This window comes from Dermacentor silvarum, chromosome 5 (assembly GCF_013339745.2).
Source record: "Dermacentor silvarum isolate Dsil-2018 chromosome 5, BIME_Dsil_1.4, whole genome shotgun sequence".
In the NCBI taxonomy this organism is placed as follows: Eukaryota; Metazoa; Arthropoda; class Arachnida; order Ixodida; family Ixodidae; genus Dermacentor; species Dermacentor silvarum.
The window spans coordinates 25,940,984-26,013,072 of NC_051158.1; the positions used below are offsets into that span (position 1 = coordinate 25,940,984).

The 72,089-nt window shown below is 46.9% G+C and overlaps 1 protein-coding gene across 2 annotated transcripts; it reads left to right on the forward strand.

Moving 5' to 3' along the window:
• Positions 1-14,009: 14,009 nt before the first annotated feature.
• LOC119453124 (cytokine-inducible SH2-containing protein) lies at positions 14,010-49,552 on the forward strand. 2 transcript variants are annotated; one of them, XM_037715126.2, is made up of 2 exons: positions 14,010-14,665; positions 47,649-49,552. In XM_037715126.2, exon 2 carries the CDS (start codon positions 47,649-47,651, stop codon positions 48,807-48,809), a length of 1,161 nt encoding a protein of 386 aa, XP_037571054.1. In that variant the 5' UTR covers positions 14,010-14,665; the 3' UTR covers positions 48,810-49,552. The 2 variants fall into 2 exon arrangements, with proteins under 2 accessions (XP_037571054.1, XP_037571053.1); XM_037715125.2 differs by lacking the exon at positions 14,010-14,665 and adding an exon at positions 39,745-40,243.
• The last annotated feature ends 22,537 nt before the right edge of the window (positions 49,553-72,089 follow it).

Sequence of the window (72,089 nt, forward strand, 5' to 3'; positions counted from 1 at the left end):
GTGACAGATGCAACGAGCAGAACGCGCCTGCACAGCCGGAACAGATACAAAGTAAATTGCGTCAGAAAATTCGCAAAGTAGGATATGTGTGCATACACGTGAGCTGTACACGTGATGGTCCCGGCTTGTAATTTGAACACATGATAAAACGCAATTCTGTCTCGAGGGATCTGGAAGGCAAAGCCTCCAGGCGAGCAACTATATTCACTTCTAGGTTCACAAATTAATTAAGGTCCAGGCAAAATATCCTTGGGACATCCGAAGCTGGATGTCCGGCGGACGTCCTATATATTGGTTTCCAAAACTGCGCACGAGTATTGGGACATGATATGGATGTCCCGCGGGCGATGTGTTTTCCGTGGGGAGAAAGGGGAAAAAAAAAAAAAGACTATAGGAAGGAGCGTCAAGTGACAATCTTAACAGAAGCCATAAAAAATATAAAGAAAAGGCTCATATGGGGAAATAGACTGTCATGAATCATGAGTACTCTACACTCAGTGACTCCAACCTCCTGTGCCGAATTATTTCTAGCATAACCCATCAAAAACACCTAGTTAGCTTAAAAAAAAAAATTATTTTTCAGGGAGTTGACAAGCAGTCCGCTCTATTATGTCGCGCTTTAAAGTTGCGCTACAATAACCCGGAAACAACGACAAACGCTCCAAAGCTTACGGCATGTGCTGGTAATATGTACCTCAACTCTTCTTGTGCTGCAAAATCCAATTACGAATAAACTCAAAGTTGTGCTACTATCTGCTGGCGCTTCATTGCTCACGAAGGCTAAGGGCGGGGCGAATTAATAAGTACAGACATGGTACAATAAGACGAAAAAGCAGCGAAAGAAACGCATACACAAGAAACAAGCAGTGCGCACGACGATTCTGGACTGACAACTAAACTTTATTGTTTGCGTAAACACGCAACGTCTCGCGAAGCGCTTGTGCCAGCAGAAAGCGACATATATAACCACAACGAATTACATTCAAACTTGCTCTCACATCCAAGGTTCCAGATATGGACACTCCTTTGCAGTTAAGATATGAACACTCCTTTAGTTAAAACCTATACACTACTTTTCAGTCTTCGCTCACGTGCTCAAGTGTGCCCACTTAGTACCATCAGTTCTCGTGTGAGGGCGCGTATATTTGTGGGCGCTTTCTTCTATATCATATAAGGCCGGTGAACAGGACTGATATACACTGAGTATTTACCACACCTTCTGAGGCAGCATCCACAGCGCTTTATACATGCTGTATTGCACGCACAATATTTCTATTTATTTATATATTATTACTTTTGAGCAGAGAACCAAACAGGATGACTCGGTGGCAGCACCGGGCAGTGATCTAGAATCATACGCTGCAGAGCATAGGCGGGGATAGAGTTGGGGGTTGAACCCCCCCCCCCCCCCCCCCCCCCACACACACACACACACACACACTTTCCTATGAAACAATGTTTCAGGAGTCAGAAAAAAATTACAAGAATGAAAGGGTTAACTTGAACGTGAAAGAAAGGGGAGGGTTCATGGAGGCAATTTACCCCCCTCCCCCCCCCCCCCCCGCCTACCGCATACGCACTAAACGCCTTCCCCGTTACGCCAAGAACAAATAGGCCAAAGGTGGGGTGAGCTGACGCGCGCGGCTACGCTTGCGCGTCAGCTCACCTCTGATTGTGGAAAAAGTGACTTGTGGTATAATTGTTGTTAGAAAGCAAGTTTTGTTGGTCGCACTGGCGATAGCTGACACCTGAACATTTGGCCAGCGAGGGGGTGGTCGGAGGGGGGGGGGGGGTGCAATGAAGAGGGAACAGAACAGGAGAAAGCGCAGAGTGGAGGGCCAAAGAAGTAAGGTGGGTCTATTTCCAATAATTCAAATATTCGACAAGTTGAGGGAGGCATTAGTGCTATAGAGCACACACACAGAGAGATATGGGACGATCACGTGCTTAAAACTGAGGGGGGAGGGCATTGTTGCTCCCTACCAGGCAGTCGTGTGGTCGAGGAGCTTCTCATTTCTGGTACTTGACCGGATCGCCTACCACGCTGCTCGTAAGAGAAGGATTCCGAAAATGTTGCGATTTGCCTGTCAACGCCGAATAAGCACCGCCCTCTCTTTTCTTTTTTCTTTCCGTGGTCTTTGACTTTCATTCTGTACATAAATTTGAGGGGAGCTCTTGGTACACGTACGCTGTTACTGACAGAACACTGATTTGCGCACGGCAAAATATATGAAGGAGGGGGTACAGGCTCAGGGAAGCTAAGTAACAGCCACAACAGGTGAGAGGGGAGGTAGGTGAACGGTCGCGACATCCACGCAGCGGAGCGACCTTGAAAAGGTGAACAGAAATATAAGAATGTTTGAGGTAACGAGGCGAATGTTGAAGTGTGCGACAGTGATTGACGGAAAAGAGTTTTCAGTAGGGGAGCAGGGGGAAGGATGATAGAAAAAAAAAAAAGGGGGGGGGGGGGGACGTGCATAAAGCTGTTAAAACGAAGATGGCGAAAAAATTAGGCTTGTTGAAAGAACGTCTCATCACTCGTTGCCTAATCCCTCGGCACGAGACGGCCGCGGCCTGTCGGTTCACGCATAGCCTGTCGTGACACGTGCTACATGATACATCTCTGAAGTCTTCATAACAGCCGCGGGTTTCGGGAGCCAGAAACATTTTCAAACCTCTCGGAGCTTCTAGCCGTTATTTTACTCCAAACTAATTAACGAAGGCGAGCATGACGAAGACATGCCCGATGCCACAATTCTATAGCACAGAAAGTATACCCTGCTTCGGTATATCTGTCTCATCGATTCCGGAGTGGGATCAGATAAGGATATGCGTCGCGCGTGATGGGGATCACAAAGCCATGATACCGAGTTCCCTCAAAACATCTCGCCAATCAAGCCGCAGCAAGCCATCGAAAGTGAGTAAAACTTCCGTATGATACTATCAAAGTTCTGGTGCGAAGCTTCGTTACTGTATGTTAAGTGCAGAAGAACATAGCATGTTTAGGAAGCGTGATTAAGTACTGTGATACTTGCAAAATAGTGTACGCCCTCTAACCATTCACTGTGGGAGACTGGGTCGGGAAACAACGCTTATCTGCGCTGTTACCTGGGCTGCGAGTTCAACATGTCTCTTTTTTGATCTTTGCATTGCTTACCAGTGCCTCCCCCCCCCCCTCCTTAACTGCTTTTCGGCGTCAAGCAATGATTGAAGGAAACGCCAATCCTTTTGCATTCACGAAAAACGGGCAGACGGTGTTTTTTCTTATAGCCCATTTCCATAGAAAAGTCAAATTTTGCTGTCTTAAGAGCCCAGCTGTTTGGCGTTTGCAAACCAAAAAGCTCTCCTCCACAGAGTGTATTCCTCCTCTCAACTCCAAGTGCGGAAGAAGGGGCATAAAGGCTTTTCTACAATTTCTCTGAGAACTTCTTGTCCTCATGATTCCCGACCCCATACCTGGATGCCGAGAGGAAATGTATTGTTGCCACCACCGATTCCCAGAAGAGTAGAGGGCTTTTGAGTGGCAATGGCGAAGTGGCCAGTGGTAATTAACAATACATTGGTCTACTAGTCTGTGGACGAGAACATGGCATTTGGAAAATACATATCTCGCGCATGCACTGCAGATATCTGCAAATTGTGTGCCACGATGGGTTACGTTTTTCTCTGTGGGTTTGTGAACGCTTAATGAAAAAAAAAAAAAAAAAAAAAAAAAAAAAAACGCGCTCAGAACGGGACTCAACAAGAAGACACAAAATCGGTGTGCTGTCTTGATTTTGTTTGATCCTCTTTTTAGCGCTGTTCCTTTTTCGAATAGTCACGAATAGCAACTAGTTCGTCAACACATGTTATATAAACGCATCAAGTTGTAAACGAAATGTTATGGCTTCCTTTTTTTTTTTTTTTTTCTTCTTTTAATGAAAGTAACCCCTTCGACCGGAGTGCATGGTACAATATAGCAGCCGGCGGAGAACTTCCCCTCCCGCCGAAATAATAGAGAGATTTAGGTTAGGGGGACGCAAGCGTTGGGGCCCCCTAAAAACTCTCAAATTTTCTGGCCCAGCGACTGCTGCAGACCGCCTTTCAACAGCATTCTTGCATCGATTTTAGCCTGACAAACTACTTTCCATATTCTCGATTTATGACAGCCATCGCGTCTAGCATGACGACGAAGTTCAATATAGGGGGAATTGAAATGGATGCTTACAACAAGTATACGCTCCAAGGTGTATGAATATCTGTCGTTGGAAACAGGTCTCGGCATGTTTTTGAACATCCCAAACTCCCTAGATCTAGGGATAGGACTAAATCCCCTGTAGCATTGGCACCGTGTCACTATACAGTCATGTAACCATTACCGCGTAAGTTGAGAACTTCTTCTAACATGGCGAACGCTAGCTAGAAAAATAAGTAGGGCAATAGAAAATCGATCAAATGTTCAGGGCATTACGTCATACACTTATATACGCTACTCTATACACGTAAATGAAGACGTGAATGAGAGAGAGAGAAAGCTCTTTATTTAAAAGCAGAGGGAGCAGCTGTAGCGTATATATTCGTCTACGTATACTATACTCCCCTGGGTCATTCTGTAATTATGAGTATTGGCTACAGATAATGCACAAAGAATCGTTCTATACCACCCGGACATTCTTTCAATTTAGTCTGCAGCGCATTGGAATAGAATGACGTAACTCGGACGCGTTGATTGACGCTCCATCATAATATGCGACTGAAGGGACTTCGTCGCCGTTGCACGACGAAAGAGAATGAAGCAAAACAACCGGATATAGCAGACGACGCGAGAGCCATTTTTTTGTGCAGACGACGTCCACGCAGCAGCTGTGGGGCGTGACAGACGGTGGCGCGCGCAGTTAATTTAAGGTCGCAACGTCGCGGAACACCTCGCTTTCCGCACATACAACTTGCTCGCTGACAGGCGTAAACGACGGCATTTCCCTCCCCGTTACGTTATGCCTAGTTCATTTTCTCCCTCTCTCCCCCCACTCTTAGAATACGAATCCAACAAAACGTGCGTACGATTTTTTTTTTTTTTCACAGAAAAAAGAAAAGGTAACGCCACAACGCAACGCCAGTGATATTTCGCTCTTTCGGCAGAATATCACCACACGATGGCGAAGTAAGTGGCTGCAATATTTTACTTAAAAGGCAACGTTTTGTTTTAAAAAAAAAACGTATTAGGATATTGTCATATTGAATGGCATTGGCAATCTTTAAAATCTAATCTTTAAAATTCATTTTCAGGAAAACTAAATGACTCGCAGTCATATCGTTCGGCACAGATAATCAGAGTACAAAAGAGAACGTACATTCAAAATTGCATTAAGGTCAGCGGACATGATATCGAAAAATCGCCGGAGCTGTCATTTAAGGTCGTCTGTCTGTCTCTAATTCTATGTCACTCACTGTACGTGGTGTGTGTGTGTGTCTGTGTATTCCAGTGCAAACAGACTTATTATAAAGAAGTGGTGAGGTAGATATTGCACTTTTATCAACATAACTGCATTACGCAGAAGAAGCGTACGCTAATAATACTTGCGCGACCAATTGCAGAGTGGTATTAGAGAGTTTTAGGGAGGAGTCCGGTATTCCGTTAAACGCAAGCGAACTGGGCGTTTTACCGGACGAGCGGTAGGAGGGGGGGGGGGGGAGGGATAAACTTTATTATATAAGTATAGAGGGGAAGGGAAATGGAGCCCAGGCTGGACAAGGGGACTATAGTCGGGGCCCAGGGAGCCGCAACGCCCCGACCACTCTGCCAGCCTGGTTTGAATGACCAGGTCTGTCGATCGCAGTGTCGATTCCCGCACCTCCGGTGAGGAAGCCCAAACGTGAACTATAGCTGTATGGTGCAGCCACCTGCAGGCGAAGAGCTCAACTAGACAAACACAGAGCTACTACTGCAGTAACCGCGCAAGTGTATGTTACTTTGCTGCTGATGTACATTTTCGGCGGCAACAACCAGACAAACGCGGAACTAATGTTGCAGTAACCAAGTGTATTTCACTTTGCTCCTCAGTGTAAATTTTCGGCAGCAACATGATTACGCCTCTGCCGAAAATTTACACCAGCAGCAAAGTAAATCACACTCGGTTACTGCGATATTAGCTATGTTTGTCTGGTTGGTTGAGCTCTGCCACCAGGTGGCTGGGCGCCGTGCAGGTGGTTCGCGTTTGCGCCTCCGCTCATCTGGTAAAACGCCCAGTCCGGTACCGTTTAACGGACTCGCTAAAACTCTCTATTACCACAGAGCAGCTACAGACGTGTTATAATCTGCTATCGGTCACATGATGTCATACGGTTAATACGGGAGCATGCGAGCTTTCGTAGAGGATCGCATATGTGATCCTATATGATTATGAATTCGGGGCATACGGGGAATACATGCGTTCATTTTTCTTCAATTTTCAATAATTATGAATGCCACGGCTGAAACGAAATTTCCCGTTGGCTAAATTTACAATATAACTGAGTTATATAAACTACCGAAGCGATCTTGACAAGGCTGCACGGCTGGCAATTGTATAACTTCCACATCAGTAGCCTTTAAAGAGCGCCCACGTATTTGAAACGTAAGATTTCTTATAGAGGCTGACTTTATATCTACAATATCAGAAACTAGGCATTTTTTTTTCTAGCGCATCCCCAAGCTTTGTTGCAGTTGGCCTTTACCTTCGTAGTTAATTACTGTAAAACGCGTGTCCTCTTGCTGAATTGAAGCCGTAATGAAGTCAATCAACCAATCGATCAATCAGTTTTTATTTCAAGATACGTTTGTTAAATACAGCCCTGAATTGATTGGTCTAGAGTTCTCTAGACACTCTGCGCTCGTCGACCAACCAGGTACGATGGAACATCCAAATATTTATAAAAAAATCTCGTACCACAGGGTTAATGAACCAACATTGCATGGTACAAATATCTGTTAGTATAAATCCTGTGCTTAGAGCCTGATTTGTGAAATAAGTCGTCAAAGTTAATCAACGCCAAAATTCAATAGGCGGTCGAAATTCCAACAACGCTATTATCAACACTGGGGACAATAAAGTTCCGATAAGTGGACCGTTGATACATTTCGCCACAGATATTGAGGACTCATTTCTCGAAGCTATATATATATATATATATATATATATATATATATATATATATATACGTATAGTGCTAAGTAAGAAACTGTACCAATCCACGTGCAGCACATATGCTGCTATCTTTCTGTTTGACGTGCACTTGTTTTTTCTCAGAATGAGAAAAAAGCTAGAAATACCACGAACTTTTACTTTAGCTTTGCTAACTTCCACGTGGTGGATAAGGGCAAAAGATTTCGGGCTGACAGCAGTAAAAGCCTGCTGCGTATGACGCTTATATCTCGCTAGATTAAGAGGCTATCCCTTTATAACATTTGCGTGACTTTTTCATTTTCTAAAAAAAAAAAAAAGTGTGCTAAGCGACCAGAATCGTCGTTCAAATAATTCTTGTCTCGATAATTTTTTTTCTGGTTCGAATTTTTTTTTTTTTCTCCTAAAAGTCGTCATACGGTTCCGGGAAATGCTTCGTCTGAGAACTTTCGACGCGTGTTAAACATTTCCTCGCTTGACGAATGTTTGGTATCGAGAATGTTTTCTGGGTTCACAATAGAGAATTTTTTTTTCTCCTCCTCCTAAAGCCGTCATTACGGTTCCGGGAAAAAGCTTCATCTGAGAACTTTCGACACGTGTTACAAAATTTCTTCGCGTGACGCTCGTTCCCAGTTAATTCTCCTTCAAGTTTCCCGGAAAGCGTATGTACACGAATGGGAAATGTTCCAAACAGCACGGTCTGCGATTCTTTGTTGTTACCAAACACATTTTCGAGCTGTCCTTACTACGTGATCTGACGTCACCCGTGTGCGTCTGAAGTGTATACTTCTATATGCTGTAACTCGCCTCGCTGTATGCACAAATTGCGCTTCGGTTATTCGACCACTCAATATAAGTACCAGGTGAGGCTTTGTGAGCCAGAAAAGGACGCTAGCATGAAATACGATATTCAGTGGCGTAGCCAGATTTTTATTTTTTTAGATGGGGGGGGGGGGGGGGTTATTTGCACCTCCCCCACCCCTTCCCCCCGGCTACGCAACTGTCGAATGGCTACCAGTTTGCCGTGACGTCATAGATTTGGCAAGCGTTGACTCGGATCTATAAAGTTCATCGTTCACTAAAAGAACCAATGAATAAGCTTAAGTATAGCACGGGTCTAGAACTTACCCCGCGCAAAAAAAAAAAAAAAAAAAAAAAAGGAGCGACCGAAATGCAAGCAAATATTTTGAAATCTCGGACCGCGCATTGACGTGTATACTTTCGCCGAGGTATACCGATGCGCAGATGAAGAAAAAGAGGACGATTTAGTCTTCGTTTTCTCTTCTAGTGATCAACATCGTTTTACCGAGCGAACGAAAACAGTTTTTTTCGAAGCATAACTTAGTCAACCGCCTTGATTTAGTGCTACTATACTGAGGGAAAGTTCATTCCCCCCCCCCCTTGCGAACCATTTCTGTAGCGGGGGGTATACTGACATAAAACGAACTGCGACAAAGTTATGCTTCCGGAAAACGACGTCAACAAAATAAGTTGAAATGGATACGCTGGAAAGATGTAAAACTGGGCCGCCGAAAAAGGTAAGCACATCTTTTATTATTTATTTATTTACTTTTATAGAAGAGAGGATGGATGACCGCTACAGGAGATGCGTAGTTTATGGTCTGCTAACTGCCGAGGACGGCGCAATATCGCGGGGAGAGGCCTTCGTCCTGCGGAGGTGATAATAAGGGCTGATTGTGACGATTATGAACTATGGCAATTCTATACGTTTTACGTTTTTTTTTTTTTTTTCATTTTTCAAGGAGAGAAGACAAACTTGAGAAATCCGGGCATGATGCCGCTTAGAAAGGCGACCCGTGGGCGGGCTCATGTTTCAATATCGTGGAAGTGCTGGTTCACGCATAACGCGAAAAGAACGTTGAATGAACGTGCTACCCTGGATACACACGATTTGGTATAACTTTTGCGGTTCGTCTTATAGCGTTTGCGCTGTAAGTTTCAGCTCAGAATTATGTACCAACTAGGCCCAAATGAAGTTTTACAATAACGTATAGTTGCCCTCTTGATAGTGTATTGTCGTGTAGTTTGCAGCCGTTATGCAACCGCCCACTTTTGCAGGTCATGTAGCAGTCCGTGTAGCTTTTGCTGATGAATACAACTGACCAGTGAGTTTTAGCACAGCGTACATGTACCAGCGTTAGACGACATCAGAGTACTTAACTACTTAACAGAATATACGGACGCATTGAATGATAATATTGAAGGTGGCTTGCAACAGCGTTACTCATACGAGGACATGAATATCATGAATGAATTTCGTATGCTGTATTATTTCAAGTAGAAGATCGTGCAACGCGATAACGTTTCTAGAGTTTTATGGTTGATTTTAGTAGTGCAAGACTGTCCCCTCCAGTGCTATTGTTATCTGATTCACCGATTCATACGTCTGGCAGTGTTCCGAATCGCATGCTCATTATTAACATCGACCATCTTTTCTTTCTTTTTTTTTTTCACTCCCTGCTCAGTGTCGTGAGAAAACACCCTAATGAAACGTCGTTTAAACTTAAACGGCGCAAAAATGTCGCGTTCTTTTTTATCGCGGTAGCTTACAACTCTCTTCGAACTTCCGGAATGCGCTCTTGCTTGCAGTGACACGAATCAGTTGTTCCTAGTCGTACCACGTTCCTGTACGCCCCAACTCTTCAAAGCAAAAGCAGGCGGTCGTGCACACAAAAGGCGAAGATCTTTTCGGGTGTGTAATTCCGCGTTCTTGACAACGTTCTCGTCTGGTGCACGCTGCTGCAGTCCAAAGCATCTCTTGACAGAGCAAGCAGGTAAAAACGCAGCATAAAGGGTGCGCCTGGCCTTTTTTTATTAATTTTTTTGGCAGGGAATGGCGGTGCGCAGTCTTTAGAACCGAAAAAAGCACATACTCACAAAAAAAAAAAAAAAAAAAGAAAGATCGAAAGAAAGAAAGAACGGAGGGGGTGAGGTCTTGGCTTTTGAGCGAAACCGTGACTCCCTGCTTTGGACAATAGCGACACAGGAGGCCATTTTTATGGACTTTCCGCGGAAATCGGTCACCAGTTCATAGGCATGCTTGTTCGAAGAACGTGAGACGCAGGAATAGACGCCGCGTAACAGCGTTCGGGGGAAAGCTGGGAGGTTTCGACGGCGGGCGGGCGTTTGCGCTTTGCCGCCCAATGGTGAACCTGCGGGTGGTTTTCTCAAATCCTCGCCGCCGCCCCTCCATTGTCAGCTTCTTCAAAAACCTCCATCGGTTTAACTGTGAACTTGTCGCGGGGAATGCCGGCTGGATAAGGAGGGAGAAGAGTCTTGCTGCCTTTGCTGAAGCAGACGACGAGTTCGCGGGTCGTCTGCTCCTGTCTACAAACGTCGGCTGAACGTCTCCGCGCCGGTCTTCGCTTCTGCTGGACGGTGTGTCCTCTGCTCCTGCAGGCCACTGCCGCCTTTCGCTCTTCTTCGAGTGGTCTCCCACTGACTTTCTGTTCTTCCCGGCAATTCCCGTCTTGTTTCCGGTAGAGCACTGTGTCCTGACGTCTTCAGTAAAGTGCTGATATCGAAGTATACCCGAGTATTCAGATTATTCATGTATTCAGGTATGCGACGACTGCAAAATGAATACGTGTGATCTAGGTCGTCTGCTTCACAGCGCGCCCCTTCAGCTATTCTAGAGAGCCGCCGCTTGCAGATGGTGCTCATCGAAAGCTTGTTGCACGCACGATCTTCTGTTTCTAAAATTGTCGCAGTGTGTTGCGAACTCTCGGCTGGTTTTCCTTTTAGTTTTTCATCTGGGATACACGATGGCTACAATTCAGTACGATCAAGATTGTCTGCTTCAAAACTTGGTTCCCTTCCCTTACGTAGAGTAGCAGGCCAGATGCTCCATTTTCCGGCCGACCTCTCTACATTTTCCAACGAATAAACTACTTCTTCTTCTTGCTTTTAGTGTCATTTATAAGTCGCAGACGACGGCGATACTGGAGCCGCTGCTTGCAGATGGCGCCGCTCATCAAAGCCTTGTTGCACGATCCACCATTTTGTATGCAATGCCACTTTGGGTCTTCATTTTGTTTAGTTTTTTCTTCTGAGGTACACGCAACGAATACAAGTATATGCGATCAAGATCGTCTGCTTCAAAACTTGTTTTTAATGTAATTTCTAAGTAGCAGACGACGGTGATACTGGAGCCGCTGCTTGCAGACGGCGCCGCTCATCAAAGCCTTGTTGCACGTTCCGCCATCTTGTATCGAATGCTCCTTTGGTCTTCATTTTGTTTAGTTTTTTTTTCTTCTGAGGTACACGCAATGGATACAAGTCTACGCGATCAAGATCGTCTGCTAAACGAGCCGCGTCTTCTTCAGCAGCGCGCCGCTCGTTCCTCTCTTCGACGTAGCAGACGACGGCGATACTGGGCTTGCAGACGGCGTTCATCAAAATCCTTGTTGCAGACGTGCTCTAAGTTTAGCAGACGACAGGCGGCGGCGACATTGTTCCGCGAAACAGCTATGCCCTTACTTTTTTTTTTTTTACTTCTTTCTTATTGTAAGACATCTTCCTGTGGCCGACGTTATTCGAGCCGTAGACAGTCCTGAAGACTGATTGATTTAAAGATCAATAAAAATCTCGCCCACCGCCACGACGGGATGGAGAGATCGGGGCGGCGCTCTCCGGAGCATTGACCTCCGTGATCTCGTTGAGAGAGAGAGGGCTACAGTCACGGCTTATGGGAGGGGCGCGGCATAAGAAGCCTTTGAAAGGATGCACGGCACAGTATAAGTACAGGGTCAAGTTCTTTTATTTTCTTTTTCTCCGCGTCTTCTTTCTTTGGTGCATTTCCTGCTCGGTAAAAAGCGCTGCCGGTACCGCAGGCCAGATAGCCGCATTCCCCGCCGTCCTATAGTACACACCTTCCCGGCCGGCCCTGAACCACGTGGCTCATTCCTTTGAGCGATGTACAATGGAGTCCACGCGGGAGCCGGGCGCGTCGGTCGGGGCTTTTGTGCGAGTTTATTTCCGCACGCGGCTCACAAAAGCTCGCACTGAATGGACTGAAGGAAAATAAAGGAAAAGAAAAAAAGAAAAGAGGATGAAAGGAAGTATCTTACAACCGTTCATTTGCAACTTTCTCGGGAGAAGTGTTCTGGCATCGAGCGAAATTCTCGTACCACTCTGTACCTTCCGGCAAGCCTTGCTGCGTACTGCACCTTTTTTGTTTTGTTTTGTTCAAGAATGGTCGAAAGCTTGCACTGCAGAACCCCCCCCCCCCGCTCCCTCTAACACACACCTCAAAGGCACGAACGGGAACCAACCCGGTTTTTTTTTTTTTTTTTTTCCCAGCGTGAAAAATGGTTTTCTCTTTTACATGACAGGTAACAAGCGTGAATCACTGTGACCGGTGGGTTAGGGCGTCGTAAAAGTGAACAGTACGAGGAGTGGTCACACTGTGGGTGACCACTTCCGAACCGCTCCGGGCGGTAATTGTGAATGGTCAGCGCCGTGAGCTCAATGAACAAAAAGAAAAAAAAAAAAAGCTCTAGGTGTTTCTAGCACAGACGTTTGCGCTTCAGCGCTGGAACAGGTAACCAGAAGAAACGCGTTGTGTCCCACTGCAGATGAACAACGTTCGGGCGTGAGCAGACGAAACCGCGCGTTCGGGAGCAGCAGACGACAAGGCGGCTTTCCGAATCGACCAACCAGAGCGGCTGACCGCCCGTGACGTAGACATCGCGCGCCGCTAAGCCGATAAATGGAAGCGCGCAACCCGCGTGACGATTCAGTGACGTCACAGCGAAGTAAACAAGAAAGAAAAAAAAATAGCGCAACGCCTTTGTTTCGTCTTTATCTTTCTTTTCTTTTTTAACTTGCTTGCCGAAAGCTCCTTCCCGGCGTTCTTTCCTTCCCCCGATCTCCAGAGAATGAGGAGGAAGCGCTTTCCTTTTGTTTCTTGCTTGGCTTTGAGATAGCAAGGGGAGCAGAAGAGTTTATTATCTTTCTTTTATCTCTCTCTTTCTGCCTTCCTCCTCCTCCTCACAGGAACGCGGCGGCGAGCGCGTTTTTATTTACCGCCCTCTCCGCAACCCGCGGCGTCGAATGCGTTTTTCTGGGAAGTAAACACAGCGAGAAAAAAGGAAAGAAGCAGCGGGCGAGTTGGAATGAAAATAGTAGTGGCGTGCTGCCGCTGGCGACCTCCTTCGCCGCCTACTCTCCTCCTCTCAGCCCGTGGCGAGGCACTCTTCTTACCGGTTCGTTCTCCGTAACGGCGAGGAGAAGAGAGAAGCCGTCTCTCCATTAGAACCGTGCAGCAGGGATTGCACGAACTACTAGGTGCGCGCAGTCAGTCGGTGCGCAGCGGAAAGTAGTTCCGCGTGTTCGGCGCTGTTTCTCTCGTTGACGTCCGCCTCGCGAGTGTAGCTTCGCATAGCCCCGGTGTTTCTCGATAAACTCCCCTTTTGTGTGTGTGTGTGTGTGCGTGTGTTTTAGCTCCTCCAAAACTCGTCGAACTAGGACTGACTACGCGCGCTTTGCCGGAGGAGCGTCGTCTGCTCCGCACGCCCCCGTCGTCTGCTCTCCTCATCGGGTAGCAGACGACGCGGGACATCGATGTCGATTCCGCGGAAGAAACGCTCGGCGTCGGTGTGTTTCTTGTCTCGTTGATTGGCCGACTCCTAACTGTGGGATCTTACAACGCTGCTCGGATTTAGCAATAGCGGCGTCACTGCAAAAGAAAAATTAAAAGAGCGGCATCAGAAGGCCAGAGAACATAGAAAGAAGGGAGAGAGTGCGCGCGTATTCACGGAGAGGAGGAGTTTGCAGCAGGGAGGAAGGGAAGCGCTTGGTTCCTGGAAAGCGCTCTCTGGATGGATTCCCAGTAGAAGAAACCGGCGGAGCAGTTGGGAGCGCGGCCTGAGGCCTGTGCGCTCGGCGAGGTCGAAGCGTCGGGGAGGGTTTTATGCGCGGCGGTGCCGGCGAGGAGGGTGTTCCCAGCGCGAGAGGCCCCAGACCGGCGTTGGGTCGGCTTCGGCCGAAGTCGTCGTTTGAACGGTCGAACTGAGCGGTAGGCGCCGGCCTCCGCTACGAACCACCACACTTTACTACTTGTTCGCCGGTGACTTCTCTAGACTCGTGTGGTAACGACTCAACCGTTTGTTCGGTGCCCATCCCATCGGTGTGGTTTCTCTTTTTCGCATCAACTCGTGTTTCAGTGTTGTGCGCGCACCATCCCTACTGAGAAAGGAGAGGTGGAGGATTTTCGGTCTTCCCATGAGGGGGTCCGAATCGGGAAGCACTTGTGGCGTTTAAATCCCTTCTTCGCTTTTAAAAAAATTTCCTCGGCAAAACTGACGACGACCCTGGATTATCGATTGGAAAGGACGAGGCAAGGCCGCCATACGTCCTAGCCGTCGGCGGGTCTTCGACCAACAAGCTTCGGCTGCTGTGGATACTGGCATGTGTCGTGCGATCGCTGCGGTCCAACGGGCGCCGCCGCGGTAACTCTGGATTCCACCACGGACTGTTGCTCGCTGCCTCAGTCACCGTCATGGGTGAGTTTGAAGGGTCTTTCCTAAAAAAACCCGGGCTCCTAAGCTCGTTTTTGTCGGTTCGGGGCAGCGCGCGCTCCGAACACCGGCACTCCCCCTCGTCTTCGGTTCGTTCGCATGCAACCTGACCCCGGGTTTGACGACCGCTTGAAAACTCGGATGATGTTAGCGGGCGGTGTTTGAATGGGAAACAGCACGTAGCGATGCCGATAACGCTTCTAACGAGCAGCGCCAGCTGCCGGGAGCGCGACGACGACGTGAGCCTCGGTTCGGCCTTTCACGCAAGCGCCGGTCGGGTTCGGGCCGAAGTCGATGCTAAGCCTAGCCGCTGCGGCGTCGCGCCCGGGATCTGATTTGCCTCGGCTACTAATGCCGCTTGCAGTATACTTAAGGCGCTCGCCGTTTACGTTCGGTCACGATCGCAGGCGGTAGATTCCGAGGAAAAGAAGCCTCTTGTTTTTTCGGGGAATTCCGGGACGGCTGGCGAGTTTTTCGCCGTAAGACGTTGAAGGAAAAACCCCGTCTCTTTCATTACGACGAATGACGGCCGGTTCTTTTTTTCTTCGCGGATGGATATATTTCCTCTTCGATGAAGCCTCGAACCGAGAAAAATAAAGAAGAGACAGCAAAACGTTATCGCGTGCGATTCTTGAGGACCGCTCAAATGTTGAGAGGCCTTTCAGCGCGGCACATACCGAAACTGGCCGGAGTCGAGGTCAGAGACCTCTCCGGAGTTATGGGGGGGCGACGCGCGCTTGAAAGATCGGCCGTTGGTTGGTGCGAATGACAAAATGAATCCTCGATTCGGCTCATTGTAGAGGTGAAGTGTTCACTGCTTACGCTATGCTTACTAAACATCTTCTCACGTGTGTGGGCTAAAAAAAGAAAAAAAAAAAAAAAAGAGGAAGAAGTACCGTCCTGTAGCGCATTTTCCCCGAGCGTCTGCATCGATGAGCGATGCGAGCAGACGAAACCGGCGTGAGCAGACGACGGTTTAAAGATTTAGCTGCACCAGACGGAAACTGCGGGGTCGAAAGTGTGCCGGCTGGTAAGCTCGTAACGATGCATTTGTTGCGCTAAAAATGTGACCAGCGAGGTTGTTCGACGTGTCGCCCAATCCAGATGGCGTGCCGTAACTGCCCACTGCACATTGCGCAACTTTGATAATCTTATAGACAATACTCTGACGGTCACACAACGTCACGTTTTGCAGACAACTTTGTTCCGATTCAGACGACGACTACTGCCGCACTTCTGCAACTTGGGCTACTAGCTAGCAGACGACGACGCTGTGCTTCAATGGAAGTTTTGGAAGGCTTCCGGATATCACGCGAACTTCTGGGGGTTAATAAAATTAAAAGAAAACGTTGTGGCTTAGAAGTGGCTCGAAACGGGGTCGCATGGAGACCCACTTGCTCTTGTGTGACACGGCTGGCGTGTTCCTTTGTTTCGCTTCGAAGCCGGCGCCGCTGCTGCTGCTGCGGGGGTCCTTCGGCTTTCCAGAACGAGGTCACGTCGGGGCCATCAACCTATCGCGGCCGCAGTAGCGCGTGCGTTCTTTCATTTACCTGAGCACACCACTATACCGGCGCTTTTGCTTTCGGAAGTTTCCCTTTTTGCTTTCTTTCTTTTCTTTTCCACACGCTCGTCTAGAAATGGCATACGCCCACACGTCACTCGAGATAGACTCGGGCGGCGCGGAGAAAAAAAGAAAAATCGAGCCGGCTCGGTGCTGGGGCTTTTTTTAACCTTCGCGCGCTGTTCTGTGGCCTGCCTTTTATTGGTATCGTTCTTTTTTATTTTATTTTTTTATTGTTGAATCGTAGCTTCGTTGTTCGCCGCCAGTCGATCGCTGGCCAAACCCTGCGCAGAACGAGGTTGTCCCATGTCTTCTTGATTCCTTCTTTCTTCCACGACTCGCTCGTTCTGGGCCCTTTAATTATGATGTTCGGCTGCGTAGGCTGCTCGGATAATTAACGGTCAGCGGAGGTTTTCTTTGATCTATTTGTTATTTCGCCGGCCGCGCGGCACTCCCTACTCGGCAATAACACGCCTGTCACCGTAAAAAGGCCTAGCTCGCTCTGTGACGTAACGTGACGTAGATATATCTCACGCTGGCGCCGCCTCCGTGGGTGCGGTTTATGCCTACGCTAAACGAAATGCGAGAGAGAGAGAGAAAGAGAGAGAACGTTTATTAAAATAAAGGAAAGAAACCGCAGGGTACTTCGACGGGCCCTGGGCGTGGGTGCAGTTCTCAGTCCAGGACCCCATCAGCCACGGCCGCCCGGCCTTTCTGTTTCATTTCTTATTTTCGTGCCGCATTTGTTGACAGAACGGCACATTCAGCGCTCTGTCCTTGTTTTCCCTGCATGTTTCGACGAAACGCGTAATGGATGATGTCGTGTGCGTGTGTTCTGCAACTCTAGGTTCGTGCACAGTTCGCCCGAGTTTTCCTCTGTTGTACATTTACATTTCTCGCATTTACACGCTGTCACTTTGCAACCCGCCGTTTGAGCGCTTCGTTGCTCCTGGTTTCGTATGCTAAAAGCGTAAGACGGATGCGGAGGTTTGTAATTGCACTTTTAGTTTTTTTTTTAGAGAACAGGTTATAGCAACAGGGTTTCACATAAGACGCGCGAAGGACGTTTTCCGTGGCGGTTCGCTATTAGCAATTCAACGCGGCAGCTGCAAAAAAGACAATACGGTTACAACTCTATTTGAAGTGTGCACTAATGCTCTATACAACAAGCGAGTTTAGACTAATAAAGTGTTCTCGAAAATTGTCGTGTATGCAACAATGATCATTGAGCATACAATACACAGTCCGCGGAAAAATAAGAAAGAAAGAAATCAATCTAACCATACACCCTACGTTGCAAATATTCAGACAGACCAGCAGTAAGCTGTTCGCGAGTGATTGCGTTTACAACGGTGTGCTGGAAAACAATTCCAATCACGTACGTGTTCTTCCTTAACCTACCCCACAGTCATGTTTATTATGCACTGTTAGGGATTTTGTCTTATTTGTGTACGGAAGCTTGTTGACGGACTAACATTGCAGAAGACAGTGCAGTTTCCCGCTAAAATGCACATTATTTATAGAGTTAAAAGTCTGTAGCGAAATGTATTGTTGTTCCTGTTGAGTACGTTTCCTCATTGTGAAAAAAATAAAAAATCCAATACACAAAAACGGTTATCAGGAACTGGACAGAACATCACCTTTGCCGTCATCTTCTCTGGCGTATGCTGTTTCGTTTCATATACCAGGTGTTTTAATGCGCGAAATCGTAGCTTCAGATAAGATATCCCGGTTGTTGTCGATCGTATACGTAAATTGTAGTTGTCACACGTTCGAATTTGCGTGTGTTTGCGACGTCTGAATTGTTTATCGCTACTCATGTTTATTGTTCTTCTAGTTGTAGTTAATTTGCCTAGGGCCGCTTGATTACCGATGAACATTTAAGCTCCGCTGTAGCCTGTCTTGCTGTCTAACTATCATAGAATATGAAATAGCCACGTATTAGACAGCATAGATTGAAAGAAAAAAAAATTTTAATAGAAGAAATGCATCCACGTTAATAGCGCAGCCCAAATGGTAAAATTGTTTGTCAGATGTTCTTCTGGTTTCTATTATTATGCCCGTAGCCACAGCGTTTAACTAGCGGTGAGTTCTTTAGCTGAACACAGCTCCGCTGTAGACATTCTTTCGATTTAGCCATCACACAATAATAATTCAATTCAGCTTTATTCAACATCTCTCAGATGTTTGGAGCACGGAAAAAGAGCCCGAAAAGGCTTGACTGGGCCCGTTAGAAAGCATTAGATTCGCATTTAGACGGCACCATAGTCAGAAAGAAAGAAAATGACAGCAAAAAAGAGAGACCTCCACATTAACCGGCGTTCGAGCGGCATCGGGCGCTAATTGAAATCGTCTGTCGATCGAAGCAGAAGTTCTATCGCCTTTCGAAGCAGACGGCGACCGCCGAAGCCTTTGATTTCGCCTAATTATATCTCGCCAACCGAAACGACGTGGCAGACGAGCGGGAATTCGTTCGCGCGTTTGTACATGAGATCTCCTTTTTTTTTTTCTTTCTATTTTTCAGCTGTTGCGCTTTCACTGCAACAGCTGTTCGGGCAAAATAACGACCGAATTCTTCGGCCAGCGTCGCTCTATATTCCTTGTGCGTCACAATGTGACCCAAGAACTGAACGCAGGCATCCGAGTATATAGTATGCCGTCTGTTGCATCTGATTCTCACTCTAGTCGAAGTTTTTGAAAGAGTCAATCTCTTCATCTCTTCTTGTTTCCAGTAAACACTTCTGTTATGTTGATTTGTATTCTCCCGCTATTTTTACATTAGTTGCTAAATCGTATGTTCTACATTTTTTATACATGTATTAGCAGGAGGTCCCCCTGACAATTTTTACTTTGAGACCTCCTTCTGTATTATACTATTACTTTGTAATTGCATTAATGTGTAATAATAATAAATAATTGATTGATCGAACTATCGACAGCAGACGACGCAGACGAAAAGCCTATTATAGGAACCGTCGATGTCTTTACGCCGTACATCCGACAGGCAACAAACAGCGCAGTCGTCGGTGATTTCAACGTAAAAAAAAAAAAAAAAAAAAAAAAAAAAAAAAACCGGTACATTGTACAGCTAATCGTATACCAGCTAGTCGTACAACAAGCTCCAGCAAGGCTCCGATAGTCCGAGCAGCCATCAAATTCTAGGGGGTGGACGAAGCATCTGTACGTAAAAAACCGTCCGATTCAATGTACACGTCTTACATACGCAAGGCGTTCGAGAAGTTTCCGTTAGGTTTCCAACAAGTTACAGCCAGGCTCCGACAGTCGGAGCTGCATTCAATTTTTTCGAAGCGCGATGGACGTTTAGGCGTACAGTGAGAAACCCATGTGCGTATAATACTACTCTGCCCATCGACCAGCCGTATACCAAGAACGGCGTGCACCAAATTTTTGGCAGGTTTTAACAAGTTTTTTCCCAATCGTATCATACAAGTTTTCCAACATCGCGATCGATAGTGAAGCCAAGGAGAAAGCTTAGGGGAACGTTATTTGTTGTTTCAATTGAAGTGTAGAAATGATAAGGGAAATGAAAGTGGACGAAGATACAACTTTACGCCCGTGAGAGTCGCACCAACGCCCTGCGCATTAAGCGTCCGTTACTCTATACCAACCGCCGGCGTAGCTGGCGGCTGTTCCCACGCCCACATTTTGGGGTATTTACGCACAAGTTTCATGAGGAGCGTTGTAGAGAACCTTTAAGTAGTCAGCACAAATGGAATGCATCAAAACCGCCCGATCTGTTGGAAAGATGAGTGATTCGCACTGTTGGAGCTTTGCGGAAACACGTACTAGGTCGTACCAGGTCAAGCAAGATTACCCGGCTCGCACGTTCGCAGCCCTTACAGAGAGAGAGAGAGAGAGAGAGAGAGAGAGAGAGAGAGAGAGAGATGAAATAACAAATCTTACGGCATTGACGCAATTCACATGTACTTTTGTACTTGACAGTCAATAATAAAAAAAAAAAAGATTCATGGTAACTGATGGGCTTTCTGTCGTTTCACCACTGATTGGTAGATGGCTTTGTCGATGTTTGGCGGCAGAAAAGTTAGGGAGACCACAAACAACGCAGGCGTAGAGAAACAAAGTTCCGAGTAGTGGTTCAGAAAGTTTGATGTTGGGAATTCCTTGTGCGATAAAAAAAGAAGAGAAAAAGGAAAAAAAAAATTGATGACAGGTCATTAACCAAAAGAAGAACAAGAGCTTGGCGGTGCCACCCACCGCCCCGTTTCAAAGGGGACGCTCACAGCATCCATCCATCCATCCGTGTAGCACGTGACACGCAAATGGTCCGCATCGCGTCGCTGCAAGCGTTGCATTTTAGCGTGCTTTTGTTTAGCCATAGGCTATGGTTTAGCGATTCTCTGCACGGCTGCAGTTGTCATCTCCTGATCCGTCAAAAGCGAAATTAAACTCGCACTTTTTCTCACTTGGGTAAGATTTCTTAGAATTGGGAATCGCCGCTAATTTAAACGTGAAACACGGATATTTGCTCATTCTCACCGGCCGTCGTTCGCTCAGCCGCCGGCGGCTTTCCCGGAACGTGACAATTAACCGCCTTGTTTGCGCTCCTATATTTCTGAGAAAAAAAAAAAGTAAATTTCGAATCCAGTGCGTCAGAGCAGGATAAGGCGCGCGACGCAGACGAAGGAAGATTAGTTGATCTGTTACAGCAAGCGAGGTGGTTGCTGAGTTGATACCCATGAGAGATAATGGATGCTCTGGTCCCAGTCGACTAGCAGACGACGTCGCCGCTTCCGGAAGGAGGGAACAGACAAACGAATGCCGCTGCAGATGGCAGCCATTTTGTTTCCGAAGGCGGAATGAATGACGGAAGTCATTCGATTGTTGCGCCATTTAATGTGCGTATGTGATGGTTGCTCATTTTCCACCTTTTTCTCGGCAGCTGTAGCTAAAGGTTCCGTCTGGAATTCTTTTAGTGCCCAATTAGATAGACGGGGACAACGCGGAAACGACCTTTGGAGCTGTTTAGATTAGATTGATTTAGATTAAATGAAAATGGTAGATTGAACAGAAGTCGCCGATGAAATTGGAATTGATTTTGTGAGACTGATTTTGGTCGACCAGCAGACGATTGTGCTGTCGTGAAGTGAGAGTGACGTAAGACGAACTAGGCAGATGATTCAACGGTGTGTTCGCCGATCGCCGCCATTTTGTGTTTGTGGGCAGCTTATAGCGTTTTGCTCATTATTCGCTTTTTTTTCTTCCCGGGGCAGGCTGTCTTCGTAAAGTTAGCTTCGCCCAGTTTTAAGCAGCGCATTATATGAAATCGTCACTTCAGTTCTCGTTTGTCTGCGAGCTCCAATTACCCCTGTCTTGCGTCTGAAAGATACACGTGAACGCGCATAAATGGGGCAGCTATATGGGTAGCCTTTTTAGCTCGTAAAATTGAATTAGTTGCAGTAAAAATTTACAAGAAATCGCTAACGAAATTGAAAAGTTTACAGTAGGAGCTTTTAGACGTTTTTACAACTCAAAAAAAAAAAAAAAACCCAAGAACACACGAAAGAAACACGCACGGCACCACGAGCGTAGACTGCCATCTGTTTATTTCTGGTAAGCAAGCAACATATATTTCATTCAGGATCCTGTACACGTGTCCGCATTGTCACTCTCACATGTGCCGATAAACATAAAAATACAAAATAAAAAAATATCTGCTGGGTAACAGTGTGAAACAAGATTGCGACAAGCGATCACCAAAATAACCACGAGTCGTTCATACTGTATCATCAAAAAGAGGGAGAGAAAACCGTGAGCATGTGAATGAAACGAAAATGACAGATGTCACTTAACAAATAGCCAGAGTAAAGGCGTAGGATGAGGCCATAACAACGTTTGATTTAAAAAAAGTACACCAATAAACAATAAATACACCAAACAACTGATGTAGAGGCGCGATGATGTCATAAAAAGGATGAAGGCTAAAGGTAAATGTCTTAATGAAAACAACACCAGGAGTAAAGGTGAAGGCGATGGAATCTATAAACGTGGCTATGGAAATAGTAAAATCTGGTGAAAAACTAACGCTGGCTCGTTTCAGCAGTTCTTGGCCGCAGTTTTGGTCTCGGCCACAGTTCCAGCATTAAAAAAAATAAAAAAATACTAGCAATCAATTGACCGCAAAAAAAAAAAAATAAATAAATTACAAGGCACATTCCAGAAAAGTGACTTCTGGTAGCAACGAGACAGACGGCGTGCTGATTACACTTGTCGCCAGGTTTTATTATGCAAAAAGCTTCAACAATCTCCCTTTCGGTCTGGTCCCTCAATTTAAACAGGATCGTTGTGTTTTGAAGAATTGGCTTACAAGGGTTGTTTCTTCCGCCCTCATCTTTTCCCCTGCATCTGTTACAGCGTTGGGCCGACGAGTTGAGATGTTGATCGACGAGATCAGAAACTAATTTCCGGGCAACGTGTCGCGCGCATTTTCCGTTATGTCGATGATTACTTAGTCATACCCCACGTGTCCGCAAAAGATAAGCTTAATGACGCCATTGATCGCGTATTAAAGATATTTCAATCAGCTTCGGGAGGGCTCACCTTCACCCACGAGTCAGCCAGGGATAGCGCCCTTCAGTTCCTGGACCTCGGCCTTCATTTTGACGCTAAACACATCCGTTGGTATTACAACCCGAGGACAAAGAAGGCCCCACTGCGGTTTGAAAGTGCTCATTCGCAACTGGTTAAGAGAGCCAACACAACCCTAGCTTGTGAGTCCGCCCTGGAAAAATCCTGCGAGCACTAATTGGAAACCAGTTTCAATCAGCAACTTAGGCGCTTCCTTTCGGCTGGTTACCCTCAGAGTTTAATCACAGGTACCTGCGAAAGTCTCTTGCAAAAACTGAAAGGTAGAACGCAACAGAAAGAGGATATTAAGAAAGATAAACTGCGGGTCATGCCCTGCATTCATCGGGTTTCGCACAACATCAAAAACGTGACAAGCCCCTACGGGGTCAAGGTCGTATTTTCGGCTCCATGTAAGATTAGTAGAGTGTGCCCTATGGTGTACAGGCAAGAGAAATAGTAGGCCTCAGTCCTCAACCATGCACGAAACGAACTACACAGAGTGTGTTTGTGGGGTAGTGTATTCGAGTCCCTTGACATGTGACATCACTTATATCGGACAGACGGGCAGGTGTTTCAATGAAAGGGCACGGGAACACCACTGGCGTGTAAAGAACAATGCGAACGGCACTTTGGCCCAACACTGTAACAGATGTGGGGGAAAAGATACAACAGCCGTTGTTTCTGACGAGTTGGTCCCGAATTCCCCGATTGCCGGATAAGTTTATACACGCGTTTTCCAAGAACCCCACTGCGCGATCGTCGTTGGTGCCTGCAGTTAACATCGATGCGGTTTCTTCTTTGTATTTTTTTCTTTTTTTCTCAAACTTTATTATCGCATTTAGTTTCATCGCCCGCGAACTGGCAGGCAGTCTTTTGTGACGGTGCACTTTGTGAAAAAACGTAGGAACAAAGCGATCCTCTTCCTTTTTTTTAATCAAAAGCTCAATAGGCAGCGAGGTAAAAAGTGATTGCGGGATATAAAAAAAAAAGAAAGAAGTATATAATAAGCTCACGGAGAAGCTTTGGAGATACAATTTGCAGCGTTGAATGCCGATCGACGACGACAAAACGCGAGCATGTGTTCTTTAGCAGTGTGTGATCGACGCTGGTTAATAAGATTTTCACCTTTTCGCTTTATACGAACGTCGGTGCAATACGTATGGAGTGCGCGAATCATCCGGAATTCCGAATGCTAATCGCGTACGTCTGTTCCGAATCGAGGTGTTCGAATCGGCCACTCAGCGATTGGATTTTCGTCGATAATTAGACTGCAATATGCAGTAGGCGATTTTTAGAAGTCCCGAACATTGCAGCAATGGCAACGTGAACGTTCGCTTATGTCTGAACGCCGAACGACGATTGTGTACGCCTGTTTCCGAACTATACTATAGGTTCGAAAATCTCGTAATCGATTTCTCCGAATACACGGGACTATATACAATCAACGGAGTTATAATACAATTGTTCTGTCTCGCTTGTTTCACGGAGAACGCAAATTAACATCGTAGACGATTGGAATGTCGAACAATACCGATCTACTTCTGTTTCGAAGAATTATGTCTGAGAATGCGCCCATGCTGTGGGATTTCTTCGAATATTTGATTCACCAACTATTCCGAGTGGCAGTCGCACAAACGCGAAAAACGCCAGCGATTACGACGTGTGAACAGATGCAGTACTGATAATTTTTTCGAATTAATGTTTAATTAATTAATTAAAAATTCCGTTCTTGCGGCCTCGAAAAAAATCGCGGCAAAGAAAAAAATCGTTTCGCGCGGAAAGAGAAGCGGTCTTTATGCCGACTTTTTCTACCATTGTATACTGGAAGTTCGACGTAATAGAAAAATGCTTTGTTCTATTGAAAACGAAAGTCCGGAAATTATGAGGGACAAAGAAAACGGCTCGTACTACATATAGTATATACAGTTTAAAGATTAAGAGTTCCTAGTAACTGTAAAGGTATTTGAAGCAACCCACGTTGAAAGACACGACAACTTTATTTTGAACTTCCCCATCTGAAGTGTTAAAAAGAGAAAGGTGTGTTCTGTTTTTTATTCAACGTGAATTGCTTCAAATATATATATATATATATATATATATATATATATATATATATATATATATATATATATATATGTAAATGACGCGCCGAAAACTGAGTGCTGGTACGGTTCGACGTCACAGATTTTAAAGTATTTACGCCATCTGTGGCACAGTAGAAGTCCTCGAAACTAGCGAAGTTCAGTATTTGTCTCTCTATAGAATGCGAAATAATGTGGTCCCGTCTTTACCGAGAAATGATTATTCTGTATCTCTTAGAATACGATATAATGTAGGCCGTCTTAATTTGCCGTTAAAGGATTATTTTGTCTCTCTTAGAATACGATATAATGTAGGCCGTCTTAACCGATGAACGATTATTTTCTGTCTCTTAGAATACGATATGATGTCTTTACCCATAAAGGATAAAATGGGATCTAAGCCGGCCCCGAAAAAAAAAAATCCATGACGTCATGAGGAGATGGTGCAGGTTAACTTCAAGGCGACGTTCGCCACCCGTCTCTCATTTTCTTTTTCTTTCTTTTTCTTTTTTTTACCTCTTTCTCGGCTTATATCAAACCTCCTATCATCAAGGTAATAGTGGCCTTGTTTTTCTTTTTTCTCTTATTTTTTTTTCGGGGGTGGCGTATTGCAATAGCGTAATATACTAACGCAGCTCAAATAGTTTTTTTTTCTCCTTAGAGCCCCTTTCCTATCGCACTGTTTAATCGCTATTGTAAACTCGTTTCATATGCCCAGTGTATATCTTGTAGTATTTAGTCTCGACGATCCGATGAGAGATCTCCACCGATACGAAGATCGCTGACAGGTCTGCAGAGAACGTTGACCCCGTTACGTCGTTCGTCTTCTTCTAATTTTTTCCCCCCAGGAGCTGCATGTTTCACTGCTGAAGCAGCCGTTTGACGCACGGCGTATTCCGCATATTGAAACTGTAGCTTGTTTTTTTTTTTCTTTTTTTTTTTGGCCGTCAATGCCAAGTAAGTGTGGTCGACGCTCGCTTTCGCTGGAGCGTACTTCTTTTTTTTTTGTCTGTGGTGCTTTTTACCCGTAAGTTTCGCTCATTTACGCCTCTAACCTGTCTGCAGGTGAAAAGGTTTGACGATCTTGCGAGTGGCGAAACGGCGTGCGTTAAGCTTTCCTTTGTATACTTGTTTACCTCATGGTTGAGCAATAAAGAAGCCATTACGGCAAAACTAACGACAACCGTCGTTTATTAGTGGAAACTCATCTAGGGTTTGTTGAATTGAACATGCTTCACAGTAACATCGAACATGAAACATGCTACTTCAGCAATATGTAAAAAAAAAAAAAAAAAAAAAAAGAAACAGCTAAAGGGGATTGGAGAAAAAACAGCAGGAAATTTTCGAACTTGGGCTTGCGGAATTATCGCTGCTTGAATTCTGAGCGAGCTTTTGTTCTGGGCACATTGGCTGTTTCACGAATCGCGGAGCATTTGAATGCGAAATGACGATAAAAAGAATGTTTACGAGCGTCTTTCGGGCTTTATTTAAATGTGCTTCTAACCACCGCTTGGTCGTCACAGTGTTGAGTCAGCAAAACCGCACTCTCCAATCACAACCGCTCTGGTTTCAAGATATATAGTGACGTCCATCACGGCTGCTTTCAAAATCACCTGTTATACATACAGTCTTTCAGCAATGGCGACGTCTTTGGAGACTCGAGTAGCTGTACGTGTTTCTTTATTTTCGTTTTTTTCCCCCGATGTTTTGCTCAATTCCATGAAACTAACCGTTTGAGACGAAATATACGGTGAAAACGCACGAGATAGTGTTAGCTTAGCCGCATTCACGTATCAGCCGTTCGGATGATACGGGGGAGCCCTTTGTCTTGCAGCTGCTGCCATGTTTTACGAGGCAGGATGATTTGCCGAAGAGAAAGGTTATGCTCGGTATAGTGTAACACGGCGCGACTTGAACTTTTTTTAATATTGAATGATGGCGTTCGCGTTCAGAACTCTCGACGCTCAAAGCCGGGTCGGCAGTCACAGTTTTCGACAAAGCCGTCTGTCGTCACACATTCACGCTTAATCGCGCCGCTACTTTCGTGTTGTCTGCTCGAATCAGTGGAAGAATCATTTGTGGCTTCCTCCGTTTTGAAGACACGTATTCGATTCACGTCGTATGAATATTCAGAGCATTGTCTATTCAAGTCTCTTCGACTACGGCGTCACTTGTAACCCGCTGTGCAGTTTTAACGCGATAGCGTTAAGGGCCCCGTGTCGCAGAAAAACCGGCGTCGGTGTCGATGTCGGCGCCCGCGGCCGAGAAAATCATCCCCAAGCATGCAGGCCCTCCAAATACATTTAGGTATGCCACACCATTCTATCATTAATGTTGATCATACCATGTCTTCCATTCTCGGCAAAGCTATTCCTTGGAATTTTGAGGATGACAATGAAACAAAACACCCACAGTGCATGCCTTTTATGTCAAATCTTTTCAGACTGAAATATCGAAAGTACGAAACAAAAACGGAGACCTGAAAATTACGCAATTATTTTTGGCGCGGCTGTGCAATATCTCCGGGATCGCCCCACGCGAGAGACCGCGTTTCTACCAGAAAGCTCGCCTTCGTGCATAGCGTTCGCCGCCACTGTTTCCCGGTAATCATTACGGCTGCTTAAGCAGCAGTTTTCGGGAAGCGTGAGAAGCAGTCAGGAATCTTTGTATGCTATCGCGTTCCACTCTTAAAAGCGAAGCTTAAGCGTCATCCCATTTTTTTCTCTCTATTTACGATGGAGGTCATTATCACCGTCAGTCCCGACAAAATCGTCTGCTCTAGGGAGCCTACATGCAAGCTTGCATGTAGGCTCCCTAGTCTGCTCGTAGAACGTTCCCCTCTCTCTATATATGTATTTTTTTTTTCGGCCCTGTGCTCGATTCTGCAGACGAAAGCATTCGTGACACCCTGCGATTCGAAAACAGTAATTTGCTTCTGGTCATACAAATATTCCGAAGTTTCCCTTGTGCAAGATGGAGGCAAATCATCACCGCTTCCGCCGAAATCGTCTGGTCTTATATAAGTACGTGTGCTCTTTTCGGTTGTCTGCTCAATTCTGCAGACGAAAAAAAGAAAAAGAATCTGTGTGACTCCCTCCTATTCGAATACAGTAATAGGACTCTAATCACAGAAATATTGTGAACTCTCACTGTCCGAGATAAAGGCCAATCATCACCGTTTCCGACAAGATCGTCTGTTTCTTTCTTTCTTTCTTTCTTTCTTTCTTTCTTTCTTTCTTTGTCGTCTGTTTCGTGAACGAAGCGTTTTCTGCTTCCTCCGTTTAGCGCGTCTGCTAGGCGTCCTCCGTTACCGACCGTGTACCGCGTGTCTGCGTGTGTGTGCGTGCGTAGTAGGCACACGAGAAGAGAGCTCGCGAAGCAGCTGTGCTTCCCAGAAGCGCATGAAAAGAAAGAGAGAGAAGAAAGAGCAGAAAATGTATTTTCTAGGCACACGCGCCAGCGGTCTACGAAGCTCGCTTAGTATTATTATCGTTCTTCTTTTTTTTTTTTTTTTCTGCTCTGGCGCCTTGGTCCGTAGCGCGCCGCCATGGCTGGGTCAAACCGGCCCCCTTTCGTAAACATGGTGTGTAACGGAGGACGATAACGCCGTGTTTACAAATGGCACGCGTGAGCGGGCTCAAACTCGCCGGCTGCTCGAGAGATGGCGCTACTAGAGCACGAACGATGTCTCGTTGCAGTTTGAGAGGGCGCTTCGTTCGACGCCGCCACTTGTGAGCCCGGCGTGCTTTGGCGTGCATCTTTGTTGTTGTTGTTTTTCTAATCTTTTGTTTTTGCCTCGCAACAATGCGGCCGTGTGTGAAGGTGAACGCAGGTTGGTTGAAGGACGACGTGCGCTGTTTTGCTAGCGCGGTCATGTACCGTGCGTTGTGAAGAATAGACACTCTTTTTATGAGTACCTTCTTAACGAGGAGACACAATTTTAAGCATAATTGGCATCTGTGTAGTTTCGGATTGCTTTTCGTTGAGTATGAGGATGTGGTGTCCAGCTCTGGGTGCAGGGGTGCTTTTGGTGCGCCGAAGGACCTTTTGCTTCAGCCGGTTTCCACGACGTCGTATTAAAAAAAAAAAAAAAATAGAGATCAAGTAGGCGCGAAGCTGATCCGTCTTCTCCCAGGCTTCGCTATGTACCATATGTCGATGACCCCTTAGTAGCGATGTCTGTGTTTCAAATTTGCTTTGCATTATCGCACTGTCCTGCTGCTTCAATCATCCTGGATAAAAAAAAAGAAATGTAAAGGTTCGTGCGTACGAAAGCCTTGAAGTGTCACGCAAAACTGGTATGGGGGTGTCCTGACGACAACATTGACGACAGCGGCACCGAGGCTGACAGGGTCGCAGACCGGCGATCGAATAGCAGGACATCACGACAACGCCAATGTCGACGGCGCCTATGATCATCGAGCGTTCGTATAATTGCTACCGCCACAAAACAGTCAAGAACAGACTATTTCTGCCCGCTAAGTCACCATAGCTACAAGGTCAACTCCCCCAACGGTTCCGCTCCCATGTGTAGGGTAGCAAACCGGTTGTGCTGAACTGGTTAATCTCCCTGCCTTTCCTTCTCCACTCTTTCCTTCCTTCCAACAGTCACTCCTTTTATAGAATACTGTTACGCGGCTTCAGGGTAGGAAAACAGACGCGGAGAGATAATCTGGCGCCAATAAAAAAAAAAAAATCCGAAACTATATATATTTTAGCGAAGAAGAGGGACGATACAGTGGGGCATCCTCACCAGCGCTTGCTAGTGGCGCCGGCTATATATATATATATATATATATATATATATATATATATATATATATATATATATATATATATAGTGTATGTGTTCGCGCGTCGCTATGAAGGCCTTGGTGAAGCTACAACAGGGAAAGAACACCTCTTCCACAGGTATATCCCCGCTTAGTACGAACTGCCAGCTGTTGTCTATATGCGGATTCCTGCAGCTTCTGTTTCTGCGCTGGGCCGCGCGCATGCGCCGTGCGCATCGCGCTTTAAAAAGCAAGGACGCAGTAAGCGCCCTTGCGAAAGTTGTTTTCCCGTCCGCTCACTAGCCCGCCCGCCCGCGGCGCAAGCGAGCGTGCCTTTCCAACTAGCGTTGCCTCACCGGCGAACGTGTGTGCCCTGGAAAAAGACTTTTACGTTGCAATCGCGTTTCATAACAATTGCCGTTGACCACGGAGGCGCTCCTAACGAGCCCGGTCTGGTCGACTGCGCAACGACTTCGCTTGTGTCATCGCAGTCGTGCAGCGTAGTAAATTTAAACGTTCCAGGACGTTCGCTTGTGGCACGTTCTTTTTTTCTTCATTGGCTGCGGTGCATCAGCTGTTTCTGCTGATATTACTGGCCGAGTAAGTTGAAAAGAGAGGCGGAACGGATGTGTCCGGGTAACTATTAGACAGTACGGAGTTCTAGCAAACGTATTAACCTTCATGGAATGCCGGTTTACGGGAGACTTGCACGGCAGCAGCAATAGATTTCTGGGGCTCTTTCAACCGTTTTGTGTGGTCGTTGGTCGGACCGCCGATACAAAGGCGCGAACGCAAAGGACGCTTGCGCTCACGAAAAGTTGAGGGCACTGTCTACCTCACTTCAACAAATATGTGCCGTCAAGCGCGTCATTCCTCTAATGAAGCGAACAACTTTCTCGAAGCGTTCGGCTATTCGCTTACACTGGCAATCATCGTCGATGGTTTCTGCAACAATATATATATATATATATATATATATATATATATATATATATATATATATATATATATATATATTCTTTTTCGTATCGTTTACAACTTGTATGCTAGCAGGACAGGTGATTCGTGATTTGGACCCGCTTGCACGAAGTTCCTCTTGTTGGGTCGGTGGTTACGTGTTCCGTACTGATAACAGGGGAGGCATTCTGTAAGAGTCCACCTAGTGGACATGTCGATTTTGTCTGCTTCCGAAGTGCTGATTGGCTGTGGCGCCTGGCTCCTGCTGAAGCTCAGCCCAGCCAATCAGAACTTCAACAGCAGACGAAATTGACACGTCCACTAGGTGGGCTCTTACGGAATGCCTCCCCAGCGCAAGAGATATGTATTGATGAGCAGACGACACCCGCCATTGTGTCGTCTGCTCCGTCATACGTTAACACGGACGTCTCTCTCTCGTCTGCTCTCTCGATTGTTCTCGATCGACGGCTATTAATATGGTACCTGAGCTCCACCGCCAGATCTAGCCGCATTTCGTATGCTTACTACTTCCGCGATCGGCGCCAAGTGGCGCGCACATGCGCGCGTCTTTTCAAAACGGCATTCGACCACGACTCCAACGACGCGTGGGGAAGGGCGTCTTCACTGCACGTTCGAGGAGACCGCGCGTCGTCAAACCGAGAAAAGACAGCGAGAGAGAAGGAACAGATACGGAGAGCCGGCAGCAGCGGCGTGGTGTTTGAAGAACGAAAGAAAGAAAGAAAGGCAAAGAAAAGCTCGACTTTGCAACCAAGTGTCCACCGACGCTGTGGGTCTCGCCTTGTCGCTAGAAAGCCGTTTGCGTTTCGTCGAATGCCGCAATCGCGACAACCCCCCTGCTTTTTTTGCTTCTGGAGAACCACTCGAGGAAAAGAGAAGCACACGATAGCAGCGGAGTTCGCGGGAGGGAAAGGGGGGGGGGGGGGGGCTAACAGAGGTGAGGGGGTGTTGGCTGCGCCCTCCCTTGCTTAGTGCTAGACACTGCCGCCGAGCGGAGTGGGGTCAAAACGCCGCTGGGTCTCGCGCTTTCCCGAAACACATTCTCGGCAAGAAAGACCTCCGCGCGGTCGACGGTCGTGCCGCTACCAACAAACGAACCAAGAAGCAGGCACTGTCTGAAAGACTACGGGGAACGAGGCATAATGCAGTCGGCGTCATAAGTTTACGGGCCATGGTGTCTAAGAAGAGATTTCGAGCTTCCGAGCAGTTACTGACGGCAGCTATTAAAAAAACCGCATGGGCATATGTTGTCCGCAAAGCCGGTAATCCGAAACTATGCTGCGGGCCCAGACTGGTTAAACATTCTAATTTTTTGCGCAGTTCCCCAGGTCAGTAAAATTTTAAGCCCGACCGTACGCGGGAGCATTTAGTGATGCCATTTCGACGTCGCTAAGGTGAACCACCACTTCCAGTCGTGGACACTGAGCTGTAAAACTGGTTGCACGGCGTTGATTCGTAGGTTCTCTGGCGTGGCGTTGGGAAGTACGCTGTAGATAAAGGATAGTGGCCATTAGCCGCGTTTGTTTATGTTCAATGTCTGTTTATTCGTCATGCGGGGCGGCTAGGACCGGGTAGGGCGTCTCCCCAAAAGTTGACCACGATCCGACGAGAGACCGCAGTCCTCGGCGTGCAGTCTGACCTGGTTGAGACCGCCTTTCGTGCTCGTATGTATGTTTTCTTGTATCGCCACGCACTTCGTTGCTTCCGCACTGTCTTCAGATCTGTTCGAGTTGTCTACAGCTTCCGCCACTCTGCGCTGTTTTGTGAGGCAGCGCAACCGACGCGGCTTTGAAGATGCCAGAGAGTCGGAGCTCGAGAGAGAGAGCTAGGCGACGTACGGCGCGCAGAAAAGACGGGGGTTCAGAGAATGCGCGGCGGGCATCTTGTCTAGCATTGAAAACACTTTCGCCGCATTCTGTTGTTAGTTAAGGTGTACTACGCTTGACATAACGAGCCCGCCACCCAACATCCCCCCCCCCCCCCCCCCCCTCGCTGCAAACTTCTTTCCTGTCGTCTGCTTCACCGTCTGTTCCCAAGAGTGGTCACCCTCGAAACGACTTTCGCGTCTTCTGCTTCTTTCGTCCGCTATTTCTTTCCCAGTAGCTACCTTGCAGACGTCTTCTGCTACTTCGTCTGTTCCTTCCCGAGTGGTCGGCGCGGTCGCGCGCAGTCTCGCTCGAAGCGAGCTTTCACGGAACGGCCAAGAAGAGAGGACGAAGAGGGAGGGAGTGGGCACGGAAAGAGGCCGAGCTGTCTGTCGTCTGCTTCTCTCCCTGCGATGGCTCCTCTTCGCGTGGTAGTCCCGAGAACTGCTGGCTGCCATCGCGGCCGCTCGCGGGCGCGTTTCTTTTCTCCCGGCCGCTAATCGCTCTTCCAGGAAAACAAGATTGGCGCGCGCACGGGCTAGCCGAGGAGGAAGTCGCGAGGCACTGTGCTGCGGCAGTAGGAGGAGCGGCTTGCCGACGGGGACGCCGAGCTGGAGCCAAACCCTCGCCTGCTTGATCTCAGCATCTAACCTCAACCTCTCTCTCACTCCCCCCACTTCAGTTCCTGCAGCTTGCGCCGTGGTTCATCTGCTCCCACTTGCGCACCTTCCATCCTTCCCTCTCAAGTCAAGCGTTCTCCCTTTTCGCCTGCCGCCTCTTCTCTACCTTGCAACGGCGTTATCTATCCATTTCGCTTTGTTCTGCAGTGCTTTTGTTTCGCCTTGCAGGATCTCTCTTCTGCTTCACCTGGCACCGATTTCTTGCTTCGCGTAACTTTCTGGAGCCGATGTCGTCATCTCGCTCGGAGTCCTCGCTTCGGCTTGTTTCCCGCCTCCTCTGGTCATTTGCCTGCGGTCCGCCCACCTACTTGACTTTCTTTTTTTCTTCTTTTTCTGTGCTCTTCGGCTTTGTTGTAGCCATCTGTTTGAGAGTAACCGACTTGAGCGGTGACGAAATGTTTCTTCTACACCGAAACTCGTCGAATGATTTTAGGTGACGCACTTTTTCCGGTGTCGTCTGTTTGCGTCTTGAGGAACAGACGACAGGGGCAACTTTCGCGTGAACTTCTGTGCAAGGCTAACACGCGTTTTCGTCTGCTGGATTGTCGAGCTGCAGGCCGGCATCGCTTGTTTTGTTCTTTCGTGACTGTCGTCTGCTTTTCGTTGCTCTCGTCGTCTGCTAGCCCCCGCCGTGCTCCGTATCCTCCATCTTTTTTTTTCTTCTTCTTTTTTCCTTGCTTGATATCGCTACGCTACCGTTTCCACTGCTCTTCAGCGGCTCTCGGAGAGTGGAACACTTTTGCGCGGTGACGAAGTTGTCTCTCTTTTTTTTTACTCTGAAATTCGTGCAAGAGCTTTTGTCTGACGCGCGTTTTCCCTTTGACGTCTGATCGCGCCTTGGAAGAGACGTGACGGGATCTCGCATGTTTGTAGAGCGTTCAACTTTCGCAACCATTCCGCCCCAGCCCGTCCTTCTCCGTTCGTCTTGCAACGTGGTTCTAGTATATATGCAAACTTTCTCTAGCGCATACAGGCTACAAGCCAGCAACATGAATTACCCGCACCTTTTCGTTCCCCGGGACGGTATTGGACTGAAACGCGCTTACTGATGATCTGGTGAAGTATAGCCAGCACTTAACTTGTCTTTTTTTCACATTAATTAGTAACGTTTTTATTGTTCTGATGCAATTTATGTATCCATTCTAGTCCGTTGAATCACTTTTGTAACAACCCTGCTAAAATCCACGGGATTGCAGTATGTATAGATGATTTTATATTCGATTAATGAGCGCCGCCATCTTGGGCTGTTACACAAACGGTTTCTAAGTTTTATGAGAAGTGAAGTGGCGTAACACGGTCACGAAACGCTGAACGCATTCATACAACTATTTTCATACTTGCAAATCGAATCTAGTAACGTACATTTCGTTGTCAAAGATAGAAAACAGCAGCGTTAACAGCCCAAGATGACGGCACCTAAACGCTTCCGTGAAATAGCCAATAGATGAATAAATAAACCTGAACGCGCGCTTTTGTCTGGCCAACTTACCAGGCTATAGGCCGACTTCTGCTTTGTTTTGTGACTGTCGTCTGCTTTTCCTATTTGTCGTCTGCTCGCCTTGCTCCGTCTTTTGCTGCGCAGCTCCTGCCTTTTTTCGTTTTTCTTTTCTTGTTTGTCTTACATCATTCCCGCGCCTTCTGGCACGACTCTCGGCTCAATCAGCTGCGTTCCCTGGAAAGGCGTAGCGACGGGCAGTATCCAACCGGCCCTGCGCGAAGCGTCGTCCCCGCTTATCAGCCGTTTTTTCCGCGTAACTAAGACACTCGCTGTTGCCCCCTTTCTCGGGAATGCCTGCGTAACAGACGACCGACGAGCGAACGATCTCGTTTAGCCGCATTTCTTCTTTTACTCGCTCTCGGCGCCCTTCCTTTAATTCTCGGAAAGAAACAGAAGGGTCTCGGCCTTCGGTCATCCTTGAGACGTGCTTTGGTTACGCTCGAGGAAAAAAACTCCACCGTATCGTGCCCTGGCGAAGCAGTGATGCAAAGAAGGGTTTTGGGGGCGTGCAAGTTACGTACGAGTGTTTCATCACGTCCGTTTAGCGGCTTATACCGCGCGTGCGCAGTTAAAGGCGAGTGGCGCCTGTATAATAACTAAGATATACACTGCGCATGCGCACTTTTACAGCGCTATGCGCTTATGAGCCATCGGCATACCCATGTAATGTCGGTGTTCATTGTACCATATCACGACTTCTTGTAAACATCACGGATCCTTGTAGCATCACGCTCGGAGCCTCTTATTCTCAGACGATCTTCATGGATGGATGGATGAGGCTGAACCCCTTAAACCGGGCGGTGGCATACGCCACCTAGCCATGACTATTAATTCACCGAACTGAGCACAGCGCCGCCCCTAGGGAAGCAGCTCAGCGCCTGTACTTGACCTCCGCGATCGTCGGCGCGCGCGGTGTGCCTAATATATTGGAAGCCACGCTCCGCGATCTGCGCCGTGTCCCCTGTCCCTCCGCTAACGCGACTTCCGCTAACGGGCTGTTAGTAAGAAAAGTTAGCCAGGATTGTTGCAATGGTAGATGCTGTACTCATGTATAACCAATCTGTCAAAGCTTAACTTTCGTTGCAGTCGGCCCCGTTTGGCGACATCTTTCCTTTCTTGCCTTTCATCTTCCTCAGCTATTTACTTCATTGTACTAGAGGCAGCAAAGTTCGCGGGTAAAAGAAATATTATTTTTCGTCGCCTCAGATGTAGAGGCGACAAAAAAATTTTTTTTTTTTTTTTTGAGGGAGATAATTTTCTTATTGCGAGCTCTCCAGTTCCCCTCTCCGGAAAGTTCACCTTTCGTTGCCCTTAGCAAGATGCCATTGTCAGATTGAGGGAAAGAGGGATAAGCTGGAAGTTGAAAGAACAATAGTTACAATTTATTTTTTCTTCCTTTTTTGCGATGACGTAGTCGAAAATGCTTGCCAATGCTCGGGCTGGTTCTAAGAACTGTTAACAATGGCCACGGCTCTTGTTTTCTCCCTCAACCTTTTTTTTTTTTTTCGGATTGAGAAGTTTGTTCCTGGAATCACCGTTGAGCTAAGAAGGTCAGTAATTCCAGGAACAGAGTGCCGACGCATTTCATTGCGGCCAGACTTCCACTTTGTTTTCCGAATTCAACCAAACGCACGCACGCATGCATCTGCGTGTGCTTTGTTAAACGGGCGTAGGAAAGGCTTTTCTCCGAGCCGGTATAGATCAGAGAGAGAAAAAGAGAGATAAAAAAAGAAGGCAGGGAGTTTAACCAGTGAAGAGTCTGGTTGGCTACCCTACGCTGGGGAAAGGAAGAAGGAGAATAGAAGAGAGAGGGGGAAGGCGTACACGGACGACACTACGGAGTCAAAGGCGCTCGCACAAGCCAGACGTTCTCAGAAAGCACAAAAATTGCCTTCACTGCCTTCTGATTCGTTGATCGGTGTACACGGCGTACCAGTACTGTCTGTTCACTCAGATGACAACCATCTAGTTTCCTGAACGCGTTGGACATAGGCTGTATTTGCGCTTCAAACTGAGGGCCGTGGCATAACAGGTGGGCAATGGTCTCGTCGCAGCCGCAGACATCACATACAGGACTGTCAGTGTTGAGTATAGTAAACTGGATATATCAGAATTGGCGGCGCTTGTAGGCGGTGGCCATCTTTGCTGGGCACCGTGGGAAGTGGCTCAAGGAATGGCCGCGAACGCCCCCCCCCCCCCCCCTTTCTTTCTTTCCTCCAGCGTGTCTAATAGTTGAGTCGTTCCGTTGCGTCTGTAAATCAACTAATGATCGAATACCCCACTCTCGTCAATCATCCCGTACACTTATTTGCATTTTTTGCCATCTCATTTATTCCCTCCCTCTTTTCCCTCTTCTCCGTGATTCATTGAAGATACCGAAAACAGCCACATACTAGCTGCTCTGTTAAGAAGAAACTTACGTCGGCTTCGCTGCGTAGCCGATTCTGTGAATTAGGGCAGAAAAGTCCTTTTATGCTATCCCATTAATTTCATCGCTCATTCAGCGACAACTGCAGCAGACATTCAGCAAACTCGAGCGAGTGAGTAAGGGAAAGAGTTAGAACAATTAAGGAAGCCACACTGTAGGGCAGCCGAGGTTCCAGAAGTGCATAAACAGCCCCGTCCAGACGATTTATTAAAATGGCACGATCGTCTGCTATTGTTATCTGACCGTTTCGGGCACCATGCATGCTTCCTTCTTGGAATTCGTCTGCTCCGCGGTACGACGCGGCTGCGTCGTTTGTTGGCGTTGAGTCGCTGTTCATCGAAAATCGGCGCACTGCCGCCTTGTTATATCTGTTCCTTATATATCCCATTACTCTCGCCGCCATGTTTAGTTTCCCGCACGGACCTGCTGTCGACCTCAGCGCCGTCCGTCTGTTTGTTTAATGGACGCGTTTGGCCCGCCGTTACTACTTTGCCTTACATTTAGTGTTCCCGTTTCGCCGCAACCTTCGAGACGCGCGGAGTCGACGGAATCCGATTCTCTTTCGAACCACGTAAGTGACATTTCCAAAATCAGACGACCTATATAAGAAGCCGCTTTTACAGAAACGTTGTTGTCGTCTGCTACGCGCGTGGCCCGCATGTTCACCGTCCGTCTGCTTAACACTCTCTGGATTTTTAACGCCTTCTTTCCTTCCTCCCTTTGTATAAGTTCTCTAATTGCAACAGATTGCCTGCGCGTGACGTCACGGGCGCTTATAGCACAGTGCTGCTGAGATAAAAGCTGATCGTGGCACGATAATCACCGAGGAGAGCAATCTCGGCGACGAAAGATGTGCGCCACGTCGGAGCCGTTCGAATAAACGGAGCCGCCGAAAATGCCTATCTGGCTTCGCGGCTACTTACGAACGCGCGTTTATCCGGTGTTAACTTCGTGGCAAGGGAAAATGCCTTATCTCAGAGATTCCATATTTGCCTTGTCCCGTGGGAACCGCGAGCGCATCATAAACCGACGAAGTTTGCTACCCTCGCCTGTCTCTCTATAAATTCCTGCTGTTTGAGTTTTTTTTTTTTTTTTTTGCTTTTCTTGATGGCTACTCCGTTCACTTTAATGGACCACCAGTCACACCTCGTATCCGCATAACCGGCCCGTCTTCATTTATTTGCCCGTATCCCGTCTGCTTCTAGTGCGAAAGGGTGTCGTCTGCTAAGTGAAGGCGAACGGGTAGTGCATTCAAAGCCGGGCGTGACCTCATTCACCGAACCCATCAAATACCCGTGAATCTCCGTATTCCTGTCAATCTTTAATTTCCGGCCCGCCTCGACAGCGTTTCCATGTGTATGATGGCTTATCTACTCTCTTAAGTTTTACTGGACCACCATGGATTCGTGTCCCGTATGTACATGCGCACCTATAACCGGCCTGATTTATTTGCTCGTATGCCGTCCGCTTCTAGTGCAACATATTGTCGTCTGCTAAATGCATTAAGGGAAGACTAGTGAGTAAAGTGCATGCAAAGCCGAACGTGATCAACGCCAGTCACCGAGCCAGTCAAATACCCGCGAATTTATTAATCTCGGCGTTTCTATATCTCTAACAACTAAAGAGAATGAGATAGAAAACAAGACGTGAAAGGCAGAGAGGTTAATCAGGTTAAGCGTCCGGTTGGCTTCTCAGCAGCTAGAGATCTATCTAATACAACAACTTGAATGGACCGGCAGCCATATCGCGTGTGCACACGACAGGCTTAATTAGCTTCAGCTTCTTGATCCGCTCGCTTTATGTCCCTGCATCGCCTGTATCTATCTCTAAAGCACCACGTCTGCTAAACGCCAGCTATCGAAGCTCGGCCCATTCGAGGCCGGACGTGACGTCGTGCCCCATGATTGATTTTTCCGCTCAGTCTGTGACATCTCAACACCGAGGTGCTAATCCGAGCACAAACGTGTCCGCTAAATTGAGGCGCGTTCCTTTCACGACTGAGTTTCAAGGATGCGTCATTGCGAGAACTTGTCGACCGTGAAATCGCACCGCGCATCCAAAATTACTTTCCTATATAGGCACCACAATGCACGCGTGCCTGAATAATTCAGCGAGCAAGCCGTTCAACGGTGCCCCTCGAGCGAGTCGTTAGAAACGGACTTATATACGAAATCACGTATTGTGCGGGGGCCATTGTTTTTCCCGAAGTCCTCCGGGGCGCATATCGGCTGCCGCCGTTACAATGCGGGGTGTCGTCTGCTATCCCGGAGCCCTCGGTCGTTATATTTAGAACGACTCGGCGTCACGTCTTATGTCACACCTTCCTTTTCCATCGTTTTTGCTCCCCATTACGCCACCATAATGCGAGCATAAATGTATGCGTAACACGTACTAATCGACGCACGGCAGCTTGCTTTGGCATCGCGAAAAGCGCGAAGTTAACGGCCCCGTTCAACATTACGTTTTACTTTTCCTTTGTTATTATTTTTTTTTCCCCGTGTGCTTCTGTCGTCGCTGCGTCGGCAATTATTTGCCGCGGCACAGCAGATACGAGCTCTCTCCGATCCATCACACTCGTCACGAACAATGGCACCGATTTTGCTCCTCGCGGATTACGGCGAACTGCACTGGGGCGCGTTTCCCAGAAAAAGCGACGCCAGCGCCGCACGGCGGTGGTTTTCGAAACAGACGACGTGCGGCGCGGCGCCCACACGACTTCTCACTCGTCGTCTGCCGCTTCCGTGGAACAGACGGGGAGAGAGTCGTCGTCGTCGTCGTCTGCTCGGGGTGTGCGAGCAGCAGACGACCCATCGGTGTGCGAGTAGTAGCAGACGACGCGTTTTCGACGCTCGTTCGTTGTCGAGGAATACTTTGTGCGCGCTCTATTATACGCACCCGAAGTGTCGTGCGTCTTCGTTGTGCGTGTTTATGTGTGCGTGTACCGATGCCTTGCGCGGACTCCTGCGTGACTCCTGCGGACTACGGTAGGATATGCTGCCAAGCCGTCGTCGCTGCTGGTTCGCTCAGTCGCGATGCGAAGCGGAAGTGTGATGTCGCATTCGCGGCAGAAGCGATGATGACGAGCGGATTGCCGGCGGTGAGTCCCGCTTTTTCCAACAATATTTCACCCGTCGGGTTTCGCGAAATCTCCGCCGTTGGCGTCGCTACGATGTCATTTGGGCGTGACACGGAATTTGTTAGTCCAAAGAAAGAGAGATGATTGCTGTAGACTTGGTTGGTAAAGGTGTTTTTGTGCTTTTCCCATAATGTTCTAATCCGGCAGGGTTTGGTTTTCGGGGCCACTTTGAGAAGTTTTGGGATTAAGGTCGGAAAGGCAGGATTGAACGAACGCTAAACAACATCTTCGAGCGACGATCAGGAACTCGGAATTGGAAATGGCAAAGTTTGGTGGCACAACCGAGTTGGTGTGGGCATGCATACGAAAGTAATTAATCGGAATGGGCTCTTGTAGTACTGAGACTCATGCGATGTATTAAAGTTGGTGTATACTTTTAAACAAAGAAGCAGAAGAGAAAACAACGGCATTCGTGGAAACAGGGTCACCCGCAAGCAACAACTCAGACATGCGAGTTGTTGCATGACGTATATAACTAGTGATCCGGCTTCCATTAAACATTGTGTTGATAGTTAGCGCTCGTGTGTGTCCATTCCTGTGTCCGCGTGAAAAAATGGTTTCCGCGCTATACACTATATCAAAGAGGGTCGGTATGTTCTCATATCTTGTCTTTAGCTCGGGAGCTTCTATCTGAATACATGGGGATGTACAAACCGTTTTTCTCGGCAACCACTGGGCAATTTCGATTAGTTTTGTTGCATTTAAAAGAAGGTAATATTATCTAACTTTACGACTAAAATTTCAATTTATGCCACATATTTTTTTAGATAAATTCTCGATAATTGCAGATCTAATGTTAAACAATTTTCGTAAAAGCTACGAAGCCTTAAATCAAGATTTTGCATGCTGGAGCGTGTCTAAATAAACTTTCTATCATAAATGCAACAAAAATAATTGAAATCATCCAATGCGTTTGAATATCAAAATCGGATTTGGCCCCGATCGAGTTGTAGCTTTCTCTTAACTCTCGAACCGTTCTGTACATCGTTCTATCTTGCTGTTAATCCAGCCCTGCTTCAACAAGTATAATACTATAGTGAACGCATACGGCCGAGTACGAGGAATGTGACATTTGGACTCGGTAGTATTTTTTTTTTCAAATTTTTTAGTGATCGCGGCCGCTGCTTTCCTTTTACGTATACTTTCGGTGGCATTTGATGTAGTCTCTGCGGTTCCTCACCAGACCTTCACAATCTTTGCGTATGCAGCTTGGTAAGGGCGGGTGCTGAACTCGCCATGAGATGTTTCTTTTTCTCATTTTATGTTTGCACATCCGTATACGTGTGTGTGTAGGCGCCCTGCGGACGTCAGTTTTGTATGGCGCGCCTGACCAGTGTATATTTAGGGTAGTATACTAGCGTAGAAGCCATCGGCATTGCAAGTGTTTGATTTATGCGCTAACCTTTTTTTTTTGTTTGTGTGGGGCGCGAGGGATGTAGCGTTGGCGTTGTGTTCTGAAACATTGCCCTCGAAATAGTCCGCGGGAGCGTCGAGCGCTCTGCTGGCGCCAACCACATGACGCGGCGTCGACGCGTCCGTTTCGCGCCGCAGGGCGTCCGCACTTTTACGCCGTGGGTTAATTTCAGCGGCTTTTGATTGCGATCGTTGCTCGAGGTGGTAAAATATTCTCGCAAAATTAATTTCTTTAGGCAGTCGTTTGGCGGGAAAATGGTTGTGCGCTATCTAAGAAAGCGAGTGCTAATTACTTCCCTGTAATCCCAAACGCTTTAACGTCGATGCGCCCGCGTGACGTCACATATTTTAAGGTTGATACTCTTTTCGTATTCGGGAGCCGGCTTTGGCGCAGGAAAAAGCGCTTGAAACTTTTTTTGTAGTTGAATCTTCGGTTCCTCCGGAACGGCAGTGTATACGGACCTTCATTGCGGGTAAACTGTTAGCCAGACGGACTCAGTGAACGCTGTCGAGATCCATGACGTCACAGCTAGCTGGTGCGCGAACTTCACGGCGGCGTCGCCACCTATCCCTAGCATTTTCTCTGGCTTATCGGGCCTCTCCTCTCGCGCGCAACAGTGGGCAAGTCTCGCTTTTGCAGGAACGTGTAATTTACTTACGCTTCCTAAAGGGACATTTATCAGGAACATTAAGTCGGCTGTATTAGTAAATTACGCTTCAGCAAACGGCAACCGATATATACTGTTGCGCTTTTAACGCGCCCCTTTAGAGGAGTGCTCACGTGACATTTCTGAGTTGCGATTTGCTTCTTCCTGCGTTTGAATGTAGGTCCGCACCAACTGAGCAGCAGAAAGAAATGCCGCCTGGGTCGGAGTGCCGTACACATATATTTGACTGTAACTATTGTTTCTGCGAAACAGTTTCGGTTTCGGCAACCAGCAGGCGCATGCGTCATGACGGGTCGTGACGTCATGATGCACCGGCTCGCTCCGGTTGCCGCGATCACCGAGGCCCCACGGGAGCGCGACACTCTTAGTTGACGTCATAAGCGCTAATCCGAATGTGCTGACGTCATGACAGTGTCGAGGAACGCCAGATCCGGTGCTTCGCGAGCAAAGTTTTGCATGAATTTAAAGTATCTTCGCGATTCTTTTTTACGTGTGGTAAGCGCGTAGTAGAGCTCGTTCGTCTTCGAAGATATGCGCTAGTATTCCTTTGACTCATTGCCTCTTTAGTGCTAGTTTTAAGCGGACGCAGCCTAGGACACGTGTCAGCCGCCTATCGCCCGGCGCGAATACGCCGGTAAGGTGTCCTAATGTGGTTCGCGGTGCGAGCCGTCGTTCGTTTTGTGGTTGCATATCCGTGGCCTCAGAGATATTCGGGCCTCAGGCCACGCATGGCATGCTACGCGTGCTCTTGACACGTGTGTCGTGCAAAGCACGCTCTGGAACACCGTGCTTGCGCCAGCTGTTACGCGGAAAAGTCTGAGTGACTTGGTTAATCAGAAACAATAAATAAATCAAGCCAGCGGGATCGCGAGCCCATTGCGCATTGAGCGCGAAACAGAATTCCGGTTTTGTGAAATACTTCGCCGAACTTCGTCAGGGATAGCGCGACGTGTTGCTATGTGCCAATGTTTCTTTTTCTTTCTGGCTCGACGAGATCAGCCCTGCTTATAATCGAACCATTGGATTGGCACGAAATCGGCGAAAGTGGAATTCTGAAAGAATACTTTATCAAGTCTAAATTGATTCGGTGTTTGTCTCCAGTGTCGCCCCTTAAACTCCCGATAGATCGACGTCGATCAAATCTTTATCACATCTGGGCTTATTGCTGCGTGACGTCAGCAAACGTCATGATAAGGTCGATGACGCGCAGACCAGGCTTTTTGAGAGCAACTTCAGCATCAATATGAAAATACGCTTTCCGCGCCCTTCACAACTTGCTAAGCGCGATCCTTCAAGGTGCGAGAAGCGTGTGGTTGAGTTGCTACAACATTTTCAAATACGCGTGAAAAATCTACGCGTGAAAATCGGTTATAGGCCGTTGCGTACAAGAGATTTCTTTGGAGCACATTTTTCTCTCTAGCAACAGACGCTGCGCTGCGCACAGGTGTACGCATCGCATTTTCCTTCGCTCTGACGTTTTGGTGCTCACTTTTGCGTGAGCGTGACGTTAGAATTGAAACACCTTAGCACATTCAGCGCGCGCGCTGTTTGTGCATGGTCTGCATGTTCCTTTTCCTTGAGGCGTGTGATCGCACGCGGTGCGGTCAATGGGCCTCGTTAGGATAACCCTGGCGCGCCACCGCCGCCGCCTTAGCGCTTCGTAATAGCAAAAAAAAAAAAAAAAAACAACGTCACGTGACCTCCCGTACTTGTTGTATGCCCAGCGCCACGTTCTGTCCGTCTATACACACACGGGACGTCGGTCGCTCGAACCGCGGAGCGATCAATGAACGCTCGTTACATAACTGACGTGACTGTCCGCGCAATTTGGCGCCTGTTCGTAAGTGAACCGGAGAAGCGTTTTTTTTTTTTTTTTCATGCGGAGTTCAAACGCTCGTGTGTATTGATATTTTCGTGACTTTGAAGAGAGCACTCAGGTGGCCAAAATATTAATGCCGAACCCTCCTATACGGTGTCTTTCATAGCTGCTATGTTTGCTGGGCTACGCTATATCTATCTATCTATCTATCTATCTATCTATCTATCTATCTATCTATCTATCTATCTATCTATCTATCTATCTATCTATCTATCTATCTATCTATCTATCTATCTATCTATCTATCTATCTATCTATCTATCTATCTATCTATCTAATCATCTGGGCTGGATGGTGTACGCTTATGTGGTTCGTTTTCAGCGCTTACGGCCTCCAGACGGCAATATTCTGAAACATGCTTGCCTCTGAGATAGATGCACGGGCTGACACACTGTAGCAGACGGCGATATTTTAGAAGGCGTCTGCTATACGCATACCAGACTTAGGGCGTACACGGCCAGCAGACGGCGATATTCTGGAAAGCGTCTGCTGTACATTTCTGGTATACGTATGCGTAGACAGAAGTTCGGCGCCAACGGTCGCCAGACGGCAGTATTCTGGAAAGCGCTTATTCGCTCTGGGAGACCGACGCACACACTTCGCACGCTTGCGTGGATGCCCGTTGCGGGGAAACCCGGCTGCATCCCGCATTCACCGGCTGCGCCGGGGCTTCCTGGTAAGCGCAGAAATAAAAACCGGAATCGGATTCTCAAAATTACGGACCAGCTGCGCGGAGTTACCCGCGCGTTTAGCGGTCGTCGCCGTTTGCCAGCTCGGCAGACGCGCGTTTTCGTTTGATCGCGCACGGTGCACACGCCGTGTGGCGGTGGCTTTGCGAAGTCTGTCGGCATGGCGCGTCATTATTCATTTTTTTTTTATTCTTCAAAATCGTCTGCTTCGCTTGTAAGGTAGCGATCGTCTCCGTGGTGAGCTCACTGCGTTTATCCTGTGATTTGTCAGAACCGTAGGGTAAAAACGGACAGTTCGCTTATAAAACGGAATTTTTCCTGTGTGCTATACACATACTGAAGAATAAACTTCGTCTGGACTTGATTTGCTTTCTCATACACTTGGTGCTATGGGCTGTTGGTCGCGTTAGGTATATTGTCTATAGGTATAACGGTCATTGGTCTACCTCTTTCCGTTGTCATTCATGGTCGTCCGAAGAGGTTGTTTTCAGAAAGGCGATCGACAGCAGTCGAGAAAAAGAATATATAAAGGCCGTAATTCAATGGGCTGTACAGAGACGATTTATAAACTTCGCAGTTGATGTCGATTCCTTAAAACATTGCACGACATAGACGCCACAATGAAAAAGAAACCGTAGAAATTTGTAACAACTGTCGCAAATTTGTGAACGTCGGTCTTTTGTCGATTATATATATGTTAAATGCCGTAAGCAATCCGTCGGGGTTTCTCTCCGTTATCCTTGCGTATTCGCGACGTGCGACATCCGCTACAGCCTGCGCCGTGTTCGCCGTTAAATCGGGGCAGCAGCTGCGATACTATAGATAACGGACGTCTGCCCTCGCACGTTTTATTTAAGCGTTAGCCAGATAAGAACGCACTGATGTCTATCGTGACTTGGAACGGCGAATATCCATCGCAGACATTCAGCGCAGACATTGAGCGCAGACAATCCGTATAGGAGACACGGAAACAGACTCTTTTCCGCGATTTCTGGTGACGCACTCGAACCACATGGCGCTTGGCCGTGTAGTTAGCCTAACCTTATTATACACTTTATATTATACGTAACCATTTCTCCAAGGTGATCGCATATACAGTACGCCCTCCACGTTTTTCGTGACACAACTGTGGTGGTTATGTTTGAGCCGTTCGCCGAATTTCCCGCGCACTCCGCGTGGCAGCACCGCGAGGTCACTCGCGTCACGACACCTTTTCCACGTGGGTGCACGCCTCGAGTCATGCCTCGCGGCTCACGATTCGCTGCCGCCCCCAAGCGGCGGCGGCGTCTCGAGGAAGTACGGAAAGAGGACCGTCGCTCGTGACAGCTCGTATATCTGCGCATAACGTGACGCGCGGCAGGTGATTGAAGTCGCCGCGATCGGCGTTATATGTATGTACGTGCTCGGATGTTCGACATGTGATTCGCATATTCGCGCCGAGTAGCTCCTGGAGTCGCGCGTATCGATCGATCGATCGGCGCGGACTTCGTGTAAGCTCGGTTCTTCGCCTGCGATGATCCGTCGCTTGTGGCCCGGGCAGTTGAGCGCAAGTCTTAGCATGGTCTCGCGGGTTCGAACGGGTCATTCCGACGTTGATGGAAAACTACAAGAGACCAGCCGCATTTCGGTGCGCGCTAAGGAAATCCCGGGGATCCAAAATTGTTCCGGATTTCTACACTACGGCCTTTCTGACATGTATACACACAGCGTATAGTGTTTGGGGTGTTAAATAAAGCTATGCGCCGAGATCCTTCTACAGTGACACGAGATGCTTGAAGAACCACGATGCATCGCCGTGCACAGGGTAGCATGCAGAACGCCCCAAACTTTTCGCGTGCGCCACCACGTAGTATAGTAGCCTTCAAGTTGTCACGTGCCTTTTTTGAGCAAGGACAGACGTCTTCTTTCTGACGCACTGCCGCGAAGTGTCGGGCTATTTTGGCGCCCTCGAGTTATTGCGATGCTCTCTAGGCGCGCATGCGCACCTGCTATTCCTGACGCGTTTCGCCTGCGTGCCCTCGTTTTCTCGCACGAGACTGGCGCGATGTTGACAGCGCGCTGCGCAAGTCGTTTACGTTTCGCGTGCGGCTCCTTGTGTGCAAGAAACAGTATTGCTAAAGGAGTCCGCAAGAAGAGCCTGCAGGCGCGCTGTCAGCCATCTGCATGTGACGGTCGCCATCCATCCGCCTGTTTGAATTCTGCAGATTCTTCCGTCCGTCCTTCATATCACATGCAATATAGATGACCTCGTTCGCCAAAGCGGTCGTCTGCTATTCTTGACCATCCGTCTATGTGTTCACATACACTTACACCGTAGGCACATGCGATGCATGCGCAACATATCGGTCGTCCGCTGTTTCTGAATTGGCCGTCTGCTGTTCCTGATGATCTGCCCACGCCTTCCGTACGATTGTTGCCGTCTGCTATTGAATTTTCAATTCAATAAAATTTCGTTTCTTGGCGGGGGAGGTTTACCTTGGCTAGGTCTAGAAACTCATATACTTATAGCAGCCTGATCGTCCATTGATTCCTGACCATCAGTTGGCGTGAGATTGTTGTCGTCTGCTGTGTTTCAGCTAGCCGTCTGTTTCTGATCGCGAGTTGGCGTAACATTGTTGGCGTCTGCTCTTTCTGACCTAGCCGCCTGCTTTTCTTCCGACCACCGCAGTCACGTGTACGCCAACCCTAAACGTTCGTCTTCTTTTGCTTCTTCGCAGATGGTGGTCGGTGGTCGGACGGCGATCGCCGCCGCGCCCATGTCCTGCGCCCGAGCCGCGAGCTGCGCCTCGCCCTGCCGCTGCTGCCCTGACCTGGTGTGGTCGCCGACACCGCTGTCCAGCGGCGGCATGTGGTCGGCTCAACTTCGGTCGCCGCCGCCGCCGCACGCCGCCGCGTCTCAGCCGGCCACCGGGCACGGCTGTGCGGCACTGCCCGACAAGCAGGCGCTCTTCCTGGTCGCCTTCCCCATCTGTGCCTCTTCCAACGGCAACTCCCAAGCGTCCCAACTTCACCCAGCGGCGACGGCGACGTCGTCGACCTGCTGCTGCCGGTGCTGCTGCAAGTGCAGCTGGAGTGCCAAGCCGCCCTCGACGACGACGTCGACGCCCTGCTGGACCGCGCAGCAAGACGCCTCCTCGCCCGCCGGAAGGAACACCTTCCTGCTGTCTCCAAAGGAGGAAGAAGGGAAACCTTCGTCGGGCCTCCCGGAAGATCGCCTAATGGAAGTCCCTCCTCCGTCCCCTCCATCCCCTACGAACGCTCAGCAGCGCTACGGCAACCAGCCTCACCTTTCCCCCTCTCCCGGTGCACCGCCGCCAGGAGGCGCGGCGAGCGACGTCGACGTCGACCTGAGCCGCGTTCGGGACGCCCTGCGGACGCTTCGCACGAGCGGCTACTACTACGAGGGCCTGTCCTGGGAGGAGGCCGGTCGGCTACTGCGAGGCCGATCCGTGGGAACGTTTCTGGTGCGCGACAGTTCGGACAACCGGTTCCTGTTCGCCCTGAGCGTTCAGACCGAACGCGGCCCGACCAGCGTTCGCATCCACTACTGGCGCGGCCAGTTCCGGCTGGACTGCGAGGACGCGCTCGCCGGCAGCATGCCGTGGTTCTCGTGCGTCGTGTCGCTCGTCGAACACTACGTGCAGCTCAGCCGGTCGGCCAAGGGACAGATGTGCGTGTGGTTGGACGGTCACGGCCGCCGGGACTTGCCCATCATGCTGACGAGGCCGCTGTACCGGGAACCGGCGTCGTTGCAACACCTGTGCCGCATCGCGCTCAACCGGAGCGCGGGCGCCGCGGTTGCCGCGGCGTCCAGGACTGTGGAGCCGCTGCCGGCGGCTCTGAAAGACTACCTCAGGGACTACCCGCACCTACACTGACCAAAGCGTTATGAACCCCACCTTTCTTTTTTCCCGTTTGGGTTTCTTTTTTTTTGGCGGGGTTTGTGAAATCTTCCTCCCAAACCCGGGGCACCCTTTGCGTGGCCCTGTTCTGGTCCGACTGCGGCGGCGGTGGTGGTGGTGGTGTTGGTGGGGGTACAAATAATTGTGCTGTTGCCGCGCGACGGGACCGCCCCACCCATGAGTCGCAGTTCCTACACACGTGTCGTGAAGAAAATTAAGCCAGCTTGTAGAGTCACTGGATGATGATGACCTTTGTTGTTGATGATGATGATGATGCCTTGTTTTGTTTTGGTTTCTCGTTTCCTTCTGTTCTGCTTCCGCGCTCTGTGCGTTTAGCTTTGCCAGCGTGGAATGATAAAAAAAAAGAAAACGGTGTGTTTGTAATACGTGCAGTCTGAACCGATGAGAACGTGACTACCTTTCCTTTCCCCACCAGAGGCATAAACAGATTTGTGTTCTGAGAGGCGGCTCGCTTTTTTTCCTTTTCATATAGTGCTGCTTATGGGCGCCAAGTACAAAAAGAAGGGAAGAAAACAAACAAACAATGTAATCAGACTTGGCTAGAGCACTGACTTCCTCTTGAAAGTCTGTCCTGCGCTTTGTGATATTCGCTTCTTCGCGTGGTGGTCTTTGTACCTGCTGTACTATCATGAACCGAACGACCTCCGTTCGAGTTCTCCGGGACCTGCAAACCATGTTTGCTTTCCACTTTCTCTCGTAGGAATATATATATATATATATACTCTAGTATATATATATATATATATATATATATATATATAAACTGCACCAGCTAGGATCGCACCTTAAAAAGCTGTAGCTAGGCTAGGTTAAGCCTAAAGGTGGCAAGTCGCGTCAGACTGTACGGTAAAGGCCCCGCTCTCGCATCCTAGGTGCCGTTGTATTTGACGTATTATCTCCAAGAACGGAATATCTGCATGTGCTCAGGGAAATACAAGGACACACACAGTATGCCGAAAAAAAGTGTATCTGCGAACTCTGCATCTTGATAGGCTTAAGATAAGAGCAGAACGATGACGTCTGCTACACACTTGCTGACGAATGCAAGCTTGCGGTTTTCTAAACTGTTCCATACAAATGAGTGAAAAATGCAGTCTTTAAAGATTCAATTACAGTGGAATCTCGTCGATACGATTTTCTCGGGAACCGGAAAATAAAACGTATCACCCGACAATCGTATTATCCGAAATACATGGCTCCTTTAAGACATTGGCCGGGAGAAGAACAAAAAACGTATTATCCAGAAAAAAACGTTTCATGCGGAGTCGTATCAACGAGATTCCACTGTAACAAGATTTAGCGTCGCTTTTGAGTGCCCTTTTAAGGCTTCAGCGAAATCGTCCATTCACATTACCCGCCTCGCTCACTGGGTATTTCAGTAGCAGCGGTTATAAAGTCTCACCCCGGTTTCTAATTACCTTCGAGCTCAAGTCGTTTAAATCGGTGCTCTTTCGATAGGGAACCCAATCAATTTGGTGCTAATAATACCCAATGTACGAGGCTATACTGCAGGGTTTTACAGAACGTGCTCTAATATGTCGATGCATCGTCGAGAAATGCTTTACGAGTTGAGGCTGCTTTCAAACTCGGGTCTCTTGCGTGCCTTTTGCAGAAGCTTCAATTTTGACAGCGTTTTGCTTGCTGGTTTATTATTACGATAGCGAAAAAAAATATACTGGGCAGTCTTTTTTTTTTTCAGGGTCAGCCGTGTAGTTAATGCTTTCGTCTGGTAGTAGCCGTTGGTGCATTGAATATTTCCGGTGCCAGATAATGGTATAGTGCGTACGGTGCTCTCGCGGATATCTCGCGACATATTTGCTACCCTTGAATTTTGGCCGAGGGCTGTTTTTTTTGTATGATTATTGCACTTTGACCTGCGTCTGTACCATGTGTTAAAAAGTGCTTGCTTGCTTACCACATTTTGAAGATGTCTGTGGAAACCACCTCCATTTGAAGCTTCGCAGTAGCTTGATTTCTGCGGACTTGAAAATTTGACTTTTGAGTGCATCTGTCCGGGCAGCTGTCTTTTGTATATTCACGGATATCAGGAGAAAAAAAAAATGAGTGCGCGAGATTCAAAATGTATTCATTTAGATGGGGAGCCGTAAAATCGTCTGCTTTCAAACGGACGCTGCTATAGGGCTCGTAATGAGCGGCGAGGAATGAAATCCGAAAGTGAAAACGGGTACAGCATTTATAAGGAGTATGCTTAACATTTTATGTTGGTCGCTAGTGCTAGCGTTATTTTGCGCGAGCAATGTTTTTTTTTATAGTTACTCATCGGTGATCCGCGTCAGACGCATAAACTGTATGATTGCATTGTCGTAGAAAAAAAAATATGCGACAACGGTGACGCGTTTATTGCGCAGACGATGTTATTCAAACGTTCATCGATAGCGTCTGAAGCGAAGCTCACGTCGCAGACGTGTCGGGTTTCTGAGTTGCAGACGATCTTGTGGCACTCCGAGTAGCAGACGACCTTGTGGCTCCCCCGAGTAGCAGACGAATTTTGCGCCGCTGCGAGTTACAGACGACATTTTGTGCTTTAAGCAAGGATCCTTGTACCACAGCTAGTTAATCGCATCAGTTGCGCAACTCGGCTCTAAAGTGGACAAGTACATCGCCAATGAGTCAAAAATTTTAATTGGGCGTGCCACTGCTTAGGTGCGTTCTAGTTTGTCTCGCCTGTCGCCAGGTGGGGCGACAAACTTCGAAATTATGACCCGCTCAGCTGATGTACACCCCTGTTTATGAAACGCGCAGTCGATTACACGAGTTTCGCAACTGGCGTGGTTAAGGAGCTTTTTTTTTTTTTTTTTTTCATGCGCAACTGCCAGTCGGAAAGAAAGAGATGTGTGTGACACGTGACCGATCACGTGATTGTGAACTTCTGGTTCTTGTAAAAGGCGCGTCGGCTTTTATCCAGTGACTCTACGAGCGTACAAAGACGAAACCGCGTTTTACTGTTCAGGTGCCTTCTGGGACCAAGATGGCGGCTATGTTTGTCTGTGTGTGTGTCGTACGCGCGCTACCGCCATCTGTCGGGCAAACCGCACACCTCTTCCCGGCGTCCCAAGTGTTCACAAAGAAGGGGGAAACGAAAGTGTCGGCGGTTTCCACTATTGTGCGGTGTTGTGAAGCTTTTCTTACCTGTTTTTTTTTCTTCTCTAAGATGCGTCGCTGCCTTATTCGCGGCCGCGCGGTATTTTTGTACAAGCGACCCGTATCTTCTTTGTGAAGTCGTAGTAAATTTGCGCGGGCCACGCCGCTGCGGGGTGACGTGTAAGAACGCGTCGCTCAAAAGAGAGCCCACGAACGGGGCGCTTTTTGTGAAAGTGAGCAAGGTTCGTGGCGTGCCTGTTTTGGCCGGGAAGCTATATGATTTGTGGCGAGGACAGCGCCGAATTCGCTTCTTTTCATGTCGCTCCGGCAATGTCCGGTCGTCTTGCAGACGTTAACCGACAGCTGCGCCCTCTATGAGCAGGTACCAGCGGAGTGCGTGCAAATCACCGAGTTATAAAATGGCCTGGTTGTTAGCTTGCCGAGATGCCCATAAGTGACGTGACTGGAGGTGAATCGAGAGAGGGAGAGAGAGAGAGAAAAATGGAGCCAATTTTTTCTGTCATTTCAAAAAGTGGAATTGGTGAGCAGCTTCACTAATTGTGCGAGTCGCCATGTAGGACGTTAACCTCGATGGCCGAGTACTTTAATATTAAAAGAACTTACTAGAGGCGCCAGCCTTGAATATGGCGAAGGAATATATAGGTGTACGAGAAAAGCTTTCTTGTTCCGCATGGCATTCTCCAAGACATGAAAATCTGCAATGCATGTTCCTCAGCATCGAAAGAAAGAAAGAAAGAAAGAAAAAAGAAAGAAATCCATAATGCAAGACGCGTTCGCTACCAGACGAGGCTAGGTGTAGGCTATAGCAGACGACACTCTGTGTGTCACTTGTAGCAGACGACGCGTGTCGAACATCTGCTACATTCATATTTCGTCACCTCGCGTGGCATGCGTCATAGGTGGCTCTTTTCTCGTCCTTGTGGCTTGCGCTATGCGGCGCACCGCGACGTTTTAACACGGCCACAAGTAGTTTCTTTTTTTTTTTCGAAATCTAGTTCACTTTCAAAGATAAATCGTGTTCGCAGTATTAGGAATGTCATCTCGGCATATCGTATCCCTTCCGCGTCCACCCGACTGTTCGGTCCACAAATACTTCTTTCTGCACGCTTTCGGTTTAATAGTAATGATCGATGATAAAAAGCGAGCACAACAATACAAGAAAGAAGCTTCCACGCCAAAACCTGCACGCCACTGCTTGCGAGGTAAAGCTTGTTCTACCTTAACAAATCGAAAAAAAAAGTGGTGAATATTGTGCGAGGCCCCGAAACTATTATGTGTGTGTGTGCGCGCGTGTGTGTATGTGTGCATCGTAGTGTGTGTCTGCAGGTGTGTATGCAACTGAATGTATAGTGTGTCGGTGTATACGATGTTTTGGTGCAGCTGTTCATTGTAAATATTGTAACATAGCCACCGTAATATATGAAGAAAAAAACGAAAAGAAAAGAATTAACGCAAATATGACGAAGACAAGAAACAATAAAATTGTCTCTGGTATTTCCTACGAAACGTGTCGACTTCGTTTCTTCAGTGTACAGTCGGCGTGTGTAGTCACCGCTCTGCGATCTATGCAGGGAGGCATGCGCGAAGGCACATATGAAACACAAAATTGCTGTGCTGCGTTCAAAGGAACTGTAAAGACAAATAGAGTCAAACCTCGATTTAACGAACATGGATGTAACGAACAATCAACCAGATGGAGCTAAATATCAAACGTTGTTCGCCGATATCAGCATGTAAGAATACATGCTTACAACGAATATTGGATATAACGAAGGCATTTTCGTGTCATGCGGATTCGTTATGACGAGGTTCGACTCTATTCGTAAGTTAGTGTGCATTAGCAAATTATGTTTGTGCAATAGACAAACGACCACTCTTACCATAGGAGGCTTGCGAATACAGATAATATACAAGAAAGAAAGAATTAAGGGTACCGCCAACACACTAAAGCGATCACAACAACTCTCCCTGAAATCATATATTTCGACAGCATTTGCACAATAACAAGCGTTTTATTTCGGTTCACAGCATACACTGCAGACCGAGGAAAATTGGGCTAAAGGTGTTTTGCAACAGCTGACAAAGGCTCAGCCTCCCTTCGGAAGTTCAAGCACAAGGGTTGGAGCAAAAGATTTACTAAATGCTACACAATATTTACAAAGTCAATAAGTGGAATTCAAACATTTTCCATGTCACACGTAATAATAACAACAAACACAAAAATAAGATGTACGAAGCTAAAATAAATTTCACCATGGAAGTCATTACGTAGCATGCAAAACAATAGTTATAAAAGATCAGTCGTTTGTAGTAGGAAAGCATTCGTCGTAGATGTAGAAATCATAATAAGGTCACTGAAGAAGAAAACAAGACAAAGGTTACGATATTGGTTTGCATATATCCTAATAGCAAACTGTTTAAAAGATTTGAAGGAAGGTTACCGCTTGAGTGTTCCCTAATTAGAAAATCAATTTCTGGATGAGCATTTAAGATACGAGGCATAATGACCGAAAGTTTTTGAAGGCCATACTTTGTTCAGATTTGTACACGTGTCTATTTAATAGTTTATAGGTAGAACTACATCACTTCCTAAACGAAGCAATGATTATATCTATCAAGTTTTGATAACTCGCCCGCCACCAACACGGCCAAAATTCTAGAGAATACGTCAAAATGCATGACGTCCCACTCACTCAAAATTCAAAAATGGGAAGTTTGACCCGTATTCAGCCATAACAGCTGTGCGCAATGCTAATAAAAAAAGTCGCAGTTCTGTCTGAAAGGTGAAACATTGATAGCGATGGCTACGCATTATTAGACAATTACGCGAAGCAAGGTTCGTAGTTTTATCGGCCGTATAAATTGCAGCAAGTATTCGCTTACTAATTATGATATCGAGCATGGATGTCGCGCGCGCACAGACAAACGTGAACAGATCTCTCTATGACCGCAAGCAGCCACTGTCACAACACTGGCGTGATGAGAAGCGCCGTCAGCGAAGAGCACGCATGCCTTTCCCAAAGCGGACGCTTCGTGCAGCCGCTCGCTTCACCACTTCAACTGTGCATTGTCTCCAAAACTCGCCATCACGCGACTTCCAGCACAATGGCGCGAGAAGACAACGCACATGAAGCCACCAGCCATCTCGGCTCGCCCCTATAGCCCTGGATGGCACCCGCCGAATATTACCAACACGCGGGCCGCGTATGCACTCAGCCGTGCGGACAGCCGCGGCCGGCTAGAGGAGGAGACGTGCGTTCTTCTCCACCAGCGCGCGCTTGATCACGTGACCTCCAACACTGGGCGTGCATGAAGACGAGATAGAGAAGACGATGCTTCTCGGCTCACCCTCGCCCCCGTGGAATACGGCGCCGCGGGCTGCGCATTCTTTTCGCACTTACGGACTTTATTAGAAACATCACGGCGACGGCGAAAATTCGCGGGGAGTGCCCATAAATTGCTATCGCATTAGAAGTGTTTTGAAAGAATAAATTACCAGAATAATTACGCAGAATTGCCACGCGACTGGCCGCTCGAGGCGCTTTGCGTGTATTCGCGGGCTGCTTTCACGCTCGGTAAAACACATTTATGTAGCACGTATTGAGCAACAGAAAGCTGTATCGGGAGTTTTTCACGTTGATCTACAATTTTCTCATTGACACTTTGATAATTAGGACAGTACTTATCGAGTTAGATAATTAATTACAATTAACTAATTAAATATCAGTAACGAAAAAAATTGCTGGCGGCTACTCCACTGCACTGGAAACAATACGCACTAGGTTTGCTTCGCGTAACGCCGTTCCTTTTTTTAAAATCGTGCTGCGTGATAGCTGGGACACCCTGTATAGGTAACTTACACTTGCGTTCCACAAACGCCACTCTTACGGTGGACGGAGTCGTGGCAAGTCAGGAAAGACACAAGAACGGAATACGGGCTTAACACTCTCGCGCTAGCTTCTCGTGGGGCCACGAGATTCGGACTGCGTCCGCTCGGGACTAGTTAATCGTTTATTGATTAACAAAGATAGACTATACACTTCGTGATGCAGAACAGATGTCGACGCCAGTTCTTAAGCACCATCGCCACGTCCCCTGTCCAGTCTATAGGCTGAGAGGTGTCCACTTGCGCCTGTGGAAGGAATTCAACGATGCCAGAAAAAAAGAGAGGCATGTGCAGGCCGGCCGGAGAGAGAGAGAAAGAGAAAAAAAAGAGAATCGACGAAAGATAGGGAGCACGCACCAAGAATTTTATGGACTGTCGTGTACTACCTTGCCTCTGGCACGCGACCTCGCAGTGGCGCCGGTCAATGTCGTGTTGCAACTTATACGGCGTGTCTCGACGTCTAGCGCGCCCCATTAGGCGCTGTAGGCCATTTATTTCTATAGCGGGCACTCCGCGTGCTCAATAAGGCAGCGAAGGACGTTGCAGATAGGAGCTGAAGCCTGCGAGTTGTATACGTATTACCGTTTTTTTTTTAACGGGGATACCGGAATATCGGGTACGTATCGGTACGGAGAATCTACGATGGTGGCGGCATCTGGTGGTGGTGCTGCGTGCAAGCACAACCAGAAACGAAACGGTTACTTGTTGCTAATCGAGGGTTATTGTCGAAGAAAGAAAATCGATATATGAAGATAAGTCAATAAGTCAATACATATATGGACGGATAGAGAGATAGAACTAGGATACAACGGCGAAGTCTGAAAGGGGCACTAAGGAAATAAACAGTTTGAGGTTCATTAGGAAATTACCCTTCTACAATACCAGAAAAGCCATTCTTATACCGTGAGGAGTGGCTTGGCAAGACATACAAGACACATTAAACGAAAGAGGTGGCAACGCCGTCTGTAAGTTCCCGCACCTGCTTGCCGGCCATGACGTCATAGATTGTGACGGCGTCTGCTGAATCCTAGTTATTTTTTTATCGGTAAAGATGGAAGACATTTTGCTCCCAAGGAGCCAAAAACTGAACTAAGCAAGCTTCGAGAACTTTCACATAGCCCCAACAAACAACGACCAAAATACAATACTTTGAAATCCGTGACGTCATACAGACGTGTCGGCGGGGGTTTCGGCTCGAAATTCGAAAATTTGAAATCTCAGCTTCATTTTTTTTCGTCTAATAATTAATCTATTACCGCGAAATTAACGATAGTATAGCTTTAAAAGCGTACCTAATCGGTCTAAGCCCGATTTATCGCTTCGCTTTCATGTCCCTTTAAGGAACCCAGTGCAAACCTGCGCCGGACAGAGTGCTCACGTGACTTGGTTGGGCGTATGAAAATTGTGGAGTAGAGAGTCCATCACCTGTCCCGTTGCTTCAAACTTAATCGTTGTACTCGTCTCTGTCACCCACAAATCTCCGTGGGCAATCTTCGATCGCGATCGCGGTTGAAATGTGTCCTACGCGTTGGCAGCTTCAAAGCCACACATATAAACTCACGGACTACTTTCTGTTGCGGAGAATAGAGTGCTGTAGGAGCGGGGCTTCTTGTGTGCATGCATGTGTTACTTCGCCAAGTAGTCCGGCAGAGTTTGAAAGCGCTATTTTGTGGTGTGTTCCGATTCGTTCCAGCGAGCAAAACTGTCTAACCTGACGTCTCAGAAGGCAGCTTCTTCTCTGCACCAGCCTACATGTGCATCGGAACGCTAACACGCATAGACATCGTTCGCCACCAGGGCGTCCAATTTCTGACGGAAAGGTAAACCGTAAAGGCAATGTGAGCAATTTTCTTCAAAGGACTCATTAAAAACATCCTTATAGTGAGCTCACTTTTTATTTGACACTGCAGTGCTCGTTAACCTTCGTCATTGCAGACGACCTAACAGTCCTGCGCAGTTTGACGACTAGCGCAAATCGCTTAGAAAGCGTGCGTTTTCGCTCTAGACTAAACAACACTCACGCTTCCGGTTTCACACACCAGCTACGTCTACGGGCCTTCAACAGATTCTGGTTAAGCATGCTCACTAGACTCGAGTCCATTCAGCTGCTCCCCAAACAGCACACGCCTCTGTCGTCTGCTGGCCAGAAAACAAAGTAGCCTGCATCGTTGCAGGCTTCGATGCTGTCTCCTCAAAGCTGTCGTCTTTGCCGTCTACGTCAGGATTGGAACAGGACTTAACGAAGACAGCAAAGTAGTTGTCTATACGCAGAGATTTCGAACATACCCTGTGATTCCGTTTCTCGGAACATACACAGAATCAGCGTAACTCCCTATGTTGCGACAGTTTCGTATTTGCTAAGACGAGGAAGAGCAAAGCGACAAAATACATTCACATTTATTACTGAGTGATGCATTTTACGGGAGCCTGTGGGACGAAGCCACCCTTGCCCTTCGCCCTCGGTGGCTTCTCCCTTCATTGGCAGAGAAATCGGTATGGTGAGTACAGCAAATGAATGTGGGCCGGCTTATAAACAACGGGTGTAAGAGCTCCGAACCATTTTGTGGATGCGAGTCGCGTTTCGCGATGTATGTACCCCTGCTTCGCGATGCTGTAACGTATACGTGACATGCAGACGATGACGCCTAAAGTACGGACGACAGGGTGAGTTGGCGGGAATAATGGGCCCACGATGTCACGGCGATGGTGAGAACGTTGGAGGCGTATACGCTGACTTGGTTCGAAGTGGGTGTCGTCAGCGAAGTTTGCACTCTCTCTCGCTTTCTCCTGCAAACAGTTTCGTTGAGGATGTACAGCTGTCGACTACGACTGGATAACTAGAAATGTTTAGCAGGCGACAGGTGGCGTAGAACGAGCAGACGATAATGGGTGGTCGACGTCGCGCTGTGTATCAGCCTGCAACGAATGCTTGCAAGTTATCCTTGTTCGCTGAAAGTTCTTACGAGAAGCATTGACCGCCTGCAATGGCTTCGCTCAAAACTGCCTTACGCGTAGAGTAACAGTTCACTGCAGGTTGAGAGAGAGAGAGAGAGAGAGAGAGAGAGAGAGAAATAAATAAAGAATGAACAGACTGCAGAAGCTAAAGGTTTAACAGAAGTGACAGAGTGAACAGACGACTGCAGTCAGAGGAAGAACAGACGGCAGTCAGTGGGCGAACTTTTCACGGTGAACGTCTGCAGGACACGTTTGCAAATTATCCTCGTTCGCTGCAAGTTCTTACGAGAAACATTGACCGCCTGCAATGGCTTCGCTGAAAACTGTCTTACGCGTAGAGTAACAGTTCACTGCAGGTTGAGAGAGAGAGATAGAGAAATGAAGAAAAAGTGAACAGACGGCAAAAGTTAAAGGTTTAACAGAAGCGAAAGAATAAACAGACGACAGCAGTCAGAAGACGAGCAGACGGCAGTCAGTGGGCGAACTTAGCGCGGTGAGCGACTGCAGGGCACGTTTGCAAATTATCCTCGTTGGCTGCAGGTACTTGCGAGGAACATTGACCGGTCACATTTGCTTCGCTCAAAGAGGGCATTGCACTGAATATAAATTTATTAGTTTACAGCAGGTGGAGTGAGGCAAATAGGAAAAAAAAATGCTCATCCAATGCCTGTGTTGTAATCCATGCGAAGCGAAGCTTATGCCATAAAACTAAATGCAATGCGCCCGACTCTCTTGATTGTGAGCATATGCAACGTGCATAATGTCATGCAATGTTCACGTTCGTGAACCGCACGGCTCACAACATTAGTGTCATGCAATGTTTATGGACTACATACACAGCTCACAAGCAACGCCGAAGTGCTGACCGCAGTTAATGCGAATGCGTATTGTGAGACGTTGACGGAGTGACGTCACGATGACGGAGTGACGTTACAATGACGACGGTGGTGTTCGATGTTTGTCGTGGGTAGAAGGGTGTGAGGAGAGCTGGAAAAGAAGTACGGCGCGAGAGACATATGGTAAAGGTTGACTTTTATTCGCCCGTTTCATCTATGCATCATTGGCCAAATGGAAATTGGCGCACGCGAATGCGCTTTTGCGTGAACGTGTTCTAGCGTGCGTACATGCGGCGCGACGTGACACGCGTGCGGCCATCGTCTGAAAGAGCCACTAGGCGTCTGCATGAGATAATTATGCGAGCGGTTGCGGCCTAAGCTGCGACATTTCACGAACGAAATGATGCAGGTATACGTCTAGTTTGTCATCTTCCAAACATGGTCGTATACCATCGACCTTCAATGAAATACCGAATATATCCTGGGAGCTTCCTCAAGGAAATCATCGAAGCTTTTCTTTTTTCCCCCCATAAACGTACACTCGTCATCAGTGTGAAAGGGAACGCCTTGTTCTTTTCAAGCGCCCGTAGGGGGCTAAACACGCACGTCCTCCATAAAAGTGTTCAGTGCTACTAAAACTTCATCAGGCAAACTTTTTAAGCATCAAGTTCCTAGATTTAAACCCATGCATAACGAGTTATCGTAGTTTTAAAATTCGCTGCGCCCCTCTCATACTGATCGATGACGACTGTGCACTCTCCCTCCCTCAAAAGTTTTCGGAACACGAGATGCGAGTAAAATCTAAATTTCATCACAGCCTATAGGCACAGGTCCTATAGTAAAAACCGTAAAAAAACATATCTAAAGGTGCATCATCACATGATACAACAAGATATCGGATACTGTGAGAATTCATGAAACGCTTTCTGCAATTTTCTATGGAGAGCGTTCCAGAACGAAATGACATCTTTACAGGTAACGATGAGGTGTTCAGTAAATTCATGCACGTTACAAAGGCGATAGTCAATTAACAGAACTAAAATGTCCTTTTTCCGAAGACATGTTTTCACTGGCGAAGTTTCAGCCTGTAATTTGCAAATAAAGAAACACAAACAAAGACTCTTGCAAGTACATTATGTCGTGGTAATCCTACGCACATTGAACGATAAAACTGCGGTGGGTACAGCATCGATAGTAAATCTTTGTAAATACTTTTTCGCGACGCACAGAACAAGAAATCTGTTTGAAAAAGGAACCACCAGAAAAGCGATTGAAAGATAAAGCTCACACATGAACCTGCATAAACAAGGTCTGGAAAGGAAATTAGGAGACATCACTCATTCTGGCCAGACATAGAATCGCGTTAACATGCAAGATGGCTCGCAATATCGTATCAGAAGTGTCCCGAAAAAAAAAAAGAACTGCGAGAATTTTAATATTTGGCAAAGGTAGAAACCCAGCAACCATGTTTCTAACAACCAACATTTTCAATGTCTTTCAGGTTCTTCCCAGCGCGAGACTTTACATTCATCATTTTCAGACAGTTCTTTTCAACGTTTATATGGTCTACAACAGTTTTGAACGTGTGAGACGCGATAGCATTTTTTTTTCGACCAGTAATTAGCGCCGGAAGGCTAGATTCGGTGCAGTTCGGTATGTGCGAAAGTTAGTTAAGCTACCGCGGCTGATTAAGCAAAACGTGCTAAGACGTACACGCCCAAAGGGCATTCCTCCCAGAGTAAAAAAAAGAAAAAAGAGAAAAAAAAGCATTTTTCTTTTAATTGCATTCAGCACTCCTTGTTATTGAAGCGTGGTTCGAGGAAATATATGTTGTTTTGTACCGCGGTGAACCAACTGCAGCCTGTGTCCGAGATATTAAATCATTACCGGCCCAGCGTTTTGTAGATTGCAAAGATAAGGTGTTCGTTTGGGACATCTTGCAAAGGTCAATTTGAAAAGACGCAGACATTTCGATGGGAGCTTAATGAAAACAAATTACGCTCTTGAATTAAAGTGCTGGTTAAACAATCCCAGGCGGTCAAAATTAATTCATTCCGTCATAGCGCCGGTGGTACTTTGCGACAATGAACGCTACGAATAAACTATCCACATATTTTGGTAGAAATGAAACTAATTAATTAACCTTTAATATATATATATATATACATGAACGAGAAGAAAGGGAACCGAGAGTCCCGGTTATTATTAAGCATATCATAAGCAGCCAACAAACAATGACACCAAGGACAACATAGGGGAAATTACTTGAACTTACTAATTGAATTAAAGAAATGATAAACTAATGGAAAATGAAAATGGATGAAAAGACAACTGTCCGCAGGTGGGGAACGAACTCACGTCTTCGCATTACGCGTGCGATGCTCTCACCATTGAGCTACCGTGGAGCCGTTTTCCCGTACACTTTCTGGGGTATTTATGTTTTACAACTAGAATAAACCCTGGGAGTGTTATGATATATATATATATATATATATATATATATATATATATATATATATATATATGAAGAAATCTACGTTGAAAAACATAAAAAAATAATTTTCGACGTTTCGGCCGGGGGCCTTGATAGAGGTCGCTTCCCGGCCGAAAGGTTGCAAAAAAAAAAAAAGTGTTTTGTAATGTGAATTTCTATACACACACTGTGCGCTTTATACGTCTCTAAGAAGCAGTTTACGGATTTGTGACACCGTGTTTCGTTCATTGCTTAAATATAGAGTTGAAAACACAATGCATTATACCCTTCTTTAAACCTCCCACTCTACCGCTTTTACTATCTTTATTGAAGGCCCGAGTGTTGCCTTTCGAAATCTTTTCATTTCAGCTCTTATTTTTCTCTCAAACGAAAAAAAAAAAGGAAATTTAAATCGGTTCAGCGGATGCCACTTGAGAATGAACACTTCTGCGCCCTCACACAATGTTTTGGCGAGGAAAGACAATAACTTCATAACGAGAATAACTTCGTACAGACGATAACTTCATACAGACCAAATAACTTCATAATAACTTCAATAACTCCTAACGCAGGGAGCAGAAAAAAAAAAGGGGAAAAAAAAGAAGTAAAACTGTCGCAGACTTTGCAGACACGCACGGCTTTGATCCGCGCAGTATCGCGAACGACCTTGCCGGACAGAAAGCGGTGACGTCACCAAATCGCGCGCGCGCGTGCGCGAGACGGCGGCGGGCACTTCTCCGCGTTCCTGGAGCGATTCGCGGAAACGTAATCGGGACGCCCTGGTCGTGCCGTAGCCGTGCACGACGACCTCCGGCAAGGCAGGCTGCCTGTCTGGACGTATAAACCGGTCCTTCTTTGTAGAACGAGAAGTGAATTCATTCGCGCAAAAAAAAAAAAAAAAAAAAAAAGAAAAGTGCGCAGGAAAAGAAGATAACGACATTTGTGCAGAAACCATCGTCCACGGTTTTCTCAACGTAAGCCAATGGAATGCTGGTTTTAAGCGCGAAAGAACACGCACGAAGGCAGAAGACAGGACGAGCGCTGTAACCAAGAATATGTTACTGTACCGAATGCTTTTGTAAGCCAATAGAGCCAAATGCTTCAATCAAGCTATGTGCTTTATTAAAGGATCGGTGCGCTTAACGAAATGCGTTTGTAAAAGTGAGAAAAAGTTAGTAGCGTTTGTTGTTTTTAACGCTTAATTCCGCAGGGAGCACAATCGTTAACCAGCGCAAGTGTGGCGGACCCAATTTGCCCACTACCGCAAATGCGGCACGTGCCTGTGAAAAAGCGCTGTTACAATTGTGTTCACGTGTAACCTCGGCCTCGTAAACAGGCGGAAGAGCCGGAGAAAGGTATTGGCTTTTAGTAGACAAGAAAACGAAGGTCAGACTTTCGTTATTCGAATTTCTCACCGATACCTTAGGGTCTATGTGGTCTATAAGTCAATGTGACTTCAGAAATTGCGGAATTCTTTCCTTTCTCTATTAATATTGGTATTGGGACCGTTGTAAGTCGGTAAAAGCTCCTGAAACTTCGGAGGAAGCTTTAGCTCTGGGGATCTAATATAAATTCATGGGAATGGAGAAATCGTTTTCTTGGCAACCACTGCACCGACTGTGATAGACTTCGTTGCATTTAGAATATATATATATATATATTCTAGTAACTTTAGGAAGCGGATCTTTGATTTAGGCAGTCTAAAAAAGAAACGTTGCGAATTACAAAATTTAAAAAGAAAAGAATACACACGCATCAGACTTACAACTCTATCTCAGCAATAAAAAAAAAGTCGTAAACTGTACTAATGTAACGTAAACGTAAACTGCACTTAAAAAGACACCAACGGAAGCGGACCAAAGTGACGTATTATGTACCACCCGTATTATAGAACTAATTTGTGAGTAGGCCTTTTGGGAAACACCCCGCCAACAGTGTAACGCTTTCTCCTAAGATGTAAAATAATATAAAATATTTTCCCACTCTATATGGATGCTCTAACGGATACAGTGAACAGAACGGCGATACCTGTTTTTGATGCAGAGTTGCGGATTTGTAAAATCGGTACTTTTATTTCTTTTTAAAAACTGACTAATTTTCGGGAATTTTCGCAACAAACGTTTCGAGCGTTAATTCAAGATTCTGCTTGCTCGAGTCACTAGAATTCACCCTTTCTCTTTCAAATGCAATAAATCTCTTTCTAAATGGGTTCAGCAGTTGTCTTATGAAAGCGTTCCTGTGTTTTACATGTACTTGAATACGAAAATGGGAGTTGGGCCTGAGCTAAAGCTTCACATTGAGGTAAAGTTGTAACGAAAGAAACCAATAAAAAAAAAGTCAGGCGATGCTGACTCACTCGACATGGCTGCAATATGTTTTTGAGCAGATATTGCGACTCGCCGTAGATATCGGCGGCCTTCAAATAAGACCTGCGACAGTCCTCGAAAGATATATCGAGTCCTTTTCTTTTTATCAGCATAGAGTGATACTGTACCGGGAAACATCCTATCAGCTCATCTTTTTTTTTTCTCGGTATTCCCCGATACTGTCCCGGGAAGCAGTATATCAGTAATTTTTTTTCGCTCGTTTAGATATGTTTACCGCTGGGGTCATTTATACAAAGCCTGGGTCGTTCGTTAATTCACAAAAATGAGTCACAAAAAATAAACTGTCGCGATATTACCGATGTGAGCTGGCTGTTCCCGTCGTTATGCCTACGACATATAGCGTTCAGTAGGACGACAATGCGATGAGAACATCGCCCGAACATTTGTCATCGTCTGTAATCCTTTGCGACTTCTGCGTATACAAGTGTGCATATATAAACACAAAAAAAGTAATAATAATGCATTTGCGTACCGTGCGTATCAGCACTCTAAAAATATAAGAGAAGTACGGTAGCGTAGATGAAACATTTACTCTATAGCGAAAGTGAAATTACTCTTTTACAGCAGGTTTCTAGCGGTAGGAGTAGAGGGCCGTAAGTAGAGCAGTTGTAGCAAATAGTCCATCGAACGCGCAGATGCTTCCTTTCTCGACGGCGAGAACTATGCGGTAACCTCTGGGAGTAGATTTGTTTCACGGTAGCGAAGCCATACACACCAACACTATGACACGAAAAGAGTATTGAAATGCCATGGTTTGCGCGTCACTTCACAATTCCTGGTCCTCCAACTGCGGGCACACCACGGAAAAGGACTCGCACATGCGGTCACCGTAAAAAAAAAAGAAAAATAAAAGAAAGAGAGAAAAATTGGACGAAAAGAATCACTTGCAGCATGAGTATAGTTGCTACCCTTTCCTTCTCTTGGTACATCCATTCTGTAACCCTAATGGTCCACCGGTTATCCACCCTACGCATTACATGACCTGCCCAGCTCCAATTCTTTCCCTCTTAATCGTCAACCAGAATGTCGGCTATCCCCGTTTGCTCTCTGATCCACGCCGCTCTCTTCCTGTCTCTTAACGTTAGGCCTAACATTTTTCGTTCCATCGCTCTTTGTGCGGTCCTTCACTTGTTCTCGAGATTCTTTGTTGACCTCCAAGTTTCTGCCCCATATGTTAGCACCGGTAGAATGCAATGATTGTACACTTTTCTTTTCAACGACAGTGGTAAGCTCCCAGTCAGGATTTGGCAATGCCTGCCGCATGCACTCCAACCCAATTTGATTCTTCTGTAAATTTCTTTCTCGTGATCAGGGTCCCCTGTGAGTAATTGACCTAGATAAACGTACTCCTTTACAGACTCTAGAGGCTGACTGGCGATCCTGAATTCTTGTTCCCTTGCCAGGCTATTGAACATTATCTTTGTCTTCTGCATATATTCATCTTCAACCCAATTCTTATACTTTCTCGATTAAGGTCCTCAATCATTTGTTGTAATTCGTCTCCATTGTTGCTCAATAGGACAATGTCATCTGCAAACCGAAGGTTGCTGAGATATTCGCCGTTGATACTCACTCCTAAGCCTTCCCAGTTCAAGAGCTTGAATACTTCTTCTAAGCATGCAGTGAATAGCATTGGAGAGATTGTGTCCTTGCCTGACCCCTTTCTTGATAGGTAACTTTCTACTTTTCCTGTGGAGAACCAAGGTAGCTGTGGAATCCTTGCAGATGTTTACAAAGATATTTACGTATGCCTCCTGTACTCCTTGATTGCGCAAGGCCTCTATGACTGCTGATATCTCTACTGAATCAAATGCATTTACCTAATATATGAAAGCCATATAAAGAGGTTGATTGTACTCCGCAGATTTCTCGATTACCTGATTGATGACATAGATATGATCCATCGTAGAATATCCCTTCCTGAAGCCAGCCTGTTCTCTCGGTTGACTGAAGTCAACTGTTGCCCTGATTCTATTGGAAATTATCTTGCTGAATATTTTATACAATACAGAAAGCAAGCTAATTGGTCTATAATTATTGAATTCTTTAACGTCTCCCTTCTTATGGATTAGTATAATGTTCGCATTCTTCAAGCTCCCTGGTACACTTAAAGTCGTGAGGCATTGCGTTTTAGGGGCCGCAAGCTTTTCAAGCGTGATATCTCCTCCATCTTTGATTAAATCGACTGTTATTCCGTATTCTCCAGCAGCTTTTCCCTTGGTCATGTCTTGCAAGACCCTTCTAACTTCAGCGCTTGTTATAGAAGGCGGCTCTGTAGCCTGTTCATCACTACTTCGAATGAAACTAGCTTGGCTGCTCTGGGGCACTGTACAGGTCAGTATGGAATTCTTCCGCTGCTTTTACTATGTCATCGTCATCGAAATTGCTGGTGATGTTACCCTGCTTATCTTTCAGTGCATACATCTTGCCTTGTCCTATGCCAAGTTTTCTCCTGACTGATTTTACGGCTTGCTCAATCTTTTCCATGTTATAATTTCGAATATCCATTACTTCCTTCTTCTTGATCAGTTTTGACAGTTCAGCGAATTCTATCTGATCTCGCGAGTTTACCACTTTCATGTTTCGTCGTTTATTTATTAGGTCCTTTATTACTTGGGAGAGCCTACCTACTGGTTGTCTTGGTGCCTTACCTCCCACTTCAATTGCTGCTTCTGAGATCAGCCTATAGTTACGGTTTTATTCATTACCTCTATGCTGTCTTCATCTTGCTGTTCTAAAGCTGCATATTTGTTTGCGCGCACCAGCCTGAATGTAGGAAACCTAGAGGAGAGATGTCGGTAGAATTCGTGGAAAGGAATAGGCTCCGAATAATGAACACCTTCTTCAGGAAGCGCAGCAACAGGAAGTAGACCTGGAAAAGCCCTAATGGAGAAACAAGGAATGAAATAGATTTCATACTCTCTGCCGATCCCAGCATAGCGCAGGATGTAGAAGCGTTAGGTAAGGTGAAGTGCAGTGACCATAGGTTAGTGAGGTCTAGGTTTTCTCTCAATTTGAAGAGATAAAGAATAAACTTAGTCAAGAAGAAACAGGCCAACCTAGACGCAGTAAGGGTAAAAGCAGCCCCCCCTTTGAGTACATTCCTGTATTTATTCCACTGACAAGGGAATAAATAGTTGCAAGTGGCGCTCTGTTGTGCGTTTCTCTTCTGCGTGTCCCGTAGAGACGTTGCGCAATCCAACCCCTAGCATGTTTGTTGCCATTGCCACTTGACCCTTTCCAGAACTAACCGCCGACGCTCACAAGCTACCGTGTTTTGTCGCAGTTGCCACTTTACCCTGTCCGCCTAATAATTTCACACACAGAAGAAAGTAGTACGCTGACATTCACGGCGTGCCGTCGGCTGCGATGCGGCCGAGCATGGCGTATACCCGGTTCGCCGCGTCGGCAGCCGCGCGCAGCAGCTGAACTTGAATCGCAGTTTTCGTTCGCGGTAAACATTTAACAATGGGCATCGGGGTTCACAAATGTACAATTGACGCGCCGATTTTCCAGGAAACACGCGCCGTAGCTGATATTTGCATCGCCGGTAGCGGCGAGTCATTGGAGTGGGGCTGACCGGCCTCGCGAGGAGCTCGCGCTGTCGCCTTTGCAGCTACGGAGGCAGCTGTGCCGCCTGAACGTGTTTGCCACTACAGCGCGTAATATGTCCAGACGAGTTAGCTGTAGAATTTAGTTTATACGCGATTTCGGAGGTTCTCAGATGGCATTGTTAAGTACTAAATGCGTAAGCATTTCTATGCCTACCCAACGAGAGACCTGCCCCTCCGTCACGTAAGGCGAATGCAACGGCTCATACCCCCCGTGAGCAAGCAAAAAAAAAAAAAAAATGCAGTGGCTCATACCCCCGTAAGGCTGAGGCTATACACGCGCTCAGCAAAGTGAAGCGAACAGTGCGTACATTCATTGAAATCACTCATACAACACACAGCATACGTTTCAATAAAGAACAAGCTCAAAACAAGCATCCGAACCATTAATAAACCACTGCATACCTCCCTCAGCAGTATGTTGTGGTGGTTTTGCAACAGCTTCGCTGGACGTGCAATTTCACAGGTCGATAATGACCGATAACGGTTTGATAAGGGTCGGATTGTGTCCGATAAGGGTGATAACGACCAATAAGGGTTGATAAACGTCGGATGTAGTCCGATAAGGCCGATAGCGACCGATAAAGCTTGATAAGTGTTTATGCTGGTCGGATCAAGTTTGATAAGATTGGTAATGACACCGCCCTGAGTGGAAATGAGCAAGTGGATTAATGCTTACGCATACTTAGACAACTCCAGTGGAGTTTCTGCGTGAATGTTTGTTTTCTATTCGCAGAAATGTTTCATACTGTCTTAGCGGCCTCTCCACAGTGCACGTATGGCTATTGTAGCTGTTCTGATGCGTACATAGCCGATAAACTTTCATCGTTGCGCGCTTTATTTGCAATCAATTAATTCATGTTGTGAGGGGGTATAGCTTTATACACTCAATCTCCGCACTTTATTTAATATATTCACTTTTGTCACTAGTTGTTAGCGCACAAAACGCAATATTATTTATTAATATATTTGCGGGATCAATACACTGACATTGCTCCTGGTTTATTTTTCCACAAAAACAAGATTTGCTATAACTTGCTCTTCTTATTCTTGATTCTTATTATTCGGGAACAACACTTTGCCCTGCGAACTTTGTCCGTTTCGATCTTTTTGCAGGTTCCTGGCCAGTAGCGCACGTATCCAACCGTTGTCTTCTTGTGAGAAGCACAACCATACTGAAGCCAATTTCTTGCTGCAAGGGTTTTCAGTTGCTCGTGGCTGAATTCGTTGGACAGCCTGAATTCGGCGTTCGTTATTCAGGATATCTGCGCTACTAGAATTTCTTTCCAGTTCAGTAAAGTGTGCAAGTGCTTCATTTTGTGTGTTTGTTTTTGTTCCTGTCTTGTTGCATTTTAAACGATTTAGCTTATAATTGTGCGTTTCTTTGTTTTTTCAGCATTGGCAACGTTTCTTGCAGGATTTGTGAACTTGGTGCAGCTTCGTCCCTGCGTTTTAAAGAATGGTCCCTAAACGCTTGTTTCAGAAATTGAAAGTACGGGGATGTTCAGTTTTAAAGGGTTGTAACTATGCCTGAGTGGTTCAGAGAGCAAACGGGGATATCCGATATTCTAGTTGACATTAAGAGAAATGAAAATGGAGCTAGACAGGCCATTTATTGCGTAGGGTTAGATAACCAGTGGACCACTAGAGTTACAGAATGGGTACCAAGAGAAGGGAAGTGCAGTCGAGGACGGCAGAAAACTAGGTGGGGTGATGAAGTTGGGAAATTTTCAGGCGCAAGTTGGAATCAGCTAGCGCAAGACAGGGGTAATGGGAGATCGCAGGGAGAGGCCTTCGTCCTACAGTGGACATAAATATAGGCTGATGATGTTTCAGTGCTCATTGCAGACTCCCAGTGTATGTATATGCCCGGACTAAGCATCTAAAGAGCATGTAAACGGCCTATCAACGGCATATCAACGGCGTGTCAATGGTATGTTAACAACATGGCAACAGAAGCGGGTTATACGATCAGTAAGCAGTGCTCAAATTCTTTTTGATGTTTCGAGTTGAATAAATGCTCATCTTTCCCCACTATTGTGTTAGGAGCGTACAATTGTTATGGTAATGTCCCGTAAACGTTTGTGGCTGACTACACCCGTGAGCAAAAGTACACGTACTACAGGCTCGCCAAACAGACCCTCCGTGGCACCTATGGTGTTTCGCTGCTAAGCCCAAGGGCGCGCGATTGAAGCCAGGCCATGGCGGCCGCATTTCGATGGGGGCGAAATAATAATAATAAAAAAACGCCCGAGTACCGTGCAATTGGGTGCACGTCAAATAAACTCAGATGGTGAAAACTAATTTGGAGTCCCCCACTACGGCATGCCTCATGACCATACTGTGGTTTTGGCACGCCAAGCCCCACAAGTAACCTAATTAACAGCTATAGTCGAAGAAAGTAACACTGGATGCATTCGGAATTCGGATGCACAAACCTAACATAACGAGGGCGCAGGAAAGTGTGCAACGCCAAGTTTGCGTATGCTTATAGGCAGCGAAGGAAATCGCTTTTTTTTTTTTGTCGCGGAATCTGCGGTTCGTATATATATTATCCACTGTGGCTCAAGGGTGTACTTTCTCATTGCGATTTTGCCCGTGTGCCATATGCCATGCTTCCGCCACCACTTCGACATATCGATACTTGGAACACTCCACAAGGACGACACCAGCGGACGGACGTTCCAGGTAATGTACACCGCTCTTTCTCACCTACAAGTTCGATCCAAGTGAAGAAGTGTACCAATGGAAACTCGGGACGGCCGGGTTGCGACATCTCTTGCGGCCGATAACAGTCAACGCATACCCTCCTTTGGTTCCTCCGCCCGAGTCCTTATGAGCCACGATAAGGAAACAGTGGCCTACGTTTCTTTCGGACACGGAACGCTGGCCATGAAGGCAGGCGGAGCGTCAAGAGTAATGGGGTTGGCCTGAGTCGCGGATACGCCCCACTTTACAACACCTCCGAAGATGTTCGGACGATCTACGTTCGATAGGAACTCGTACACCTGAAGCGATTTGTGGGACTTACACTTTTCAAGATGGGGAGGGGAATCGGTCGCAATGCCGGTGGTTGGAGCAAGTTGGGAATTCCTCAAGAATATTTATATCTATAGACTATCTGTAGAAGCCCCGCAGACGTTTTAATTTCTTTAAATTTTTGGATGAACAGGCATCGTGTAGAGTTTCAATATTATATACAAGCAATTGCTTCGGCCTATTCCTGATGTACACTATCGAACCATATAGTATAACGGGCCATACATCGGACGCCCCTCGATTCCTCTTCTTCTCGTTCATTGCGTATTGTTTTTCGTGGCCAAGATGCACAAAATTGGTGTTCCGCGTTTCGAACCACAGTGTTAGAATGGGATTCGCGGCAGTTGATTGTATCATCGTATCTACAAAACCAACTTAAGGCCTTGAAGGTTTTGTGATCCGTTCATTTTGCCGAACTCTGAGGCGAATTAGTATCTTACTTGAGCACGTCTAACCCTGGAAGGTGCAATTTCTTCAGAATGGATTTACAGCATTTGCATTGTAACATTTCGCATGGTCCCTTATTATCAAATGTTAGGCATTGTATAACGGAAGACAACGATGAGATGGAATTGGTCAACAAATGTGGCGTATCGGTTGATGCCTTTCACAAAAGTGGCTTATAAGTCCACTTTTGTACTGCGTAATAATGTTATGTACAGACAGAAGTTCGGTACCTGTCTAGGCTCAAAGGTTGCTCAGGGTACATAGCTTAATATCTCTAGGTAAAATTGACAAGGCAATTGATTCAGACCTTAACTGCCTTGCATTAATTTTTTGGCAATAGTTGAGCATGGTGCTTTGGACAGAAGAGTGGCAGAGGTTTTGAAAGTGTTCAAGGGCAACAGCCAAAGACTGTATTTCACTGCTGTATTGTCAAAAAATGGCGAGCTACAGTTTTTAGACCATGCGTTAACTGCCACAC

Excerpts from the sequence above, each read along its gene's own strand:
- LOC119453124 (XM_037715125.2), top strand. The coding sequence starts at position 40,091 with ATGCCTTGCGCGGACTCCTGCGTGACTCCTGCGGACTACGGTAGGATA. Across the intron at positions 40,244-47,648 it reads TGACGAGCGGATTGCCGGCG|ATGGTGGTCGGTGGTCGGAC; the intron begins GTGAGTCCCGCT and ends GCTTCTTCGCAG.